The sequence below is a fragment of the Podarcis filfolensis genome (genome assembly GCF_964270895.1).
Source record: "Podarcis filfolensis genome assembly, chromosome: 11".
Classification (NCBI taxonomy): Eukaryota; Metazoa; Chordata; class Lepidosauria; order Squamata; family Lacertidae; genus Podarcis; species Podarcis filfolensis.
In genome coordinates, this window is record NC_139613.1 from 47,709,062 (window position 1) to 47,770,434 (window position 61,373).

At 42.3% G+C, this 61,373-nt stretch overlaps 1 protein-coding gene across 5 annotated transcripts; it reads left to right on the forward strand.

The window, feature by feature from the left end:
- Window positions 1-2,393: 2,393 nt before the first annotated feature.
- Window positions 2,394-57,969, forward strand: GRAMD2B (GRAM domain containing 2B). Of its 5 annotated transcripts, XM_083576959.1 has the most exons (15): window positions 27,068-27,336; window positions 32,734-32,790; window positions 43,253-43,375; window positions 44,814-44,901; window positions 45,673-45,739; window positions 46,167-46,270; window positions 46,819-46,914; window positions 48,169-48,240; window positions 48,329-48,409; window positions 49,828-49,939; window positions 51,155-51,277; window positions 52,423-52,513; window positions 53,434-53,538; window positions 53,946-54,039; window positions 55,984-57,969. In XM_083576959.1, exons 1-15 carry the CDS (start codon window positions 27,083-27,085, stop codon window positions 56,023-56,025), a joined length of 1,509 nt encoding a protein of 502 aa, XP_083433085.1. In that variant the 5' UTR covers window positions 27,068-27,082; the 3' UTR covers window positions 56,026-57,969. The 5 variants fall into 5 exon arrangements, with proteins under 5 accessions (XP_083433088.1, XP_083433087.1, XP_083433085.1 ...); XM_083576962.1 differs by lacking the exons at window positions 27,068-27,336; window positions 32,734-32,790 and adding an exon at window positions 2,394-2,649; XM_083576961.1 differs by lacking the exon at window positions 51,155-51,277 and having other exon boundaries at window positions 27,067-27,336.
- Window positions 57,970-61,373: the final 3,404 nt, after the last annotated feature.

The following is a 61,373-nucleotide window of genomic DNA, read 5'->3' on the forward strand; positions in this document are numbered from 1 at the left end:
CATAGATCAGCCCAGAAAGACCAACCTGGAACCATTTTGATTCCTAAACTGAGCAAATGTTTTCTCTGCAAGCTCAAAGTGGGAAACCTCCCCATTGTCTCTTTCCTCACAAATGCTGTCTTAAGGGCACATTTAAGATATGAATAGGGTGAGAGCCTGTGACCTGGCCCAGGAACTAAGTATTTATCATTACAAAAGACTAGTCAGGCTCCCCAGGAAATCCAATCAAGTAACCTGCCAGACAGGAGATAAACAACGACAGGAGAAAAACAACATTCAAATTTCTGTTTTAAGACTGCCTTTTCTGTAATGTAGGTATGATGTATCCGAGGGGTGGTCTTAGGTTACACCCCTTCTGTGATATATGTGCGATGTTTCTGGGGGTGGTCTTGATCTACAGGGTGGTAATTTCAAAAGTCTTTATAAGGCTTTGCGTGCCATTTTTCTGGGTTCCTCCTCTCTCCTGCAGGTGAGGGGAGCACCCTGTTGCAACAGTTCAATAAAGATCAAGCTTACTAGCTGCTTTGCTTCTCAATATTCTCTGGTTGGCCTCTGTTATCTTCTCCTACCAATAGGGAACCTATGTAAGGACTCTATATGGGCTCTTGGATACCCCATAAGGGAAAAGAGCAATTTTTGTTTACAACACTCCTCTCCTCCCAGACCATGGGGGGGCACAGCAGGTTCCCCATGCCTGCTTTACTTGAAGATACCTTCATGCAAGCTTTGTCGTGAGATATACCAGCCAAGTCAAAACTCAACTCCGCGTCACATAAAGGTTTGTGCAATTTGACAAAAGGCAACGACTTGAAGCATAGTCGCCTCACATTCTGACTCCATGGCTAGGGCCCAAAACAGTTTTCTGCCAGAAGTAAAGGACAAGATGGCATTCCCTCCCTATTCCACATACGGAAGCCAGTCCTCGAGATGGGCTCCTGTCCGCCACATCTAGTCTTGAGGCATTGATGGGTAGGTCTAAGAAAGCCCCTGCTGATCTTCTAGACACCTTCTTCGTGTGCCTCCTCCATGAGAGATCCAGAGACTGGCAACATGAGAGCAGGGCCTTCTCTGCAGTGGCTCCCCTTTGTGAAATGCTCTCCCCAATGACGTTTGGCTGGCGTCTTCATTAAACACCTTTAGGCACCAGGCGAAAACGTTCCTCTTTAACCAGGCCTTGGCTGATCGACATTCAATGCCCTTTTAAAATGTGTTGTGGAAGGGGGAATTATTGGGCTGTTTTTGTTTTTATTATGTATTTTCTGTTTGTTTGTTTTTAATATGTTGTGAACTGCCCTGAGATCTATGGTTATAGGGTGGTATACAGATTAAATAAAGACAGATTGACTGACTGACCAGGGGCGGAGGAAGAGGGTGCGGTGGGGGTGGGTCACCACTGAGGGGGTGACAAAATGTCGGGCAGCACTCACTGCGGGGCTTGCAGCATGCCCGAGCCTCGCGTCTCTCCTGGAAGTGATGCGGTGGCTTGGGCGTCTGCAGGCTTCACGCTGCCCCACACGGTCTGCCCGCTGCCTCCCCCTCAGCTGTAGGGCAGCTGAGTGGGAGGAGGCAGACAGACTCCCCGGAGGCCCTACGGAGCGCCCTGCCCCGTCTGGCCCTGCCCCTGGGCGCAGGGCACAAGCGCTGCCCCAGGCACCCAATCGGCTTGCTCCATCGCTGTGACTGACTGACTTTCTTAAACATGGGTCCCAGGTATTCTTCATTTCCCATTGCCCCTGACCACTGGCCATGCTGGCTAGGAATGATGGGAGTTGTAGTCCAACAACATCTAGGGACGCAAGGTTGGGAAAGGTTGGAATTTGGGAAATGGCAAGCAAGGAAGGGCTCCAACTCAGGGCTGCTCTTAAGAAAAAATAGAAAGCAACGTGGAATCCAATTGTGCATCTCCTGTAGCTTATTGAGTCTGACCTTGAGTTCTGAAAGCTCCTCAAATTCTTTGGTAGGGGTTTTCCCCAGCCCTGCGCCAAGCTTTGATACAACATGTACTTTGCTACTTAGCCTTGATCTCACCAAAATCAGCAGATTTAGCAGGGTTCAGTGGGAGGCAGGATTTACCAGTGCTTAGAAACTTAACCCATTTCCAATACCCAGACTCAGTTTACTGCACAGATTTGGCAAACTGTGTTTAGCAATGCCGCTCTGTATAGAAGCGGGTTAATGAGCCATGTTGCGAGAGTATGGCTTTCAAATACTGCTTCGTTTACCAAAGGAATACATGTTTAAATAGCTCGATTTCTTTGCCACCTTAGTGGTATATTAGTATTACTAATACCTAGGTCTTAGTACTAAGTAAATAAGGCTGCCTTCAGACAGGTACACAAGAAGCATGTGACATTGTTCAAATAAGTAACTTATTAACTCATAAAGAAAACTCCTTCCTGAACTAGGTTCAGCATAAAAATCGACGTCAAATATCAGCAAACACCTGTGCTGCGGAAGGATATGTCTGGGGACAGATGAGAAGCATTTATTCTTTTTCCAACGGCCATTTAATTTTGTTAAAATGGTTAAGAAGATGCATGATCTACAAGACTTGGATTTTCATTTTAAGCGACGGTCTCGCTCCCGCAAGTCAAGCGATGACCCTCCTCCCCTCAGCGCGACCGAGAGTACTGGTTCGGTGTTCGTCAGGTATGTTTAAAAGATTCTTTCCAATTGTTCCATGAGTATTTTGACCTAATGGTTTATAATTATGACCTTACCGATGACACAATGGATTATTATCTACTGCTTCCAAGTGGGTCACTCAGTGTAGCTGATACTTTTCTCCTGGGACGTTAATGAAGTTTCAGTTTTGCATCGAGGATCAGGTCCGGCCAGCCTCGGATTCTGTAAAGGCAGACCCCATAATTAAAATGTTTAGGGATAACTGAATAGAGGCAAGCATTTCTGGCACACCCCATTTAATCTAAGCAGCAGTTTTAGAGAGTTCAGTCTCAGTTATGAGACACAAAGTGGATTCACACAAGCTTCATTTTCTTTCTTTCTTTTTAAAAAAAATTATTAATTTTCCCAAAAAAAATTAAACGGACAGACATCGTAAACAAACAAACATAAATCTCCACCGTATTAAATCAAACTTAGTTACATTGTTAAGTGACTTCCTCGTGTCCCCCTGGTTGAATTTCAATGTATATCATTTTAACAGTTTTCCAAGTCCAATATTCTTAAAAAATTAACTTAATCGCTTAACATCTTTTTTTCCAATTCAGCATTAAACATATTGATTCATCACATTACATATTTAAATCCTAAGCCTATCTGGTATTTGCAAGTTTTTCCAATTAGTTTAACTTAACATATTTAACTAAATTTCACCCATTCTTCCTGGTACTCCTTCTGGTCACATACTCTTCCAGTCAGGTCGGCTAGCTCCGCAAAGTCCATCATCTTCATCTGCCAATCTTCCATCATTGGTACTTCTTGTGTTTTCCAATTCTTAGCTAATAAAATTCGAGCAGCAGCTGTGGCATACAAAAATAATTTAACATCTTTCTTGGGAAATTCCAGACCTGTTATTCCAAGAAGAAAGGCCTCTGGTTTCTTAATAAATGTATATTTCAACATTTTTTTTTCCAATTCATTATAAATCTTCTCCCAGAAGTCTTTCACCTTGGGGCAGGTCCACCACATATGATAGAAAGTACCTTCTTGTTCTTTACATTTCCCACACAAGCTTCATTTTCACTCCCATAGTAGATATGATGGAAATAGGGGTGCATGGAGAATTTGATCTTTATTCATTCCTACATGAAATGAACCAATCCACACCTCTCAGACTAATGTGCAGATGGGAATCACGCTTTCAACTAGATTTTGTCATTTTCTGGCTGTTCTAACAGTTCTTGGGGCTTTAAATATATAAATAGTATGCATTTATATGTGCATTCTGGTTTCTTTTTTAAAAAAATGTATAATGTACATTTGCGTTGCCTTATTTCAAAAAGAAAGAATCTGGACACAAAGTTTGTTGAACTTTTTGAGTTTTTTTGAGCTTTTTTATTATTAAATTCACCAGAATTGACATTCCCAACGTGGGTGGCTATATGTCTGGATTTTCCTGGACATTTAACCATTTTTCTCCCAGACACTGTTTAAGAAGGCCAAATACCAGCTATGTCCAAGACGTATGGCAAGCCTAAGTAATGCAACCATGGAACAGAACTGAGTAAAATACATTAAAATGACAGTACAGTGGTACCGCGGGTTAAGTACTTAATTCGTTCCGGAGGTCCGTTCTTAACCTGAAACTGTTCTCAACCTGAGCACCACTTTAGCTAATGGGGCCTCCCGCTGCCGCCGCGCCGCCAAAGCACAATTTCTGTTCTCATCCTGAAGCAAAGTTCTTAACCCGAGGTACTATTTCTGGGTTAGCGGAGTCTGTAACCTGAAGTGTATGTAACCCAAGGTACCGCTGTAGTGGATTGGAAATAGGCAAATTATCCCATCTCTAGAGCTAATGTGGTCTAGCTCACCAACCTACAGTACTGCCATAGCACCCAAAAGATGAGATGTGGACCAAAAGATTTTTTGATTTGGATATCCCAGGTTACCAGACACACTGGGAGTACCTTGCCCAAGCCCCTCTCCTCACCCCCTAAAAATGCTGGAGCTAGCCCTTTCTAGTGCACTTCAAATCAACTTTGTGATGAGATCTAAGCCTACTTCACAGGTAGCAGGAATCAGTTTCGTGGTTGCACTTTGAAGCTTCCATAAGCAAGAACTTTGGCATCCTTACATAATGCTATCAAACTGTTGATGAGACACTTTGATATTGCTGACGTAGCAAATGTGAGAAATTGTACAGAAGCAAATATTCCATCTCCCCTCCCAAATTAGATGTCTCGTTCGAATCAGCTATTGAATATCAACAACTGCCAATAACGCTGAGAAATGCAATCATTTCTGTGTGCTTTGTGTTGAATCAGCAGCAGGCAATTCAGTCAAGCTAAATAAAATGGGCACCAGCTATCTTGATAGAAGCTGCAGCCACACAACATTTTATTCTAGAATCAATAGAAACTGAGTGCTTGCTTTTTTATATCATAGTCCACACAAAATCTAGTTCTATTGCATATTTTTGCTCTTGAAAAGTGTTTCGTAAAAAACTAGTTTCGCTGTGAAAATAAAAGCTCATTGCTTTATCCCATGGTGTGTCCCGTTGAAATGGGCACACCTGCTCATTGATGCTATAGGTGGGAATATACCAAGACCACAATCACCGCTTCCTTTCTCCACTTGGGGCATGTGTAAGAAGGAAAAGGCATGGATGACCTAATCATGGGAAGGGTTTCCAACTCAATATCAAGTAACCACACCTTGTGGACAGCAGGATCTAGAAGGTCCTGATTCCTACCCTCAAACAAAAGACTTGGACTCACTGTTCAGGAAATCCTGACAGTTGTATCAAGGAAGTTAGCACATGACCTTTGCATCAGCTCAGGTTACAAGTTGAAGGCTCAAAAGATACCTTGACAGAGGCTAGGATAGGTAGCTAAGCTTAAGCTTGAGCAAAAGAACCCCAAGGTATGACACACCCAGCGCTTTTTTCTGGGTGTATGCAGGGGTACGCATAGCCCTAAACATTTTGTGAATCTTTGTACTTTTGTTCATTTATTGTATTCACTTTTCCCGATTTGAACTATAAAATGGTGGTTTTCTTGAGTCAAAATGAGAGTACCCCTAAACTTTTTTTTTTTTTAAAGCACTGGACACAGCTCTCCCACTTGTTTTAAAATGCTTCTCCCAGTCGCCACTTGAGCTATCTCCACCCTCACCTAAGAATCCTCCTTGCCCTTGGGCAGATGCTGCCATTCCTGTCTTATTTCGCTTGGCATCACCTGGGGCATATGTTGAGGGTGAGCATGTATAATTCTGGATTGATTTAAAAACCCCGCATTTTTGTGCTAGAGGTGGGTTAGTGCGTACACAGCCTTAGACTCTGATCTGCTTGTGGTTTATTTAAAGTACAGTGGACGCTCAGGTTGCAAACGTGATCCGTGCGGGAAGCACGTTCGCAACCTGCAGCGCCGCATCTGCGCATGCGCGGGTTGCAATTTGCCGCTTCTGCGCATGCGTAAAGCATGATTTAGCGCTTCTGTGTGTGTGCAAGCGCCGAAACCCAGAAGTAACCAGTTCCAGTACTTCCAGGTTCAGTGCGGTGCGCAACCCGAAATCTCACAGCGTCTGTAACCCGAGGTATGACTGTATTGTATGGTGTATTCTCTGTACCTATGGACAGTCAGCGTTCTCGAGGTACTTATGGAAGTGGATTGTGTAAAGTTTGCAACGCAGTGTTGTTTGGACCTTCTGCCAGTCTTGGGACTATCACAACTCATCCTGAAAGGAATGAGATATATACCAGCCTACCTCCACCACTTAATGAATTTCCTTCTGTTACCCTGTACCCTCAAGTATAAAAAGGTAACCTGGCTGTTGCCGTGAAAGCTGTTAACCTTGAAAAGGGGAATTGAATTTGTCCAAACCGCACTAGAAAAGCACGTTCAGCCATGTATTTCATTCTCTAGCAGTAGCAATTTTAATTCTGCAATCAGACAGCCAAGCTGAGCAGGTAATCAAAATAAAATAGAAAAACCCTGTCCTCTGATTCCTGGTAGATATCTTTGTTATGTTGCTTTCCCCCCTAAACTACAAGTCACAGGCCCTACATATTAGTTAAGGGTGAACTCTTCCATACGGTCACTCTTTCTCTTCCTTCCCCAACTTCCAGCTGCTCAAAGTACTCTCAGAATCCCGTTTGCAGTCCCACCTCGGGAAAGAAAACCAATCCTATTAGAGTTGCGTAATAGCCAATCAAAACAGCGTGTTTGGCTCCCCTTTTCCCCTGCTAATCAATATATAGCATTTTTATCTTATGCCTTCTCATCAAAAGACTTGGATTTCTCTGAATGAAGGCATACATGTACACACAGAGAGAGATGCACACTAATTTGTTGATATTTGCTATAGCCCAACAATCCTGTTTCATTATAGCAAATGCCTGACCTGCTCTGGATCCTATAACCAGTGCTCTTTTTCTAGAAAAAGAAGTGTCGGAACTCACCATGAACACCTCCCTTGTTCTCTTGGAATGGCTCCTACATGAGAGGTGCCGGAATTGAGTTCCGGCAAGTTTTGGCTGAAAAAAAGCCCTCCTATAACAGATAGAGCAGGGGTTGGCAACCTCAGGCCCATGGGCCACAAGCGGCCTATGGGGGTTGTTTAACCAGCCCATGGACCCCCGCTGCCCACTCAGGGACCCCCACCACCTGCTCAGTCGGCTCCCGTGCGCCATGCTAAACCGGAGTAGAGCAGAGCGGGGACCGTCCTTCTGCGACGCTGGCTGGCTTCCCATTGGCTGCAGGAAGGTCCTGCAGCCAATAGGAAGCTGTGCACGCCTCCTCCGCACTGGAAGGAGCACCGGAAATAGCATTTGCGTATGCGTGCGTGCGCACTCTCCAGCCCATCACGGCGTCTGCAGGACCGTGAACCAGCCAAAGCCACAAAAACTTTGCCGACCCCTGGGATAGACAGATATAACTCTAGAAATCGTTTAACTGTTGTTGTTTAGTCGTTTAGTCATGTCTGACTCTTCGTGACCCCATGGACCAGAGCACGCCAGGCACTCCTGTCTTCCACTGTCTCCCGCAGTTTGGTCAAACTCATGCTGGTAGCTTCGAGAACACTGTCCAACCATCTCGTCCTCTGTCATTTCCTTCTCCTTGTGCCCTCCATCTTTCCCAACATCAGGGTCTTTTCCAGGGAGTCTTCTCTTCTCATGAGGTGGCCAAAGTATTGGAGCCTCAGCTTCACGATCTGTCCTTTCAGTGAGCACTCAGGGCTGATTTCCTTCAGAATGGAGAGGTTTGATCTTCTTGCAGTCCATGGGACTCTCAAAAGTCTCCTCCAGCACCATAATGCAAAAGCATCAATTCTTCGGTGATCAGCCTTCTTTATGGTCCTGCTCTCACTTCCATACACCACTACTGGGACAACCATAGCTTTAACTATACGGACCTTTGTTGGCAAGGTGATGTCTCTGCTTTTTAAGATGCTGTCTAGATCATTTAACTATACAGATAATATTTGAAAGCTATCCACACGGTGCCACCAGACAGATACCCTTGGGAATCATCATGATTGTGACCTGAGAAAGATAGAAAGAAAAAGAGGCCATCAGGTTTGCTTCCTGGATTGTATTTTTACCTTCAGCATCTAGCAGAGTTTACGTTGCTGTTCTGGCCTTCCCCAAAAGAGGTTTCTAGCAAGGGCACTATCATTTATACAAGTGCACATCTTGACATGTCTCCACGATGATGAAGTATCTGTGACTCGGGGATGGAGACGGAATCAATCTAAAATGGCTGTGGTGTAGCAAGCGATATTTGTCTGGATCGTGCCCAGCTGACCTGTGTCCCAAACAATGAGACTTACTGTGCGAAAATCGATTCTGCTGCACTCTGATCTCATTTCAAGGGGGCTAATCATGTTGGCTGGCGTTGCAGCAAACAGCCAACCATTCTGATCTATTTGTTTCATATGTTTATTTATATACTGCTCAATACTGAAACAGCCTCTAAGCGGTTTACAAAAATAATGAATTCTTTGTCTCTCTCTGTAAATACATATATATATTATACATGTGCATACATACAAACATCAATTAATCGGGGGTAAACTACAATACAAAACAATAAAATTCCTCAAAAAGCAAAAAACAAAACCCTGCAGCATATTTTGAAAACCTCTTAAGATTCTCCTGCTAGTAAAGGCATTCAAAGTAGGGTCCTCATCGCTCTGTATCAAGTATGTTCTCCCTCTTAGTTTTATTTGTTTTTTAACATAGGCAGATTCCTTTAAATAATAATAATAAACCTTCTAAAAATACTTTTGAAAAGATGGAGACATCCCTGTCCAGTTCGTAATCCTATTTTAAAGGTAAAGGGACCCCTGACCATTAGGTCCAGTTGCGGACAACTCTGGGGTTGCGGCGCTCATCTCGCTTTACAGGCTGAGGGAGCCAGCGTTTGTCCACTCCGCAGACAGTTTTTCCGGGTCATGTGGCCAGCATGACTAAGCCGCTTCTGGCGCAACGGAACACCGAAACCAGAGCAGCGCACGGAAACGCCGTTTACCTTCCCACCAGAGTGGTACCTATTTATCTACTTGCACTTGACGTGCTTTCAAACTGCTAGGTTGGCAGGAGCTGGGACCGAGCAATGGGAGCTCACCCCGCTGCGGGGATTCGAACTGCCGACCTTTTGATCGGCAAGCCCAAGGCTCAGTGGTTTAGACCACAGCGTCATCCACGTCCCAATGAAAATAGGGACATCCTATTCAATGATCCAGCGTTTATCCACAGACAGCTTCCGGGTCATGTGGCCAGCATGACTAAGCCGCTTCTGGCGAACCAGAGCAGCACATGGAAACGACGTTTACCTTCCCGCCGGAGCGGTACCTATTTATCTACTTGTACTTGACGTGCTTTCAAACCGCTAGGTTGGCAGGAGCCGGGACCAAACAACAGGAGATCACCCCGTTGTGGGGATTCGAACCGCCAGCCTTCTGATCGGCAAGCCCTAGGCTCTGCGGTTTAGACCACAGTGCCACCCGCGTCCCTATCCTGTTTTAGAATACTGCAAAAGATTATTTTTGTAGATTTATTTGTGCTTCCTGAAACGGTTGGTTTGTCTCTACGGTAGGATAAGCTTTAGTTGCTGGAATTTATTCAGTGCTTGGATTGGCTGCAGTAAGCAGGGCTTTGCAATGTGACCCCACGACCCCCTTGGGTATCCTTACAACATGTGGGGGAGGTTGATTCTCAGACCTAGGTTCCAACCCCCATTCAGTGACGAAAATCACGGGGTGACCTTGGGCCAGACCTTCTCTCTCAGCCACTCCTACGTCACGGGAGTTATTGTGACCATAAAATGGGATGCTGCTGCCTTGAACTACTTTGAGGAAAGGTGGGCTGTAAATGGAGTAAGTGAATGAATAACGTGATCTGCCAATATATAGCATGTGATGCTGTTTCATAAATTCATCTTGCTACACGTATGCCAATTACTCATGCTGCAGGAAACCAGAGCCAGTCATGGATTTTCTCAGGATCTTACAGTACAGAGAATAATAATAATAATAATAATAATAATAATAATAATAATAATGATGATGATGATGATGATGATGATTTATTATTTATACCCCGCCCATCTGGCTGGGTTTCCCCAGCCACTCTGGGTGGCATCCAATCGAGTGTTAAAAACAATACAGCATTAAATACTAAAAACTTCCCTAAACAGAGCTGCCTTCAGATGTCTTTTAAAAATAAGATACAATTATACCTCAGGTTGAAGTAGCTTCAGGTTGAGCATTTTCGGGCTGCGCTCCGTGGCGACCCGGAAGTAACGGAATGTGTTACTTTCGGGTTTCGGCACTTGTGCATGCGCAGACACTCAAAATGACGTCACGCGCATGCGTAGAAGCAGTGATTCGTGACCCATGCATGCGCAGATGCACAGACGCGGGTTGCGTTTGCTTCAGGATGCAAACGGGGCTCCGGAATGGATCCCATTCGCACCCAGAGTTACCATTGTACAGTGGTACCTCGGGTTACATACGCTTCAGGTTACAGACACTTCAGGTTACAGACTCCGCTAACCTAGAAATAGTACCTCGGGTTAAGAACTTTGCTTCAGGATGAGAACAGAAATCGTGCTCCAACGGCCCAGCAGCAGCGGGAGGCCCCATTAGCTAAAGTGGTGCTTCAGGTTAAGAACAGTTTCAGGTTAACAACGGACCTCCGGAATGAATTAAGTACTTAACCCGAGGTACCACTGTATCTGCTTATTTCCTTGACATCTGATGAAAGGGCGTTCCACAGGATGGGTGCCACTACCGAGAAGGCCCTCTGTCTGGTTCCCTGTAACCTCACTTCTCACAATGAGGGAACCGCCAGAAGGCCCTCGGAGCTGGACCTCAGTGTCCGGGCTGAATGATGGGGGTGGAGACGCTCCTTCAGGTATACAGAAAACAATGCCCATATCCATCTGTGGCATTAAGTGCATGAACAGGCACACCCTAAATGTTCAATGCATTCTGCTGAAGCTACAGGTTTTTTTAGTTTTAGTTTTAGTTCAGGTGTGATGCCCTTTCCTCTTATTTTTATATTACCTGTGAGCAGTCACATCCATTCTTTGAAGTGTAGCTGATTAAATGTTCGGGTTTTCTCAGTTACTCAGAAGCACCGCTAAAAAAAATAATATTATATCCTTCTTGCTATGCAAGTGGTTACTCCTCACAACTGTATTCGCAAATCTTTGATCTTCTAAGTAATTTAATGAGAGGATTTCAGGCTGGCCAAAATCCATACCATTGTCGGCTATGCGACAGGCAAATGATCCGAGGCACTAATTAGATAAACAGCTGAAAACTGACAATCAGGAGCCAATGAGGAAAGAGAAAGGTATTCATTTCTCATATATATTTGATTAGTGCTGCTGAAGAGATATGAGTGGTGATGGTGAATAAGGTTAAGACTCCTCCAGCAATCCTCCTGTAGTATTCTTGGTATTCAAATACTGCATATATCTAACTAATGTCTCCTCAGTCATACGTATCAGTTCCTCTTCTCCAGAATCCATGAGTAATGCCTGTGCATTTTCTAGGCCAAAAGCCTAGATGCTGACATCTCAAGCCTTGCTCCTACTTCTGAAGGGAACATTCTTCTCCCTTTGTGCATGCCAATAAGTAGCTTTTTTTCCCAACCTGGTACATTCATAATATTTTGGACTACAACTCCCATCAACCTCTGCCAGCATGGCCAATAGTTAGGGTGATGGGCATTGTAGTCCAACAACATCTGGAGGGCACCAGGTAGAGAACGTCTGCTTGGAAGAATAGGGTGAGCATTCTTCTACCCAGTTCGATTATCATTACCACGTGAGTATCCCACATAGCGGGTGGCGCTGTGGGTTAAACCACAGAGCCTAGGACTTGCCGATCAGAAGGTCGGTGGTTCGAATCCCTGCGACGGGGTGAGCTCCTGTTGTTCGGTCCCAGCTCCTGCCAACCTAGCAGTTCAAAAGCACGTCAAAGTGCAAGTAGATAAATAGGTACCACTCCGGCGGGAAGGTAAACGGCGTTTCCATGTGCTGCTCTGGTTCACCAGAAGTGGCTTAGTCCTGCTGGCCACATGACCCAGAAGCTGTACGCCGGCTTCCTCGGCCAATAAAGCGAGATGAGCACCACAACCCCAGAGTCGGCCACTACTGGACCTAACGGTCAGGACCTTTACCTTTACCTATCCCACCTTTACATTTACCTATCCCAAATAAGGAAAGGAGACAGGAAAGGAGGGTGAAGGGACCGCACAGATGACAGTATAAAGAATATAAATTGCAGGTAAGCAAACTGTCCTTCCCCCCTCCAGGTGTTCATTTTTCTGGGCAGGCAAAACCAGGAGATCTGGAATGCCTAAGGAGCAGAGCAGTTTATGGATGACAGCCCTATCAAGAAGAGCATTTGTCTACGCGTTTGAGTCCAATGCACAGTGTTTCACAGATTTAGATAGATTTGATCAAGCAGCCTTCCTCCAGAGCTCCATGACTGGACTGGACTGTTCTGGAGAAGGTAAAGTAAATGTTTCATGGTTGTTAATGGAATGTCCTCCAACGAAGCAAGGAGAGGTTGTTCTGCCAACTCACAGCATGTGATAGTGGAAACAATCCAGTGGGAGGGAAGTCACTGAGGAGCAGTCATTCAGGAGAAGTGTGATGAACCTTTTATGGCTCACCATAACAAATCAGTAGGGTTTTTCCCTGTCATTGGAACGGTTCCATCCTGTCATAAGGCCTGGAGCCTAGGGTCTGGAGAGCATGTTGATTAGAGCCAGGCAGGAAAAGACTAAATGAAAAATAGAGATGATTTTAGGAACAGGGAACTAGATGTCAAAACGCTTTTCCCTGGTAGATGCAGCGCTATGGTGAGTAAGAGAGTCTGAAGCATAGGTCACATGCCCTCCTGGGAAAGGTGTTAGGTATGGGCAACACTAACTTGAAAGAAAGGAGACAAAGGTTGCAGGTAGACAGAGGTTCAAAGTGTTTCCATATCAATTGGATAAGAACTAAGGACTAACTCCAAAGCAGACCCGAGCCTATTACAGGGGACCTCAAACGGGTGCACAAACACTCTGTGTCTTTCCCAAGGAGGGCAGAATGCCCCCCCCCAAAAAAAAACTACTAAAGAGGTCAGGAGAAAAGAATACAAAGACTTCCAGTGTGTACAATGTGAACATACCCTCCAATGTATCCAGACCAAAAACGAGGACTCCCATCTTAATAATAATAATAATAATAATAATAATAATAATAATAATAATAATTTATTTGTTATACCCCGCCCATCTGGCTGGGCTTCCCCAGCCACTCTGGGCGGCTTCCAAAAAAATATTAAAATACTGTAATACATCAAACATTAAAAGCTTCCCTAAACAGGGCTCCCTTCTGGGTTCCGCTCAAACCACGTGATCCACACGAGAGTATGGAGCCCCCAAACACATCTTTTTGGGGCACAGTGCTGCCACACATGAGCACGAAACCCCAAAATGGGATGACCCAATTTAATTGGGGTTCTTGAGGGGTATGATAGTCTAGGACAGAATTCAGTGAACTTGCGATCAACGTGATGGGACCTGGCAAACAAATGGGAAAGGGCTCCATCACAAGACCATAGGAGTTTCCTACTGAAGGCTTCCTGGTATGAAGGCTGTCCATCAGAAGGTTCCACTAGGGCTAGATCAGGGGTGGGTAACCTCAGGCCTGGGGGCCAGAAGCAATCTTCCACGCTTCTGTATCTGGCCCTCAGGAACCTCCAACGCCATACCTCTTCCCAAGCCACATCATCTCTACCCAGGCTATTTCCCTCACTGGCCCTGTTTTGCCTGGTTGGAATGTGTCCTTGAATTCTGATAATGGCTTTTATTTGCCTGGATGAAGGATGGAGTTTGTGTAGAAACTAGCTTGCAGAGTTTCCATTTGTTGCTCCACCTGCTTTTGCATTTGACCCTTTGAAGGCTGTTGCTCAGAAGGGCTTTGGCCCTCAGGCAGGAAGAAAGGTTCTCCATCCCTGGACTAGGTCATTCAGGCCACCTGGATCAGGAGTTCTATCTCGGGTTGGAGAAACACATGGTAAGAAATCCCATATACCGTATTTTTTACTCTATAAGATGCACTTTTCCTCTCCTAAAAAGTAAGGTGAAATGTGTGTGCGTCTTATGGAGCGAATGCAGGCTGCGCAGCTATCCCAGAAGCCGGAACAGCAAGAGGGATCGCTGCGCAGTGCTCCCTCTTGCTGTTCTAGCTTCTGGCTTAGCCCCTCAGTCCCTTCCCCCACCTCCCGGAAAAGCCCCCAAGAGCCACGTGGAGCGTGTGTGCGGCTCTTGGGGGCTTTTCCCCAAGGAGGGAGAAGGGCAACACCTGCAAGTGCCACACACACACTCCACACAGCTCGTGAAAGGGAGCACTGAGCAGAGCCTGGGATGCATACAGGCTCTGCTCAGCGCTCCCTTTAAAGAATTTTTTTTCTTGCATTCCCCCTCTAAATACTAGGTGCGTCTTATGGCCAGGTGCGTCTTATGGAGCGAAAAATACGGTGCGTGGAAGATAGAAGAATTGCTAGGTGGAGAGAACCATGACTGGCATTGTCATATATGGGGAAAACATATGTGGAGAGGTCTTCTTATGGAACCCATTGGCATCCCCTTAAACAGCCTTTTGGGTTGCGGTTGGCTATTATGGTTTGCTTCTTAGTTTCTAGAAACAGTTTGTAATAAACTAATAACAACCGTGAAATGTTAAAGTCAGAATTTGTCGCCAGCAGCTGTGTTATATCTCCCTCGGGCTCCAGGAATATAAACAGAACAGAAAGGCGATCTTCAGAATAGGAAACAAACCTAGTTCTGTGACCAAACATTGCAATATCCTGTTTGTGTGTATCTATTTGAAAACATGTGCACTTGAAGTTAGAAATGCATGGCAGAATTTTTATTTAAGATCCATTTGAAAACCATGCCTGAGAACCAAAGTGTTCAGCCTGCCAGAGGTGGTGGTGGTGGCTCAGCTTGTGTTTCTGGAACAGTCTATACCCCATGCGGCACAGAAAATCACTTTCGCAGCTGCAGCTTTCAAAGGTTGTCTGTGTGATGCAGCACAGAAATCTGCTGTTCAATGAAAAAAGGACGGAGAATCTCACCAGATGTGTCCTGAGCCCTTGATGTGCCTAAAGCAGCTCTTTCGGATCCTGGCAAAGAAACAGGACCCCAATTAAACTGATCAAGACCTTTCAAGATGATGCCCTTTTTTGTTCATTCATTGTGCAGTGGTTTTTCAAATGCAGCATGGGATAAACGCCATTCCTGAAGGCAGCACTTGCAGTGCAACAAAATCACATTTCTCCAGCACTGTATGCTGCGGTTTTGACTTCAGAAAGTTTGTTAGAATATATCCACAACAGGAGGAAGAAGAAACGCACTACAAAATTAGCTACAAATTTACAGAAATGATACCTGGCATTTTATAGTCCTTTAGCTTGCCTTAAATTATTCCTCATACTGTAGATGTCTACAGTGGAGCTAGTCTCTCCCTTGATGAACCATAACCTCTAGATTTCACGTTTTAAATATGATAGATTTCTAGCATTTGAAAAACCTGAGATGAGACAAAACGTACTCATTTCTTCTTCTCATTCTTTTTGAGAAATTAGCCTCACAAAATCTTAGAGAGAAAGACTTAATTGTGCATCTTATAACTGCAGCACGTCTTGCTGTTGCTAGACACTGGAGGACATTAAACGTGAACCTATATGAAGTTTGGTATGCTTATGTCTGGGAATTAATTTTGATAGAAAAGTTAACAGAAAGGGTACGTGAAAGAAAACAACGTGAGAAACTACTTAACTTTTACATAACGTGGTCCTCCTTTATTAGCTATGCGTCAAAGACAGAACATGCATTTAAACGACCTAAGACACATGGGAGCATGTGGAATGATATTTTTTAAACCAGCAACTGTAGAAATAATTTTTTATTTGATTATATTACTAACGTAATTACCTGGACATAGTTGGGGCTGGTTTTTTGGGGGGGGTTAGGGGGAAACTGTATTTGATTGCTTGTATTTGATTATGTGTTATTCTTATATTCAACTAATAAAATATTCAGAAAAGAAAAGAAAAAGAAATTAGCCTGCTCCCCCTTTTGTTTTGTTTTTAATCTCCCCCTCCCCAAAACATCCTGGCAGAAGCCCTTGTTATTCCTTAAGGCACAAACCATCTATCAAAGACTGACTTGATAATTCTGCCTTGTCTGATTTGAATATAAAATGCCAATTTATCCATGTACATAACACCCTATAAATATTGGCTTTCCGCTGTGTGGCCTCACCACCAGCTCCCTCCCTCTGGTATGCACAAAGCACTTAGGGAAGAAGCAGATTTGACGGCAGTCTCACAAAGATAAGAAAGAGCGGGAGCCTCTGCTGCTTAACATTCTCCAAAGTGCTGTGCAAATGATAGAAATTCCTGTTGCTAACTCTCTGCGTATGTTGGAAGGCTTCGGGGAGAAGCAGGACTTTGTGCCAATCTAACATTCTCCAAAGTTCAGAGCAGATGGGTTAAGACCTCAAGATCCGAAATTATGCAGGATTTCAGAACGGCTATGAAAAATATGAAGAACGGATCTCAGTACAAGTAAAAAAAGAATTAAAATGTAACAATGGTAGATTTGTTCAAGCGGGTACTGTTCAGCCCTGTATGTAGCATTGCTATATTCTAATCTAAATCATGGCTACAATGTCATGCTAAGTGGGCGAGATGCAATTTTGTTAATCATCTAGATGGGCCGTTTGGGGTGTGGATTGCTCTACTGAATAGGGGCTTCCAATTGTGCTGCATTGGCTTTTCACAGAGATGTTTTCCCCGCATCCATAATACATAGGCTATTAAGGCTACATAATAATACAGCTACTATTGAGCTGCATAGTTGCGTAACAAGATCTTGCCGCAGAATAAAAGCTCACAGTTTGAGAAGATTTTCCATCTGCATTGGCAACTGCTCAGTTTCCTATTTATCTTTTATAAGACTCTGCGGGTTTGAAACTTAAGGCCCCTTTAAAACATTAATTTTTTAATGGCCGTTGAATGGGGAGTAGTTCATTGACTTCACTCCTCAAAAATCTGGAACCCCATGTAAGAATCCATCTTGTCCAAATTTGCACAGGTTCCAATCCATGGATTCTCCAAGTGGTGGCATTGCATATAAAGTTGCCAGGTTCAGCCTTTAAGATAGGGTTACCAGACGTCCCCGTTTACCAGGGACAGTCCCCGGATTTACGAATAAGTCCCCGGACAAATTCCATCCCCGGAATGTCCCCGGATTTCATCTAATGTCCCCAGGGAACGCAGCCTATTGGAGCAGCCTCCCAACTTCTGGGAAGGGAGGCTTCACGCTGCCTATCAGAGCTTGCGTGCAAGCAGGAAGGGGCAGGGATCTCTCAGTTAGGCAACAGGAAGCCTCCCTTCCCAGCTGAGGGATCCCTGCCCCCTCCTGCTTGGACGCAAGGAGAAATGGGATTGGGGCGGCTCTGATGGGAAGGGAGGCATCGCGCTGCCCAAGCCTTGCTGCCACCGCCGTTCTTGGCCCTTCTTCTCCACCTTCTATGCCTGACCTGGCTGAATTGTCTCTTCTGTACATCTCTTAAAGAATCACCATCAGGGCCTGGCAGTTTCCACTTCAATTCTGCATGTCTTGTGGCTGTTTTGCAGTACCTGCAGAGGACCAGTGCAAATGGAAATGCTGTGCATCCATAACTCTGGATATGAAACTGAGAACAGGCTGTGGGATTGCACGCTTGTTTCCCACTCTCCTTCGAAGTCTTTTCAACTACTCAGTTAATTTAGAGACCTGATTAGCCCTAATCCATTATTAACACCAACAGGGACATCAATGCCCTATCCAGCATTCATAGTGTTACTGGCCACCCCAATTGCTGCTGGGCAGTAGCGGGATTCCAGGGGTCTTGGCACATAACCAGGGTTTGTGTTTCTTGCAGAAAATGAGGCACAGTGGAGACCCAAGTCTTTGTGAAATGTAGTTTATTTTACACTATTTAGAACCTGAATCTTGACACACAGAGAGTTCACATCTCCAGAGGGGTTTGTCCTTCCCAGCAGGGCAACATTGGATCGAAAGGCATCCTAAGCACCATTGCCATATCACTCTGTAACAGCCTGCTCCAACCAGCCAGCATTTCTACTCAGTGGCGTAGCGTGGGTTGTCAGCACCCGGGGCAAGGCAAGTAATTTGCGCCCCCTAACCCGTGGATTTGCACCCCCTAACCCTAACTCCCAGATGTTGCGCCCGGTGCGGCCGGCCCCCCCTGCACCCCCCACGCTACGCCACTGTTTCTACTGCCCTTCAGTCTCTGCATGGAGTTCTTCCTGCTCCTTCTTCCCAGAAAATCCCTGCTCCCCAAACCTCTGTTGTAAAAGGACACCCTCTTTTCCTGGGATGTCATCATGCCCCCTTGTGACCCTGGCAACCTGCCTCTCTCAATTCTTCTGTTTCTGTCCACTTCTCAGCTGCGGGAAGAACGGCGCCTGCATGATCAATCGTTCTTAATGGCCCCATACTTACGTTTTTCTTGTGTTTTTCATAAGGGCATTGCTATCAGCAATCTCCTGAACAGGAGAACTGGTTCAGCCTGTATTTTTCACTGGCCTGGCATCTTCCCTTCATATTCCAAAAAGCAGCTAAATTCTATCCTAGCTGGATTAGCTCAGTTGGTAGAGCATCTGACTCTTAAATCTCTGGGTTTTGACCCCCATGTTGGGCAAAATATTCCTGCGGTCCCTTCCAACTTGACAATTCTATGGTTCTATGACCCTTTATTAAACTTAGATACAGTGGTATCTCGGGTTACATACACTTCAGGTTACATACGCTTCAGGTTACAAACTCCGCTAACCCGGAAATAGTGCTTCAGGTTAAGAACTTTGCTTCAGGATGAGAACAGAAATCATGCTCTGGCAGCATGGCGGCAGCAGGAGGCCCCATTAGCTAAAGTGGTGCTTCAGGTTAAGAACAGTTTCAGGTTAAGTACAGACCTCCGGAACGAATCAAGTACTTAACCTGAGGTACCACTGTATATGGAGAGTCTACCTCCCCCCCCACACACAATTCATGACAATGCAAATGTATGAGAACTCAAACCATAGAGCGAGCACAGGGAAATAGCCAAGGGGGGACAGGGAGGGGTAGCAGCCCTCCCTAAATCAATAAAAAATACATAGACTAACTGAGGCTTTGTGTCCCCTCCCCCAACAAAAGGCCTGCCTTCCCCCAAAAAATCCTGGCTATACCCATTCCCCTCCTGTCCAAAGAAGGGGGGGCATCAGGTTTATATTGGCAATGAGCAAGACACAAAGAGGAAGAGTCTCAATATGTCTGATGAATGGGCTTAGACTCTCCCTTTACACCTTTTGTCGTCTGTAGTGGAAGCACATACTTCATGCAGGAATAAGCACATGTCCTGACGCCCTCCAGACATTGTGGGATACAAACCACATCAGCACCAGTAAGCCTGCCCATTCCATAGCCCATTCCTCAGCAACGGCCTCTGGTTAATGAATGAGAAGCAGTCCAAAATAGATTGGGCCTGCAGTAATATCCAAATGAGCCAAGAATCTTCCATGCTGCACAGAGTATGGATACCCGAAGAGCAATTGAGAAGGAGCTCTCTAAGGACCGATAGCCGCTTTTGCAATCTGCATGATCTTTCTGCTTTTCCCGTTCATAGGGATTTAGTCTTTGCATATTCCCAACAAGCAAAGACCAAATTAATTATGCATTTTCACAGATTGTGTATTTTCACCAGCTTTCAGTTATTTGTATAGCAGGGGTAGCAAACATAGTGTACTCCAGATGCAGCCATCGTTCCAGACCCTTGGCCAGACTGACTGAGCCTAATGGGACTTCGAATCCAACAACATTTGCATAGCACCATGCCAGACCCTCTAAGTGTCCCTGTTTTCCAAGAAAAGTCCCAGATTTACAGAAGCCGTCCCAGTTTCTGATTTGATTCTGGAATGTCCTGCTTTTCCTCATGACGTTCCTATTTTCATCAGAGAAATGTTGGAGAGTATGGTAGGGTGTCCCTGTTTTCATTGGAGCAATGTTGGAGGGTATGGAATTATGCAACCCCTGATCTGAGGAGATAAGTAACTACACAACCTTTAGAGGACATCTGAAAGCAGCCCTGGTATACAGAATTTTTTTAATGTTTAATGTTTTTATATAAGTTGAAAGCCACCCAGAGTGACTGGGGCAACCCAGTCAGATGGGTGCGGTTGAAATAATAAAATTATTGTCATTATTATTCTGGGATAGGATGTCCCTATTTTCATCAGAGAAATGTTGGAGTATGTCACGCCGACTACACTACACAATAGCTGCCTGCAGCCTCTGTTTGTCAGAGAGCACTGCAAGGACTGTTAATATATTACTTGCAATGCTTAGCTTCCTAAGGGAAGAGAGGTATTTGGATGGACTTCATGTGAGTTCAATGAATCCATATACATACACAATGGAGATAAAGCAGGGTTAGCTAATCTGTTTTATTGGACCAATAGTACAATTGTGCAGACTATTAAGTTTCAAAGTTCTTTGCAGGACCATAGTGGACAAAGCAAATATACTAAGAATTAAACTATTCTGATAGGCCCAGGGCAAAGACTCTTTTATGCATCTGTGCTCTAGTTTATTGACTTGGAATCATAAGGCACCAGGTCTGAGCCCGCGTGCAAAGTAAAGGTTGTTTCCTGTAACAATTAAAATAATTTTGCTAATGCAGTATGCTGGGGGTAGGGGCATCTTGACCAGGGCTCCTAGCAGTCAGACACCAAACATTGTCTTCTGTGTCACCAGCACTGTCTTCTGACTGCAAGCCTTACAGGCTGAATGTTGGCTTCAAGAGGCCATTTAGGTTTCAGTAGCTGCCTTCCTGAATGTCCAGTCAGTTGACGCCATGGGATAGGAAGAGCTCAGTTGGGTTTGTTTCATAGATATGGAATGGCCCAGCTTCCCAGCTCTCCTATGAAGCTCAGAGGGGTTTCCAAGTGAAACTCTTTACAGGCACTCAGTCTGAATGTGCGAAGGGGAAAGGCACAGGGTAAACTCTCCCCCTCAATGATGCTATGCACCAGGTACACCCCTGACCAATGCATAATCAACTTTAGAATGAAGGGAGCTGCTTCACCTGCCCATTAGGGCTAGGCGATATATTGATATATCATCCCAAACAGGTTCAAAGTCCGTATCATAATATCGTTTTCATAATTTCTGACCTGGCAATATATTGTGAATCATGATGTGCGTTAGGGCTGGGCGATATATCGTCCCAAACTGGTTCAAAGTCCATATTTCATACTTTTTTACCTGGCCTATATTGCAAATTAGGGTGGGTGGGTGCTATGCCACAATGTTAAAAACCAGCACTACTGCACACAGGGTTTCCTCATTGTTGAAGGTTCCCATTCCCATGTTGGAAACTCTATGCGCCAATTAGCATCAGCAGGGAAGGGCATTCAAGAGCATCACTGAGGGTGAAGGGCTGATGGTTCCCACTTGCTGTTTCACACATTCAGCTGAATGCTTAAGAGCTAAGTGTATTATTATTATTATTATTATTATTATTATTATTATTTATAAACCGCCCTATACCCGGAGGTCTCAGGACTGTTCACAGAACGAAATCAAAATATAAAACCACAAAATACATAATCAAAATGAAAACAATAACACCCCCAAGTGTATAGAATTGCAACTATACAGCAAAACAGAATGAAGCGAAGTTGTTTTAAGTCCTTCAATGTAAACCCAGCTGAGAGCAGCAGGACTTGAGGAATCTATTATCACAGAACAAGGAGACCCTGTGCCCTCCAGAGATGCCTCTCATTTTACTGTCATCAAAGAACAATTTGTGAAGGAGGAGGGGGAGAATAACAATGTGACATCACAATCCGAAAGGCCGGATGGCGGAGAAGAATGAACATTTTCCCTGTCCATTGCAACCATAGCACAAAAAAAGTATTTTGGAGACTTATGCATGCTAAGTGAAATACTGTTATTATACTGTAGTTGCTCAATGTTATGTAGGGGAAATAAATTTTATTGCAAGACAGGGACTCAAGATAAATAAATAAATAAATAAATGTAACAGGAATATGTAAGAGTATGTTCTGACACGTTAAAAGAATAAGCCACATACAAGGAGAACAAGAAAAACGAGCCACAGGAAATTGCACATTAGGATATGCGTGACTCTGCAATGGATTCAATGAAGTTACACAAGTGTTTTAAGGAACTTCAAGTGTTTAATGAGTCATTCACAAGCAACAGTATATTCACCTGCCAGCTGGATTTGGGTGCTGGTTCCTTTAAATGACTGGATTATATTTTTATTTTTACATTAATTCAATACCATTTTAATACTGTATGTTAATACACCATGGGAACCTCTTGAGGTAGTCAGTAAGATGCCAGCTTTAGAAATAAATAAATGAAATATTGTTGAAAAGTTGGCAATCCTCTTAAACCCTATTTTTGGATGTGAGAGCGTTCCCAAATTCTTTAATCTGGAATAAAACAGACTAGGGGCTCAGCTACATTAGTAAAAAAAAAAATTAAAAATCCAGCGCTTTGAATGTGTTATAAGCATACAAAACCAGATGGCATCGGAGAGCAAAGAATGTTTCTTTGCAATTTTACATAGCATTTTTTTTCCTTTTGTCATAACAATTTAATTTCTGATTTATTTATAGTGCTTTTTCCCCTGTGTGTAGATCCACCCTAGTATGGGATGAGGAGAAATTGCTGAAAAATTCTTTTCAGCATATGTCAGTGCTTCATTAATGCAGTGAACAAAGTCACTTAACTTGATGATACAATACAGTTGTACCTTGGGTTAAGAACTTAATTAATAATAATAATAATTTATTATTTATACCCCGCCCATCTGGCTGGGTTTCCCCAGCCACTCTGGGCGGCTTCCAACTAAATATTAAAAACAGTACAGCATCAGACATTAAAAACTTCCCTAAAGAGGGCTGCCTTCAGTTGTCTTTTAAAAGTAAAATAGTTGTTTATTGCTTTGACATCTGCTGGGAGGGCGTTCCACAGGGCAGGCGCCACTACCGAGAAGGCCCTCTGCCTGGTTCCCTGTAACCATACTTCTCGCAATGAGGGAACCGCCAGAAGGCCCTCGGCGCTGGATCTCAGTGTCCGGGCTGAACGATGGGGGTGGAGACGCTCCTTCAGGTATACAGGACCGAGGCCGTTTAGGGCTTTAAAGGTCAGCACCAACACTTTGAATTGTGCTCGGAAACGTACTGGGAGCCAATGCAGATCTCTCAGAACCGGTGTTATGTGGTCCCGGCGGCCACTCCCAGTCACCAGTCTAGCTGCCGCATTCTGGATTAATTGCAGTTTCCGGGTCACCTTCAAAGGTAGCCCCACGTAGAGCGCGTTGCAGTAGTCCAAGCGGGAGATAACTAGAGCATGCACTACTCTGGCAAGACAGTCCGCGGGCAGGTAGGATCTTAGCCTGCGTACCAGGTGGAGCTGGTAGACGGCTGCCCTGGACACAGAATTAACCTGTGCCTCCATGGACAGCTGTGAGTCCAAAATGACTCCCAGGCTGCGCACCTGGTCCTTCAGGGGCACAGTTACCCCATTCAGGACCAGGGAATCCCCCACACCCGCCCGCCCCCTGCCCCCCAAAACAGTACTTCTGTCTTGTCAGAATTCAACCTCAATCTGTTAGACGCCATCCATCCTCCAACAGCCTCCAGGCACTCACACAGGACCTTCACCGCCTTCACTGGTTCTGATTTAATTCAGAAATTCGTTCTGGAGGTCCGTTCTTAACCTGAAACTGTTCTTAACCTGAAGACCACTTTAGCTAATGGGGCTTCCCGCTGCCGCCGTGCCACCACCGTGCAATTTCTGTTCTCAGCCTGAAGCAAAGTTCTTAACCAGAGGTACTATTTCTGGGTTAGCGGAATCTGTAACCCGAAGCTCTTTAACCTGAAGCGTCTGTAACCCGAGGTACCACTGTAATGCAAATAAAGTACTGGGGATTCTGCTTCCTGTTTGTCGCTGCTGGCACCATCTCAAGATTAAAATGATTTGCCAGGTTTTACCCAAGATTAATACAATCACAGTGTCTAAGGCTGCAGTCCTATAGTCACCTTCCTGGGAGCACGTCTCATTCAATGGACGTTGTGGAGCATAATTTTGTCATCGTTACTCACACTTTCACATGTGTTCAGCCATAAGTCCATTCCATTCTATGCCCACATTTTTCTGCAAATTTTTAAATTGCTTTAGCTTTTAAACACCTGCTGAAAACTTTTCTATTCTGCCAAGCTTATCCAGGCAATAAAGAATAAATCTCTCCACAATGGTTAATCAATGTCTGTTTTTAACTTTTTAATATGGTTTTACAATGTGGTTTTAAGTATTCTTGTCGTAAGGCACTTTTTATGAAATTGTGGTCTATAAATATTTTAATAAATAAAATATTAAGAATAATTTGTATTTACATATGTATCAAATATGACTTTCCAAACAGGTTTTAATATATTTCAGAATATATTTTATCCCAAAACAAACATTTTAAAAGTTGTTTTCATAATGTTTTGGGCAAAGAACTATTGCAGTAGAAGTAACCCGCAACTTAAGCGCATTTAACTTGTGCACATTCAGCTTTACAGGCTTGGCAAAAAAAAGGGAAGAAAATCAAAAGGGAAAAAAGACTTTAGCAATCCCACCTGCCATTGAACCCAATGTGTTTTGACAATACCTGGTTTTGGCTTTAGGCACTATCCCCGGAACATAACCCCAGCATAAGTAGAGAGTCACCTGTATTCAGAAAAAGTCTGATGGATAACTATTTTTCAGTTCATACATTAGCTGAGGAGGTTGGGGACTGGGTCAGTTCAATTTGCAATATATGAATTCCTCAAGCATTATCAAACTGGTGTTGTGGAAGCTATGCAACCTGGTGTTATTGAAGCAACTGAAGGTAATGTAATCCAGGAAACAGTAGCATGATCAGATATGGCATTCATCAAGGAGTGGAGTGGGGCTGGGAACCAGAAAATGCAACCTTGTGGATTCCTTAAGAAAAGACACAAGGGCCCCTATTTTGATTTCTGATAGGGCTCTTCACAGCTTCCTGGTGCACAAGCAGTTAGTGGGTCAAGTTTTTTCTGGCATATGGATATTTTAAAAGGGAGAAATTCACCTGTTTAAAAAGCGTTTGGTTCTCCAGCAGCTGTTAGAGAGGCAAAATGCATGGGCAGGGGAGAAATGGACTTATAATGAAACCAGGCTAATGACACTTAGCCTGAGAGCAACATCAATACACATGCTTCTGTTGACATTGTGTCATTCAAGCCAAGTTGGAAGTGAGCACTGTCTACCAGTTTAGCTAAGTTCAAGGTGCTGGTGGTATACAAAGCCCTATACAGCTTTGGACAAGGATATCGAAAAGATCATCTTACGCCTTATATATCCAAGGGGTTACTCTACTCCGCAGGAGACGGTCTCCTGAAGATAGCATCTTTTCAAAAGGTCCACTCTGTAGAATGGAGAAACTGAGCTTACATTTTGGAACATCTTCCCACGACATAACATGTTTTTAAATGCCTGTTTGTGGGTTTTGGTAAAGGGTTTTGTTTTGTTTTTTTATTTTTGATAAAGGTTTTTTAAATCAACAGATAACAACAAATGAATATCCAAAGATGGAAAACTGTAAAATAGGCATGAGTTGCATGTGAGTTAAAATAACAAACTCCAAGTGAAGACTATTGGTGATATCAGATCAAGTATAGCTTCAGATTTGCCATGAGGGTTGGGTTGAAAATGGTGGCTCCTCTTTATATGTCACAAAAGAATGCCCAATCGTATAAAAGGTGTCTTATTGAAATCTCAAATAATGTGTGATTTTCTCTGTTATGGCTTTATTCCAGAGTGAGAATATAGTGCAAGATTTTGGGCTGTTTTCCACTGAGTCACAATTACTATTTGCGCTGCCAATAATAAGACAAATTCTTTTGACAATGTATCTGCATTGGCGTCATCCGAAATATTCAGTAACATTAATTTTGGACAACAAGCAAGTTTCTTTAGTAATACTTCCCATCTTTGTCCAAATTAAAATTCCAAAAATCCCTATTTTCTTCCGAGAAATGTTGGAGGGTTTGGAGTTATCCCACCTCCATGCCATCTGAAGGCAGCCCTGTATGGGAAGGTTGCTTTAAATGTTTTATTGTGTTATTAATTATGTTGGGAGCTGCCCTGAGTGGCTGGAGCAACTGGCGGGTATGTCCTCATGCTTATACAGTATTGTGGAAGTGCTTTGAGGTGTTTCACCGGAAGCAATCCAGAAATGGAACTAGGCTTCCGACATGTCAGGCAATTCCTGGTTTTCATGTGTAAACACGGTGTGTGTGTGGGGGGGGAACCTGGAAGTTGAAAATCACAATTTTGGCGGGAGGTTTGGGTTTGTACCCAATTTTGGCACCCTTCAAAAAGGAAACTTTGCAGGTGTCTGGAACTTTACTTTTGGAAATACGGCAACCCTAAACCGAACGAAATAAGCAGCTAGGGACACCCCAAAAGTTGTTGAGGGTTTTTTTCTTTTTGGGAAGCCCCCCAACATGGTTGAGTTGTGGTGTTTTTTTTCTGGAAACCCCCACAACGGGTGTGCTTTAGTTTCTTTCTAGGAAACCCCCGAAAGCTTTCGAGCTTTTATTTATTTATTTTTGGACCCAACCCAAGAAATGGTTGAGCATTTTTCGTTTCTTTCCCCCTCAAAAGCGCCATCCCCCTCCTAAAAAAAAAAAAAAAGGCGGGAAAATCCGATCGAAGGCCCTTCCCCTCACGAGGCCTTTCCGCAGCCAACGGGGGCAGCTCGGCCCCCCCCCAAAAAAACCGCCGCCTTCTGGAATGTTCTCGCGCGGTGAATACCCGACATGCCCCGCTCTTCCCGGGCACGTTTTGGGCCACCGGCTCCCTCTCAGAGGAGCTCGTCGGGCCGGTTTCCTTTCTTCTTCTTCTTCTTCTTCCTCCTCCTCCTCCTCCTTCCCTCCAGCCTCGCCGGGACTCGCTCTGCGGGTTGAGAATGGGACGGGCCTTCGGCGGGGCTTTCCCTCCCTCTCTCCTTCTCGGTCGCGAACGGAGACCGGTCGAAACTCGCTCAGGTTAGCGAGGCTGAGGTGCGCGCGGGGCGGTGGGGGGGGCGGGGCTGCGAAACTTCTCCTCCTCCTCCTCTCTCTTTCTCTCCTTCTCTCCTTCTTTCTTTTCTTCCTCGGAGGATGCGGAGCGTCGTGAGGTGACAGGAAGCAGGGAAGAGGAGGGGACGGGGGCGAAAGTTTCTAGCCCCCGCCAGGAGTGGGTTGGCCGTGAGGGGACAAGGGGGAAACGGGAGTTCGGCTTCCCCTTTCCGAATGGTGCTCCTCCTCATGACTGACCTCCAGCACGACGGGGCGGCCGCCGCTAAAAAGGAAAAAGCTGCCTTGACCCAGTAAGTAGCCTTTCCTCGCCACGTAGCTGCAGCCACCTGTTCCCCTCGCCAGGCTGGCCATCTTTTCCCAGAGGACGCTTCGGACGGCCGCTCAAAATAAGTCTCTCCAAGTTGGACCCCTGGGGGGGGGGGAAAGGGGGACATGGCGGGGGAGAGGACACATGGCCACACTGTCACAAGGGGATGTGCGCTTTCTTTGGGGGGGGGGGAGAGAGAAACCTTGGGGGGGGGACTTTATGGAAAAGTTCTGTTAAAAAAAACCCATATGCAAATACTTTGCCATCAGCAATAGCTTTGATGAATCATGGTCAACCATTAAAAATACACACACACACACACACACCCCACACACACACCCTGCATGGTGGTGTATGATAGGTAGCTCTTTTTTGCGATTTTGCAACCACTTTGCGCAAAACTTAAGTAAAAGGAGCTCAACAACTCTGCCCCCCACCCCCCAAAAAGGAAAAAGGTCAATGACTCTGGGCAAAACTAAGAAAAGCCCCCTCCCTCAACAATTTGCCAACTTTTCTGTCCAGATTTTCACTGTTTGAAATATGGTAAACCTCTCTATGTTTATCCTTTAATGCTGTGTATTTTAACACTCCGTATATGTGTGAGTGTGTGTGTATATATATATATATATATATATATATATAGGTGTGTGCACATGCTTCTATATGTGTGTGTACACACACACACACACATATATATATATATATATATATATACACACACATAAGCACACACACAAACACATATACATCCTGGGTTATTGGCCTTAATGCCTCTCTACTGTTGCTGATATTTCAAATGCTGCTCATGTTTTTGTGCAATTCTAATGGCTCTTCAGATGTTCTGCAAAAGGATTCCAATCCTCGGACAAGTTTTCTGCAGACTACTCTGCCACTTGTCTGACTTGACGTTTGTGTTCTTTGTAGAGAAGTAACTTCTCAGAACTAAGCCACAGCGCTCTCATGCTGGTTTTGCCAGTGTTTGTGGGAATTGGTTGTCCTGGCAATTTTTGTTAATGTTTATATTTAACTCGTTTGGGGGCCACAGCCCTGTCTGGCTATTTGTGTAGTTCAAAAGGTTGCCCAAACTGGTTAGTACAGAGTGGTTTTGATTTGTCACAGCAATGAAACGGGATGTGCTGCTCTCCCCCAAAGAGGCTGCAACAAGGTGGTTTAGGTGGTTTGATGACTGTAACAGTGGTGCTCCAAGCTTGTAGTCGGATGGCGTGTAAAAGTCCATTATGCTAAGTTTGGTTCAGTCTGTTGCCACATGTTATGTACATAAATCAGTAACTTTTCACTGGATAGTTCTTCATTGCAAATTGGCTCCATCATAAGCACTGTACATATTTACCAGGTGATAAGCATTCAGACTGTGGCTTGATTTATGATCCATCTCACACGTTTGCCAGTCGCCACTTAACACTTAGTAATAAATAGACACAAACGTGCTGTTCCTTGGTCTGTTTCTTACATAGAGAACTGAGGCTTGGATTGGGTTGGGTGGCATCGTAGGGATTTGTTTTATATTCGGACATATAGGTGAACACAGCATAAGAAAGCTAAACTAGACAAAGCTCTGGGTAGGTAGGTAGTATGGCAGCTTGAATTGATGCAACAGGATGCCTCGTTTATTTGGACACTGATTTAAAACTGTGACAGCAAAGGAAATACGTGTGTAGACATGTCCTAGATAGTTGACGTTCAAGTCAATGGCTAATTCAGCTATAATTAAGTTATGAATTAAATCTTGCATTCTCTGTAGGATTTCTACCTAGTTGTAAGATGTAATTTTCTAAATCATCGACAGAGCTTAATTTGAGATATGGCACTGGCTGGGATTCAGGATTGTCTGGAATCTGCCTTTTGCCAGGCAACCCAAGGAAAAGTCTCTTTGGTACAACTCATGGTTGACACCTTACTCTGCAAGGCTTAGGTCAAATGCTTGTCTGGCAACCTTCAGGATAGGATTTGAGGGACTGGTAGAAACCTGCCTTGAGAGAGCCTTTGAGTATTGCTTGTAATGTTGTGGTGGGCATCCTGCAAGAGTGCTGAAGAGTAATTCAGGGGGAGAGACTAGCTACTGATGCAGGGACAATGGGGCAAAATACCCCCACTGCATCCAGTGCTGTTTGCAGCAGGATCTTGGATTGTGTTTTCCGAAGAACTACCATGTGTTATTTCTTTTAATGGAGGTAGTTCAAATTAATAGGTCAGTTTTTGTATCCTGTACACACACACACACACACACACACACACACACACACACACACACACAAATTGAAATGGTGAAATAATCAATATAATTGATTATTTGGGGGGGGGTCCCCACCCCCATCATTCAGCCCGAACACTGAGGTCCACCTCCAAAGGTCTTCTGGCAGTTCCCTCACCGCAAGAAGTGAAGTTATAGGGAACCAGGCAGAGGGCCTTCTCGGCAGTGGCACCCACCTTGTGTAATGCCCTCCCATCAGATGTCAAAGAGATAAAGAACTACACAACTTTTAGAAGACATCTGAAGGCAGACCTCTAATGCAGGGGTGTCAAACTCAAATTCATCGGAGGCCGCATCAGCAGTTTGGTCACCCTCAAAGGGCCGGTTGTATCTATAGGACTCAATATGCGCTCAATATAAAAACAAGTGGAGGTTTCCTGAATGCATGTAAAGTGAAGGTTTCCTGTGTAGAACGGCCGGCGCCGCTAGAGGGCAGACGTTCTCTGGCTTGTAGGCTGCCGCACATGCGCTGAAGAGGCGGCTTTCTTGTGTCCAAAAAAAAAAAAAAGCGAGAATAAAAGGTGAAGGCCGGCGGCAGCTACACGGGCCACATGACGAGGTCTGGCGGGCCGGATTCGGCCCGCGGGCCTTGTGTTTGACACCCGTGCTCTAATGTTTAATGTTTTATTATGTTGTTATAGTTTGCTAGAAGCTGCCCAGAGTGGCCGGGGAAACAAAGCCAGATGGGTGGGGTATTCCATTATTATTATTATTATTATTATTATTATTATTATTATTATTATTTGCACCGGGGTCAGTTGATGGGCTTAGTGGTGCCAGTGTATTAAGATTCTAATACTCACAGCACAAATATATCTCATCAAGCACTAGATGGGAGCCACTGAGATAGATTTCGGAGACACGAAATTTAAAGAACTTGTGTGTAGAAGAAGGTGCACAAATGCATGCACAGATGGAAACAGTAGCTCGCATATGCATAAATGCCCTATGCGAACACAGGCTATAAGCAGCCTATAAAGGAGCAACCACAAAATATAAGAGGGCCCATCCATCTCTAGCTCCCCTGTAATCCAAGCCCTGAACATTAGTGGATCTTGATAGGCAGCCAGAATAAGTGAAGCAGTGTAGATCTGGAGACCAGATTGCCCTTCTTACAAAGGGAGACGTGGTAGAAAGATCCTTGCAGGGCGGGGAGATATAGGGTCCTTGGATGTAGATGGGGCCAAATGGTGCATCCCTATACCTTTCTAGACATCAGGTGGGGCATCAGCACTTCCAGGTTTTCTAAGAAGATAACTTCAAAATGGAGTTTGGTAGAGGATCACATCTGTCAATTTCTGTCCCCTGTTTACTCTGTTATTCAAGCATGCACTAGATTAGTGGTGATGGTGAAAGAGCCAGAAGGTTCATAGCTTACTGCTCTGCCTTTTATCTTCTTTTATCTAGCTCTTGACATTTCCTCCTCTATCCGGATAAAACCTGTCATGTAGAAGACTTCCATTTGTCTGAAAAAAGCTCTTAAAGAGTATGAATGCCTAACATATTTGTCTCAGGAAACTTAACCGTGTAAAAAAACCTGTCACTTGAAGGTCAGTTTCTCTCTGCGAATGTGAAGAACTTCAAAGCTTCTTGTAAATTTAGTGGCTTGCCCTGCTGCTGTTGTTGTTGTAACGTATGGTCAATCATGTTAGGCTTCCACCTCTGTGTCCAGTCCAGATGAGGTTACAGCCTCAGGTGGAGAGAGGTAGGCGTTTAAACTCTAAATACAGCAAATCATGCCTCACACTAGAGATCACCAGTTTAATTCCAGGTGTCATCTAAAGTGGCAGGTGTTTACTTGCAGGCTGTGTTCCTCCTATATTTTTCCTGGCAGGTTGTGCGGAGAACTACATACACAACTAAGCTTTTATGTCGCCTTGGAGCAAATAATAATAATAATAATAATATTAAACATGCTGCTTTCAATTTGTAGTTTGATCAGCGCTTGGCACATTCTGTAGTGATGGCCCACTTAGGCTGCAATCCTAGGCACAGTTAGCTGAGAGTAGCAATGGAAGGATCTGTCAATTTCAGTTTATCATTTTTCGAACCTTAAATTCAGTTCTGTACATTTCTGCAGCAATTTGCGAACTTTCTTTTTTAAACTCCTAATGCAAATTCTTCATGTTTTTAGTGTGAATTTATCCTAATAAACACATTTTTGTATGCAGTTTTGACTAATGTACACATTTTTGCCATCAATTTCTCCAAATATATGTTATTTTCACTAATATATTCATTTCTGTGCACAATTTCTCCTAATATTGCATGGAGGGAATGGAGAACTGGATTGCAAAATTTAGATAAGTGCAAATTTTGAAAGATGGCTATGTTTTAGTTCTTGTATTGCTTTGGAAAGTGGGAATTTGATATATTCGGCTTTAAACACGAACTGATTTGAATTTCTCCCTGATCCCTAACATTGAGGAAATCCTGCTGAATTCAGTGAGGCTTAACCTCTAAGTAGGTGCACACAGGATTGCACTGTTAGACAGCATGTACATGAGTAGCCAACTTGATGCCACCCACGTGCTATTGGACTCCAGCTCTCATCAGCCCCAGAAAACATGGTGAATGATCAGAGGTGGCAGTCCAGCAGCAAATGGAGGGCACCACATTGACTACACCTGCTCTAAGGAACTGAAAAAGACTTCATAAAAATTGAAAGTAAATTTTCCAAAATGAACAGAGGGCAAAATTAGCAGGCAAATTATATCTAATGTGAAATATCCAATGTAAATAGTCTACATTGTCTCTTACACCTTTTAACTTGTCATACTTGCAGTCAGGAATCATTGTGCCCTAGATGTGAAAGTAACTGGGTGCATCCCCATAATCAGAGGTTTGTGCTCAGGCTGTTTACTTATTTTTATCATGCAAATTTCTAACCTAATCTAGATCAGAGTTAGGGAACCTGTGGCACACCAGACATAGTTGAATCACAAATCCCATCATCCCTGGCCATTAAACATGCTGTCTGTGATTGATGCAAACTGTGGTCCTGCAATATTTTAAGGATCACGAGGTTATGGGCACAACAACAGAATGTTTGGGTGCGCTTTTTTAATAACAAGAATACAAAGCTGAAAATAAATGAACTGCAGCTAAAATGTTATGTTCATTTTTCACATGGTCTGGTCATTCCCCTGCCCACCTCCCTAATATTCTTAAGAGGGTCTCTTCTCCGGTCTTTGGAAAGTAGCTGGAAGTGGGTAAGCAGAAAAGGGTCCTCCTTTCCTTCCACTCTGCAGTTTTAATCTGAAATCTTAGGCGCAGTACTTCACTCAAAGCTCAGAAACTGCTTGCACTAGTGAAATTCCCTGTTGCAAAATGCGCCTAGAACAATAGGAGTTTTGAATATTGATCTAAATTTAGGGGCACCACATACAGGGCACATGAAAAGGCCACAGACAGTCCTTTGCTGAATATTTGTCACTATAGAAGACACTCTTCCTGAAATAAGTTAATAATATATTTGGTATTTGAGCTAGTGCTCTTTCCAATATAGAAACTAAACCACTACAACTCAAAAAGACCAGGACAGAAACATCACAATTAATTTGGCATATAAATCAAACAAAACTCCCCATGTTCATGTTATTATGTATCAGTTGCTGTTAATATACATGGAAATTTAACAAGTAACATATGAAGTCACTGTGTCAAGGACTTTAAAAGTTGATGGTGAAAAAGATAGAAGTTGGGGAAGGGAAACAACAACAACAACAACAACAACAACAACAGGGAGAGGAAGACATGAGAGTAGCTAGGATACATATTTGCATCTCAAATATTTCCACGAACCTAGTAGCGTGTAGATTGGTTTATGCACAAATGATCTTAAGAGTGCTTGCCAACCTCTTCCCCCCGCCCCGTGTGTCCAGCAACATTTGAAGCAGGAAAATTCTGCTGTTTATGCAGTCTGCTATCCTACTAACAGTGTTTTGAATCAGGCTCTGTTCTTGTCATATGAGCAAAAGTAAACAACTTTGAAAAAACAACCCCACCACAGATACACACAGAAATTCCATTTATAAAGTCAAACAACAGCAAGTGGAAACTCAGCTCATGGGGTTAATGGTTCCACACATAAGGGTCCTTGTTAGAATTTCTTTAAACCATTCACTCTAATTCTGTTAAATCACTTGACTGCACTGCTATATCAGTGTTTACTGTAAATATTCCATAAATATCTATAGTGATACGTTGCCTATATTAAATAATTTCTATGTTAAAAATAATCAGGTCATATGAGCATTGTATTTTATTTGGAGCTCCAACATCTGCCTGCATGATTGGATCTGATGCCTGTGCTCATTTTGGTCTGCCATTCTTGCTAGAACAGTCAGCAGGTACGGGGAACCTGGGGTCTTCCCAGTGGTTCTGGACTCAGACTTCCATCAGCCCTAGTCAGCATGGACAATGACAAGGAATTGTGAGAACATCTGGAGGGCCACGGATTACACATCCCTGGAGTAGGACACCTTAGCATTCAGGTCACAGGAGCTGATGTGAGAGCACTGCAGTGAATATCAGAGCTTTATTCTGCTGCATTTCCTGCAGATCATAGGAACACATTAGTCAGCTGAGCAGATGGGATTCCATTGACCCATTACTCACAGGCACACTTCTCAGCTTTTGCTAATTATATGTTAAGAGACGCACTTCATTGTTTCGAGACAGAAAAGTTGTTGTTTTAGTGTCTGTCTGGTATGGTGGTTTTACACAGAAACCAGTCCAGTAGTACCTCAGTTTACGAACTTAATCCATTCCAGAAGTCCGTTTTTAAACTGAAACTGTTCTTAAACTGAGGCACGCTTTCCCTAAAGAGGCCTCCCGCCACTGGTGCCCTTCTACTGTTCGGATTCCGTTCTTAGACCGAGGTAAGGTTCGCAAACCAGGACACTACTTCCAGTTTTGCGGAGTTCATAAACCAAATCATTCGTAAACAGGACTGTTCTTAAACCAAGGTACCACTGTATCTTGTTTGTTGCAGTTATATCCCACATTTTTCTCCAAGGAGGTCAAGGTGGCATACAGAGTTCACCTCTCCTTATTTAATTCCCACAGCAACCCTGTGAGGTAGGTTACGCTGAGAGTTAGTGACTAGCCCAAGGTCACCCAAGTGAGCCTCACATCCAAGTGAGGATTTGAACCCTGATCTCCAAGGTCCTAGACAGACTCTATAACTGCTATGCCACACTGGCTCTGACATTTTTTGGTGAGTCTCTGGTTTCAAAAATTTTGTTGAGGTGTTGTTTTTGTTTGTATTTGCATATATCACTCAAGCAGATTGCCTACTGCCTTGATCCATTCAGTCTGGAGAATCCCAACAAACATGAACTATTATGCTGCAATCCTAAACATAATGGAACTTACTTCTGAATAAACACACACAGGATTGCACTGTTAGTTTGATTTGTGTTCTTTTAAATGAGTTGTTTATTTATATCTGCATTTGGATGCACGTATAGCCCTAGTCATGCATTTACTTACATGTAGGACTTTTGTGTGCAGCAGGTGGTGTGGAGTTGTGATTATAGCCTTGCACATGCATTGTAACGCTGTTGCTTCACCCCAGTTTTGCATGCTGAGTGCAAAGGTCTGAACGGAATCTTTCATGAAATCAACTGTCTGCCTAGAGGGCATCCATGGAAGCAACTGGGTATGTCACTCACCTGGAGTCCCTATTCACAAGCAGATGCTTGTGCAAAGGTTTTCAGATCTCCATGCTCAACATGCAAAGGTTGCAAGTGGGGCCAGGAGTACACATGAGTAAATGCATGAATAGCGCCTTCCCAGGTCAAGAATTAAGAGGTACTCCTGCTGCTTAATTACTATGTGTCTATAATGTAGTTAATGCGCTGTGCATCTAATGAGCAGCTGCCCACTTAATTCCTGAAACCACCTCCACAAAACCAATCTCTTAAATTGTTATGTGTTTCCTTCAGGTTGTTTCATCTCCTTTCCTACAGAGAGAGGGCATGCTAAATTGTTGTGCATGTTTCAAAGGATCGGCTTGTATAATGGATACTGAATTTGGCTCTGACATTGTCACACAAATAAAAGGGTCACTTCCTATATTCCATCTTGCAAACAAACAAATTCTTGTTCATCTACAGTACCGGATGAGTTACAGAGGAGAAACAAAAATAAATTTCAATAGAGATTTGAACATGTATACTACAGAGACCAATGTAACAGTCAAGCAGCATAAACAAAAATATCACTGACAGTTGGGGTTCCCATCCCCATATTGAAAGCCCTATATGCAAGTAAAACAGCTCCCTGAAGACTAACACTGATCACGTATTGGTTGGGGAATGAGCCCAGCTGATACAGCAACATCAAAGGGGTGGGACTCCCCGCATAAATTCCCACTGGCCCCTTTGCACTTTTCAGTCTGAATGCCTGAAAAGGGATATAGTCAGACCTGTTGTGAGCCATGGTATAATACCAGAAATGTGGAAAATATAATTTGAGAAACTTTTCTTTCAAGATTTGTAATATTGAATGGGATTGGATCAGTATTAGAAATTAGCCAGGTGTGAGGCTCATTTTGTGACTGGCACAGGTCCAGTTGCGACCGTGTAGAGATTTCTGAGTGCCAGGTTGAAGACTGGGGAAAGCAAAACGTCACTTAGAGAAGGATCTGAAATATTTTCCTTGAGGCTTGAATTTGTTTTATTCTGGATTGTTTTGTTTGATGTTTTAATGTGTTTTAAACGGCTTTGAGATTCGTTCTCTAAAATATAAAGTCATACAAATGATAACGACGACAACAACCAATAATTTCCATCGGGTGGGCAGGAACAGGCACATAGACATTCCATTGCGGTGACCGTAACCTAGGTTTAAGGTGCCATTTAGTGTTTAGCTTATATATCTGAGTTTCTAACACTGGATTGAATCATGGTGCTTGTGTTGTAAGTCTGTACTAGGAACCCCAAATGATACACTGACAGTGGCATGGATTTTACATTGGATCTTCCCTAAGAAAAAGGAGGGAAAGCAACAGGTTTGAGGAGGGCCTCAATGAATGAATGGACGCCTCACTCTGAGGATGGGGTCCTTCCTCAGAGTGAGGCATTATTGAAGTGGCCATGGAGACCACATCTGCCACCACTAGTTTCCCATGACAGTGTCAAATGCATCTTGAAATTTAAATTTGAACCAAGATTTGCCACCCTCACAATGTAGAACTGGATCCAGGAATCTTCACAGCCACTATCCCCACGATGCTTTGCTCTGAGAAAGGAAGCTTTCCTCAGAGTGAGGAATGGTGGTTCAGGAGAGCCCTGTTAGAGTACTGGTGATGGCACTTCCTTGTGGGTGTCAGTGGCTATAGTAGCCAGTGGGGAGGCAGCCAGCTATGGTGATGGTGGCAGTGACAGGCAGCCCCATCTGTGCTGGATGGGAATGCAGCTTGCCAGTCTTCTCATTTGCTACCTGAACCATGAGGCTACTTCATTATAGTTTGGATAACTATTTTTAAAAATCCATAAATTTTGGATTGTGGGCAAATTTCACTGAAATCTTAACTTTGAAGAAAGCTTTTCACTTTGTAGTTTGTTGCCTCCTGTAAATGTATATGGATGTCCTTTTTTGAATAGTCCTCCTTTTATTCACACATCAGATTATTAGCATGCTTTTCAGGTGTCTTAATATAAAATAGATTTTATAGTTCCTGATGCTTTTCTAAAATTAAAGAGTTAGTGAGTTGTTATTTTCATAGCCTTAGTTAAAAAAACTGGTAACTTTTAGTGAACGCATCTTCACTGTAGACATGTTTCCACTAACTAGTATATCTGCAACGTACATATTGTATTAGGATGTGAAAAGCTAGTGTTTCATTATAGATTGGCTGTCAACAGTGGCATGTAAGTCTTTGGAAATAGTTGACAGTTATATCCTGGAGCAAGATTTACCCATGATGAATCAATTTCCTCTTTTTACAAAATACTTCATTATTTTGTATGAGTTATAAATTTCACTTCCTGTTTAGATAATTTTGTGGGTTGTTGTTTTTTTAATTGCTCACATAGATTGCTGTTGCAAAAGCTTTTGTAATCCTGGCATTAATGTTACTCTATAAGTGAAGAAATGTCTTCCCATTCTTGGATCAGCTAATTATTCAGTCATCATTTTAAATTATGATAGTTATCTGTGAGTTAGTATGTGCAGCTTCACACATACAGCTGCTGAACAAATAGGTGCCTATCCTACAAGGTATTTAATGAAGGTTAAGAGCAAGTTACCTCATATGCAGAGCAATAAGATTAATTTATACAGGGGTTATATTTAAAAACAAAACATTAGTTTTGGATAAAGATTACATTTCATGAAGCAGGGGCATTCTTTGAGCTATCAGGGTTTTAGGAATGGATTTCCAACTTATTTTTGTATTTTAAAGACACCCCCTAATTTATTTACCCATTTAAATGCCATGTCAGGCATGGATTTCCAGTTTATAGTACAAAAGGCATAAAAGAGGTTCCAAAGAGCTAAAGAGCCTTCAGCGTACATGTGCATAAACCAGGGAGTGGAGGGGTGTGTGTCGTCCTCCTCTTCTGCATGATTTTCTGCATGATTAATCCAGCATGTTTTACAATCCACACATTATCGGCTAGGTTCCACTGTGAAAAACAGCATGCCTCTTTGTGGAGAAGGTCAACCAGGTCTAAATCAAGCTGTTTTGACTTAATGGAATCAAGGACAGGATGCAAATGCAAATTTTCTTGTCTCTTTTCAATGAGAATCGCTGGGATTTGCACTGCAGGTTTGAATAACAAATTAAGGGTTACATGTCTGTATCTTTTCCATTGGATCTTAATTCTTGCACAGGAGTACACCTGCCTGTCCCCATCTGTAAGTTATGATACACTGCTTCCAGCACAATTTTTGTAGAGAAAGAGGTGTCAGAAGCACCATGAATACCTCCCTTGTTCTCTTATAATGGCAATGGCGCCCACCTGAGAGGTGTCGGAACTGAGTTCCAGTGAGTTCCTACTGAAAAAAGGCCCTGGCTACTTCCAGTATTGTTGACTAGACTGTACAAAGATGTGCTTTAAAAAAATTCTTAATCCTCATATTGACTGATGAGGTGTTAGCTAGCTGCTAGCAGAAGGGCAAGGAAATTTCATGGAAAGAATCCATGGGTGGGAGGAAGGGCCTTCCCCTTCAAGATTCTGCCCTCAACCTTGCTCATCCCTTTTCCTTCATTGATTGCTCTTTACTCCATCCCTTCCCCTGAGCAATTTTGGGCTGCTACAAAGGAGCAGGGATGGAGAACCTTCTCACCCCAAGCCACAGGCCTCACTGGTCTTGCTTCACACCCACCTGGGCTGGAATGCATCACTGAACTCTGATAATGACTCTTGCTTCCTGGATGGAGGATAGAGAGGTGTGTGTAGAAACTAGTTCACTGCACAGCGGTAAAATTTAAATCCATTGCTCCACCCACTTTTATTTCTGGCACCACCCACCATGTGTATGTGCCTCTGAGAAGGGAGTAGAGCTCCTTTTAATATGCACTTTAAGCTGCTTGCATTCCCATTTAAGTAGCGACATCCACATGACATCACCCTCAAACAGCCCCTGTCCCTTTGGTTTTCCCTTGTAAATTCAGATTTCCCTATTCCAGTGGTACATTTTGAAAAATATATCCAAACTGCTTTTCCGACAGTGGATGCATTGCCTTGATTCCCCCCCCCCCCCATTCCTGGATGTGTGCCATTCCTGGGCAGACACAATTTTTCAGCTGATTCTTATGTTCATGCCCTGGTTGTGCAAAACTAACACATTCAAATGAACAGATGGTAAGGTGCAGACAAAGACAAAAGGGAATAGCTGCTGGTCTGGACAGGATCAAGCAGGTTTGATCTTCAACTTCAATTTGACTAATAAGGTCAAATTCAAAGGGAGAAAATGTGGATTCCAGCAAGTGTACACAAGCCCTTAAGCAGCAACATCCTAGGCTTTGTGCCATGACATCCAGTAGATTCTATTCAGTGACTTCATTGCTTCTGCATCACTATGCATCAGCAGAAAAAGTAAGAGATAGGTCAAAGGTAGGTGATAGCCTGCAGCACTCTCAAGCCAGTTCAAAGATAGGTGTGGAAGGCAAAGCATTTTCAATGTAATTCTGGTTGTTTTACCAGAAGCCATAACTTCCTTTGTCCCATCTATCATGTCATCTCTTCCAAACGTGAAGTGGATCAAGCAGATTCTTTATATATAGGAGCCAACACCCTAGCCTTGGTAACTACTTGTCTGCAGACTTTTTAGTTACAGTGGTACCTCAGGTACTTATTCTGTTCCGGAGGTCCGTTCTTAACCTGAGGCACCACTTTAGCTAATGGGGCCTCCTGCTGCTGCCATGCTTCCGGAGCACGATTTCTATTCTCATCCTGTTCTCATCCTGAAAGTTCTTAACCTGAGGTACTATCTCTAGGTTAGAGGAGTCTGTAACCTGAAGCGTATGTAACCCGAGGTAACACTGTACTAATTCCAACAAGTGGTACATTTACAGCCTTCTATCACCTAATCATCCTGAAGCTGCAAAAATAATTCCTAAATATGAACTTCTATTCATATGGGAAACAAACAAAAACTTCTTAATACATAAAATATTTTTTTAAAAAACTGTTGTTATTGAAGTTGAAGCATTCTTTTAAAGTTGAGGCATTCTTTTTCACAGTGCATATCTTAAAATTACAATACGTTTCCTGTGATTTTTCTCGTTCCCTTCTGTTGCATTACAAGCATCAAGCAAAAATCAAAATCTCAGTTCTGCTTTCTCATAATGCTTATGAAAATTATTGTCACAAAGTTCAGTTGAAGTCCCTGAAGAAGAAGCTACTCTGCAGCCCTTCAAAATAAAATAAACTTATTTTTTTATGACTGCAGTATAACTAAGTAGCTCCAACCCATTCAGAAGGTCTCTAAAAAGCACAAACAAATTGGATGTGATTGGGGCCATCATGTTTTTAAATATTTCATTTTGTACATTTATGTCCCATCTTTGGGGCCACATACATGGCATTCCTAGATGTCTCCCATCAGGATTACTGTGGTATCCTGTCCTCCATTGCTGTATTTATTTTTTAAGACATTTTTATCCTGTTTTCCAGTTACAAAATCAAACTGTAGGCAGATTGCAATAAAAATTTTAATCTCAAGATTTCAAAAAAAAACACAAAACAAACACCCAAGCCTAACAATACAACAAACATGCCACGGATATGATTGACTCTCAGTGCAATCCTTTGTGCAGTTACAAAGTAATCCCATTAAATTCAATATGGGGCTTGCTTTTGAATGAGTAAGAAGACTAATTTTATTCACCTTAGAAAACATACTCTCTGAAGCAATGGCAATCATATTGTCTAGTGAGAATGAAAATATTCAGCTTTGACGTTGTGCCATTTGCAACTTGGGTTACGAATCCCGCAGCTGAAAGAACGTCTGCCAGTGGAACTGTTAAAGCTTTTCTATCTCAAGAGATCTGAAAGGGGAAAGAGAAAATGTAAAGAAGCTGCTTTTCAGTGACAGTTCTCATTCTGAACTGTTGGTTGTTTTGTTCCTAGAGAATGAGAAACACTGAATCAATTTCTATTGGTAAAAAAGGATGCGAGCTGTCAAGTTCCAGAGGACAGCACTCTATCATTTTTCATTGTCATTGAGTGCAAGTATGATGAATTCTTGAGCTTCAGCTCTTTTGTTGAAGGGAACTTGACTCAGTGTACCTGAATGAAAATGTTAGGGAGGAAGAGACAAATGGGTTGGTTGGTTTTTTTGTCCCTGTTAGTTGAAATGACCACCCTGACTGTGAAAAGAATGACCATTTGAAAGCCGTAAGTAAGCAGAACCTGCCAAAGTTCATTTAATCATAACAGAAAAATTTAACATGCTCCATTTTACCATGTCTCTTTACCAGTCACTAAAGCAGAATTATTCAAGCTTGGTCCCCAGATATTGTTGAACTACAGTCTCCATCATCCCCAGCCAGTTTAGCCAGTGATCAGAGATGATGGGAGTTATAGTTCTAACAACATTTGAGGACCCAAAGTTGAAGAAGGCTGTACTTAAGGATGCATTCCTGAGAATGCTTTTTGGAAGTAGGTTCCACTGAAAGCAGTGAGGCTTCCGTGTAAATAAATGCATTAGCACTGAGCATAGTGCATATCCCAAGCTTTTTGCTGCCTTAACTGCACTTCAGTCTGGATCTGCTCCTTCCCTCCTTCAAATTAGTAAAGTGATTATATGCTGCAGACAACCTTTATAGGCTGCAGACTTAGTGAGGTGGCTATCTCTTCTCTGATCTTTGCTGGGAATTGCAACCGGCAGCTCATGTTGCTTGGGAGAGATACAATATTTGTTCACTACACTAGCAAAACAAAGCCGTCTTATTTCAACACACCCAGTACCTTGCTTTATTTGTCTTTCCACAAGTCATTTTACCTTCTATCCTGCTTGTACTGGCAATATTCACACACAACAAACTCCAGAATGTTTTCTTTACAGATATACAGACAGTGGTCTTTCTGCTATGATAGCACACTGTGACTTCTAAGGCTATTGTTTTAGCACTTGCCCTGCCAAGGTGGCACCATGGGGTGGGGGGTGATAGATGAAAGCAGGAATTGGTGTCTGACTTCTGCAGCAGGAGGGGGCACTATTTAGTTTTTGCTTCAGGCAGCAAAATGTCTTGGGCTGGCCTTGTTTATTCCTGTTTTTTTGTCTTACATCCAAGAACAACTGTTGTCTTCAGTGCAGCAGCAGACAAAAAATCTTCCTATTGCACGTTTCCCAAGAATAAGCATATTTATATTTCACAATGACGGCCCCATTCCACATTTCTTTTTGAACATCCCATTGATTTCAACTGGATTATGCCCAATTAAAATATGATTAAGTCTGCAGTATTAGATAACATTGATATTTTAGATTATATAAATATTTAAAAGTGCTTCAGATCATAGAACCAGAATAGATCAAAGGTGGCAGGAGCAAATCTCCACAGTGATAAGCAGCAGTGCAAAGTTCCAGCTAGCAACAAGAGAACTGAACTAGCTGGTGTGTACATATTGCAGTTGGTATAAAAATGTTACATTTGTTATGAAAGCATGGTGCTAAATCCTAACTAGATAAACAGGCAGGCAGGTGCACAATTTCAGTATTAGATTTTAGGGTGATGGGTTGGGATTTGCTTTGTTTATTAATGTTTGCTTTTAAAATGTAGAAGGCTTGGAATTTAAGGAATTATGCAGTGGCACTGATGATAAATGTCATTTTTCCTGCAGTTCAGAAAGTGAAAATGGGACAGAAGAAAAAAAGAAGAGCGGGAAACCATCTCCTGGGCTGTCACAGACATCACCAAGTGATCTTGAATGTTTTGAAGACCAGAAGAAGGTTATAACTTCACGGTAATAAAGAATCCAAATATACAAACTTTTCAATAGTGTAACTCTTCCAAAGAAAGCTGTTAAACACACAGTTCCAGAGGATGTTGCTTTTGCAGTCCCATTTGGACCACTGCCAATGTGGTGTGGGGCTCAGGAGAGTTTGAAAGGCTGGTCCAGATGGCCACCAGATCCAGACTCTGGCCACTGGTTACCTGTCCCTGCTACAAACTGTAGTAAATAGAGATGAGTGGAGGGTCCCTAACTAACCACAGACACATCCCCTTCCTCTCAGTTATTAAACATCTGGTTTTAATTCTCTTGAACACTTAAACAAACCTGAAATTGATATCATATGAGTAACCAGTGAGTCTCAATCTATAAATAATCTTCAGCTTCTCACTTAATTCTGCAAAGTCGTAGCTTAGTAATTAGAAACAAGGGTAATAATGCCATACAAATCTGGAAATAGGATTTGGTGTTTTGCCAGTTCGTTAGATAGATATTCATGTTCTGGGTTCTTAACATAAGATCTCACTGGCTGATAGCTCTTCAGTTTGTCCTATCATAAGCTGGCCCAAAATTCTATACTGCACCTATGTAATAATATATGTGTGCCATTGCCATGCTCATCTTTCTGTACATCCATTTTGCATATACATTTCACAGTATTGTCATCAGCATAGTTTTTGTAAATGCATTCCTCCCTGCCCAATTTGTATTTCCTTCCTTCTTCTCTACATGCAGCTGCACTCATCCTCAATCTGCTCCCTGATGGAAAAACCTCCATTATGGATGGAGCAACTAGCTTTCTTCTCCCCTCCCCCAGATCAGATAAATACCAGGGCAGAACTAAACCTATTCCTATGCATCATTAATGGCAGTAAGGGACCATTATCAGTTAATTAGGACTCTGAGTTTGAATTCATTTGAGCTCATATGATGAATGTTGCCTGTGTAAAAGAGGAGTCTTCAGTCATAGGCTTGGCATGACCTGGTGTCCAGTCTCCCCAGCACACCATAGGCCACATTGTACTTCAGTGATGGTTTCCTTAAAATGTGTAATTTACATGCATGGTTCTTGTGACTGAGCGGGTGTTTGCAAAGCTTCCAGTAGCAGTCATTTGAAAACTTCAAAATAAGCATATTGGCTCCAGATCTACCTACTATTTCTCTGGATTTATTTATTTTTAAAGTGTGGTGAACACGGGTATCAAAAGTGAGCTGATTATGTAAAAGAACACTCCCTGAGACCTTTAAGGGTAAGGTGTTGTTGGACTCCATTCTTATCAGCTCCAGCCAGCATGGCCATTAGTCAAGAATGATAACTGTTGTCCAACAACATCTAGAGGGCCACAGGCTCCCCATCCCTGCAGCAGAAATGCTGCCTGGGAGCTTTTTAAAAAAGAAAAACCTCATTTTGAAAACTGTGTTATATTCATGGGATGTTGCCTTGCTCTAGGTCAAAGACAATAGTGGATAATACCTTCTTGGCAACAGATGGCAAGAACATCTCAAAGCCCGAAAGGAAGAAGAGTGCCTCAAATCAGGTACTGGAGAGAATCTACTTGTTTGGGATCCAGACCCTGCAGTCATCATCTGAGGCCCTTCTTCATGTCATAAGAGGTCCGGAGGGTGGCAACACAAGAGTGGGCCTTTTCTGTGGTGGCTCCGTTTGTGGAATGCTCTCCTCAAGGAGGCTCACCTGGCACCATCATTACATATCTTTAATTGCCAGGCGAAAGTGTTTCCCTATAACCAGACCTTTGGCTGATTAAACATTCTTGTATGGGCTTTTAAATGTGTTTGGGGGCTTGGTTTGTTTTTGTTTTACAGTGTATTTTGTATTTTCATTTTATATTTTTATGTTGTGAGCTGCCCTGTGATCTTCTGATGAAGAGCAGTATTAATTAATTTTTATTTTTAATAAATACCCACTTTAGGCAAAGTGTATTGCATGTTTATGTTGGCTGTATTATTGTGCCAAACTACAACGATGACCTGGAGTATTTTTGGACCTTGGGCAAAGTATTAAAATAATTCTCCCTCAGACATAACAGTAGCATTTTGGGCCTCTGACCCAATCTGTTTCCACTGCCACTGTTATCCATTGCCTGTGACTTCGTTCCCTTCCAATAATATTAGGCCCTCAAACTGTACCTCTGTTCCTGAATAGCATAATATAACCCCAGTTCCTACATCTTCTGCAGAAAAGGGACTTACAGTTAGTTGCTTAATGCAAAGATAGACATCAGCTGGTGTATATACTAATGTTAATGCAGCAATAACCAAAATGTATCCATTTGTTTCCTCATCTTTAGTTTAAGGCAAATGCTCACTTTCACAAGCTGTTTCTGGATGTCCCAATTGATGAACCCTTGAGAAAAAGTAAGTTGAATGCTATATTTTTTTCCTGTTTTGTTACATTGAATTTTCTGTCACACAAACCCTTTGGCATGCCTCAAAGTTTTTGCAAGGAATTCTATTACTAGCTAAAATATTAGTGAGAGATTTCTGGCCATTGTCACGTGAATTTGGATGTTTAGTTTTTGATAGTCTCTTCTAGTTCATAGCCAAGATGTTTGCTTTCCCAAATATAATTCAACGACTATCTTGTATTGAGTAGCTTTCTCCTAATAGATCAGAGTTCAGCTACAAGAGATTTGGGATATGATCTGAAGCTATTTGACTATTTCAGAGTGATTCCCCCTCCATGAATAACAGCATTTACATTTCATAGACAATATTTAATACATTGCTTACAGCATTGCACAAGTGCACCTGTTAGATAATATTGTACTTGTGACCCTTTCAGATTTTACCTGTGCGTTACAAAAAGAAATCTTGTACCAAGGGAAGCTATTCATATCGGAGAACTGGATTTGCTTCCATTCTAAGGTCTTTGGCAAAGACACTAAGGTAAATGAAATCAAGTGTTATGATGCATTGGACTTGATTATTCTTGCCTAATTCTTTTTTTAATATGGTTGGGGTGATGATATAAATGTTAATGGAAACAATGGGACACTTGTAGAATTAGAAAATTAAAAAGGATCCGGTGGTTTCAACCCCACAACCCTGGGTGAAATAATGTTGAATTTATTAATAGAAGTGACTATACCAATTGTTAATACAGCATTAGGTCTACAAAAAGAACCTCAAATCAGCTGGTGGTGGTAACGTAATTGGACTAGTCTTCTCAGTTCAAGATGTGTCTCTCTGGAGAAGCTGAGTTAAGGAAGCAGCATACTGCTTCCCTTCTAAGCAAGGGTTTAATTGGAGATGGAGCAGGGTGTGACTTGCATGTTTAGTTGTCTATCTCAAAGTATCTTAGGAAGCAGATGTCAGCTGCTTTGTGACAGGTCTATGCAAGAACCAGCTTTCTCACAATGGGTTATTTCTCAGTAACCATGAAAACTACTGGAGCCAAGTTACCATCTTTAATAACTGATACAATCTCATTTCAGATTAGTATACCTGTGTTGTCAGTGACACTGATAAAGAAAACTAAGACAGCCCTTCTAGTGCCAAATGCCCTGGTTATAACAACAGTCTCTGATAGGGTAAGTGCACATTTTGGGAGAAGCTTCTTAGCACCTTTTAATTCCCCACTTTGTTTTCTTTTTCCTCCCCTTTCCCTGTCCTTCTCCATTAGCTGTTGGTCTTGTTAATTGGCTGTCCTGGTTTTATTGAAGGTTGAATTTTTACTTATTTTTTATTTACTATCACTTTGCATTTATACAGAAAACAAAAGCAAGCTCTAACTTGGACTAAAACAAAACAAAATAAACACACGGCTTGCTCTTCATCCCCCTCACGTTTTTACCCATCCTTAGCCCCAGTTACTGGAAACGTCAGGGAGCAGTTGCCAAGAAAATATCTGGAACTCTTAACACAAAAGAAGTGTTTTCACCAAGCAAAAATGTTCCTCTTTAATTAGGCCTTTAGCTGATTGACATCTGTTACCCTTTTAAAGTGTGTTGTGGAAGAGGTGGGGTATTGGGTTGTTTTTATTACGTATTTTCTGTTTTTTATATTGTGACTATGTTGTCAACCGCCCTGAGATCTATGGGTATAGGGCAGTGTACAAATTTAATAAATAATAAAATTAAAAAGACCCTGAACCAATGTTGTGGGAAGAGTAACACTCCTCCAGTAATGCAGATATTTACAACTGGTGCCATTCTCTGCAGTTGTCTAACCAAGATACATAGTTTTCGGGCTATGTGGTATGGTGGTGGCTGGAGCCCTCAGGAATGCAAGCATGTCAACTGAATCAGTGGTAATAGAGATACAGGCCTATTTTGCCCCTCCAAGTATGTCTAGGAAAACTAGCTGTTGGGCAGGCTTATCTGAGTGTGACCATAGGATTGAGATATCCTAGTAGTGATCAGCTTGTAGGGGGAACTCAATAATGACAGCAGCAATCTTGGATACAAATGATCAAGGCAGATGATAAAAAGTAGCTTGCCATGTTGGATGACACACAGTGACTTTTATGTGCCTTTGTTCTTAGCTAAAGCAAGCTATGGCAGTCTCCCCAAATGCTGAATACAGTGGTACCTCGGGTTAAGTACTTAATTCGTTCCGGAGGTCCGTTCTTAACCGGAAACTGTTCTTAACCTGAAGCACCGCTTTAGCTAATGGGGCCTCCTACTGCTGCCGTGCCGCCGGAGCACAATTTCTGTTCTCATCCTGAAGCAAAGTTCTTAACGCGAGGTACTGGGTTAGTGGAGTCTGTAACCTGAAGCGTATGTAACCTGAAACGTATGTAACCCGAGGCACCACTGTAATAACTTTGGTGGTTTTCTTTTCAGTACATGTTCGTGTCCTTTCTGTCCAGAGACACTGCTTACAAACTATTAAAATCAGTTTGTCAACATCTAGAGGTGAGTGAAAACCTTTTTCAGGTGCGTCTGTGTGTGTTCTCAGTATTAGTAGTTGATCAAATGATGTCATTTTAAAATGTGTTTTCAGGATGTTAGTGTTGGCAACAGTCCCAGTCTTCCTTCTCCAGAAAATAGCTTCCGGGCAAATCGCCCGACAACTTTACCACTGGTAAGTTTTGTTTTTTAATAAAATTAAAAGCAAAGAACTGATAAGGAACAATATGGAATGGCTATGAGCCAATATAATTTTCAGTAATAAGATTTTTGTTTTGAGATAGTATTGGAGGCTTTGTAAGAAATTCCTTGCTCCAATTCTGGCATGGACCAACCTTTGCCAACCTGCTGCTATTCAGAACATGCTGGCTGGGATTGATGGGAATTGTAGTCAGAAACATCTGGAGGGCAGTGAGCTGACAAAGGCATTAATGGACCATTTCATGCATGATGCACACCTGCATGTACATGCTGAACTTGATGTTATTAAGATTGTTGAAGACTTGATGTCATTATGATTACTGAAAGCTCACTGCAATCAAATGCTTCACTAATTGCTTACTTGTAAGGCTCCCTGGTCAACCTCTGGCAAGTCACTAGTGCTCTATTCCAACATTCATCATGAGTAACTTGTACAGAGATTTGAAAAGAGAAGCTTCCACATGAACAGCTGTTCATGCATAGGCTTCCACATGATTGATACCAGTCCACAGACTTTATTGCATGGACAAGTAGATGCTCACACAGAGATTTCCCCTTTCAGATGTCATTGTGAGCATGTGGACATCAAAGATACATCCTTTTTCATGAATTCAATGTGGTGTATCAAATGTAGATTCATTTTCCCCTTAAATGAGCTAATCAGTGTTTTATATATTTGAGTAAGGTGGATCACACTTTTTTTAGATCTAGTTCTGCCCTTTTCTCAGGCAAATCAGATTTTAAGCTTGAGGTTTACATGAATATCTTCAGATATAAAAGCAATAATTATTCAGAATTTTCAGTCTCCATATAAATTGAGCAGAAAGCTATCATAGATCTCTCACCGTGGCCTGGTTCTCAAGACATAGGCTTCCAGGACCACACAAGAAAAGCTTGCAGCCACTTTCCCCCTACCCAGTCCTTGTTTTACTTCTATGATGCCCTGAAATAAGCCCAGGTGTGGCTTAATGGGTCATCTGAACCCAGGCTTGTGGTTGGTGAAAGAGAACTTAACCAAGAGCCCTAGTTTGGACAACAAGCTAAGCCAATTGTAGGAGAATTGTACCTTCTGGTACATTTGTACAAAGATGTTAAATCTGGTGAAGCTCTGGAATCCTTTCCAACTGTATTCCAAGAGTTTCAGGTGAATTAAGTTATTTGAAAACTAGATTAGATTGAGAGAGCTTGACTTGACGGATCAAAATCTTTATGGAACTGCAACCTAAGTTTTCTATTTTCTACTGCAACACATTGCTTTAGATATGCTTAATATTTGTTACTATTGTGATGTTATTGATCCATATTACTGAAAGTGACATTTGGGGGGTGGCTGCAGAATATTGAACAGACCGTTAATTCTTAACTAACATTTCTGATGCATCATTTCTTCAGGATTTCAATGAAGATTTTTCTGAATTGGATGGCATCATCCAACAGCGCAGACAAGAGATGGAAGAATCCAGCAGCACTGGTTCTCAAACTCCAGAACTGGAAGCCTTCCAAGGTTTGAATAATAAACCGTTTCTTTACTATCCAGAAGCAGAAACTGCAGCCTTTTATCTAGGAATTTAGAGCACTTTCCCAGAGGCTACATACACTCTGTACATTTAAAGCTCATTACTTCCTCCAAAGAGTCCTGGGAACTGTGCTTTGTTCAGAGTGCTTGAAATTATAGCTCTGTGAGGGGTAAACTGCATTTCCCAGCTTCCTTTGGGAGATGCCATGTGCTTTAAATATGCTTTAAAAGTATGGTGTGCATGGAGCCAAAGAGTGGGAAATGTGGTTGTTGTTTATGTAGTACTTTTTAATGTGCAAAAAGCTTTAAATTCTTTGTAGTGGTTTCAACACATATGTAAGACCTGTCCATATAAGGCCTGGTTTTTATTGTATGGAGGGGAGGGGTCAGGCACAGTTTGACACATATTGGCACTTGTCCAAGAGAATTAATAGGTTAGTCCTAACATGCTCTGTGTAAAATCACACTGTGGATTGAAGTATTAGCTATTCAGTAGCACCAAGAGAACATAATTGTGTGAAGCCTCGTCTTGAGGTTGCAAATTCATTTTTCGAGCACTTAGGCCAAATCAATGTCTTCTCAACATATTCATGCTGATCAGGAATGCTGGAAGTTTCTTTATACCATGTCAAACCATTGGTGCTTCTGGCTCAGAGTTGTCTACATAATGACTATCAGTAGATCTCCAGATTTCTGCCAGGTGCTTTCCCAATCCTGCTTGGAGACACCAGGGATTGAACCCGGGACCATACAAAACATGTACACCACACTGAGCTACAGGCCACTTCTTGTCAGTGTTTTGATCAAGCACCTTCCCACCCCCCACAAATGTGCAGAATCCAGGCAAACCATTTTTGCTTCTTGGAATCCTGTGCTGAAGTATTATGCAGACTACACTAAAATCTTAATCAATCTGGTTGTTAAGCATCTGATCCATGGTTCTGACAACCACAAAAATTATGGATGTAAGACATGTCATACTGAAATGAGGCTAACTTCACAGTAATTTTTATGCACCTGCATTGCACTTTGTGGTGTTATGCAATGCCTTGAGTTGTTCACAACTCCCATTATGCCTGATAATTGGCCATGCTGGCCGGGAATGATGGGAATTGTCATCTGATAACATCTGGAGTACACCGCATTGGTTATCCCAATACTGCATGCATTTGTTTTTAGTTTGAAATGCTTGTTCTTCAACAGATTACCATGTTGTTGAGACCCAGACTCATCTGAAAACCTCCAGGGTGGAGTCAAAGGCTGTCCATACAGATGTTAAGGCTAAATATTTGTGTGATGATAAAATCAGGAATCTTCCAAGAAATGGTAAATAGAGCAAATCCCCATTTGAAGCTGGTGTTGCGGGCTAGGCTGATAGATCCAGGCAGGGTTGGATTTCAGCAATTAAAAACGACCATAGGTTGAATCCAGAAATGGCCTTCTATATGAGGAAAGTATCTTCTACTCACAGAGAAGCTCCCTATATTACACATTGTGCAGAGCACTGGGAGTGAAAAGTGAAATTACTTCTGCAGGTGTTCTTCTACTTGTGCAAGAACTTATGCAACCTCTTGCCCAAGCAGAAGCCAGAGAACTGCTACAGAATCTACCTCTGATAGCACTAACTCATATGAAAGTATTTGTCAAACAGAGCTAGCAGCTGCTTCTCTTCTGCTCACATTTTTGTGGATCCAGCTCACAGTGGCAAAAAAAAATAATATGTATACAGACTTTCACAGTTTTATTTGATCTTAATTTTTGAGGCAAAATTCTGAAAAGATGCAGGAGATGATCACATATGCAAACCTCCCGATAGAATGTGACATACAAAGCAGAAAGGTGAAAATCAGCATTTCGGTAGGGAGAATGCCTGTTGTGGGTAGGAAATGAGGAAGGAATGGGCAAAGACTGCACCCATAACTGGAAACTTCTCCCAGCTATGTGTTCCTTTGGTTTACAGCTGGAGTCTACTTATGACACCAGATCTTGCTCTGTGCAGGTTCCGCTCCATGTAGTACAATCATAGCCTTGCATATTTCTAGAATTCCTTTCTTTGCCCCATTGTTCTAAATAATATCCCATTCAGATCAACTTACAGTTTGGAATGCTATCTTACATATGGCTGAGAACATTAGCTCATCAGTCTATTAACCACATATTTAAGCTGTAGGTTTTAATCAAGGCTTCCTTAGATATAAAGGTGCCCAGTGCTGATGGCTTAACTCTAAACAATGTGCTCAGTTGATTTAGAGCATAATCATATTGCATAATAGACCAAGCCAGTTACCCGTCATTAAGTGGCTTCAGAGCATAACCTGAATTAACATATTGTAATATTTTTAATTAGTGAGGAAGAAACAACAACAACAGTCAACTTGCACCCTACAGTCATTTGGCAGTTGTTGTCTTATGGAGCGTGTCTGGTCGTATCATTTTCAGATTCTTCAATAAATATTTTATTCTTCTCATAGCTCCTCCTCCTAGAATCCTTGGGGTCCTTTACAGAGTGAATTACCAGAAGTTTTTGACTGTGAACCACATACTTATTCTCTATGCAATTCTGTAAGTATATATAACCCATTTCCCAAACTGCAAGGTTGCAAAAGCAAGACTCTGGGAAACTTTGCTGGCATGAATCTGGGGTGCTTTCAGAATGCTGAGCTTCCTGTGGCTAAATAAACGGCTTGCACATTCTCCCCCCCCCCCATTAGCTGCACACCAGTAAAGAATCTGAATATGTTCCACAGTACAAATTTCCAATGGGGAAAATGGAAGCAAAAAATGTGTGACCTTTATAAATTGCTCAGAGTTGTGTTATATGGATAATAGGCTTATGCGATTTTCTAAAAGCATTTTGCCGGACTCCTGGAGGCTAATTGAAAGGAGATTGAGAGATATTTTAAAAGACCATGGGTGAATTGAAACAGCCAACAACATTGCAAACCAGGTTGCAGATATGTAGGTTGGTGGAGTAGACAGCAGTAGAGCTTCACTGTATACATTCTGCTGTCTTCTGGGGTGATATCAGCTGGTTCCCTGGCTGCAGCAAGCAGTGGAGGGTTAAGCACCATTGCATCTTTTAAATAAGGCATAGCCACCTTGCTGCCCTCCTGGTGTCATTGGACTACAACTCCCATCATTCTTGACCATTGGCTGTGCTCGCTAGAGCTGATGGGAGTTCTAGTCCAACATTATATTCTGAAGGACCCCACATTAGCCACCTCTGTTGTAAAGGGTGAAAATCTGAATGAGTTTATATTACCAAATGGAAAACACTTGAGGAAAAATACCTGCAATGTCACTCTGAAAGTCTTTTTGCACGATTGAGCTTTGCTGTCTGAAATTGACGCACATCAGCTTAATGGGGTGGAAATTTAACTGTTAAATTCCTAATAATGTTACATGGCTAAATGAATGTAACAGCAATTTGGTGTGTGGTGATCAAGTGTGGTTTTTTTGTCCTCAATCCACCTCTCCTACAGTGTTTGTGTACTCATTTTCTCGACTTTCTACATGAGATATAAAATCTACATTCTGGAAGAGCAGCTTGGCACCATGGCTTCCTATGTGGATTCACATCCCCACGTGTAAGAATGATTTTGTTGTTGGAATCTTCTTTATCTTTCCATTTTTAATACTATAGTCATCCTGCTAGACCTAGCTTCATCATCATCTATCCCATAGTTTCTCCCCTGGAGTTAGACTTTCATTCTCTTCTTCAAGCAGTCATTTTAAATCTGCACTTACATGAAAGTAATTCCCATTGCATTTAATAGGACTTTTTCTGAATAGACATGTATATGATTGCATGTGCATAGTGCACATTATTTTTGGCGTTTTGATCTTTAACTGACATGAGGTAAAACTGTAAAATTTAATTCAGTGCTATATTTCTGTACATTCTCATTCTATCTCACAAAACTCCAGGCATCTCCTTTGTGCATTTTTAAATTGTCTTCTGCTTCCCTTTCCCCACATTTACTTTCCATTTCAGATATCCAATAAAAGAAGGTCTAGGATCTCAACTGCCTCTTAACATTGTTGGTCTCTCTGAGGAGCTAACAGCTAATCTTATCAAACTGGAAAAGGTGACTAATAGAGAACTGTGTAGCTAAGAATTGTTGCATTTTAAAAAAAAGTTTCCCAAGGTAGCCAGACCTTCCAAGTCCTAGAAGAGGGATGGGGAACCTGTGATGTTGGACTCCAACTTCCATCAGCCCCAGACAGCATGACTAACAATCAGGGATGGCGGGAGTTGTTGTCCAACAACATCTGGTGGGCAAAAATTCCCCATTCCTGTCCTAAGAAACAGCTGCTGGTATGCATGAGCATGGAAAGTGAAATTAATGTTTATAAGGGTGGCATGGTACTTAGCAACATTCCCAAACTCTTAGCACTGATTTTGTGCCAGCCCATTTGGTAGTGGGGGAAATTCCTACCTGAAGGTTAGGGGAACTGGATCCACAGGCTACTTTGACAGGTGGTAGGGCTGCCTACCTGTCAGTCGCCTGATCTCACCATGACAGGCAAAGCATTTTCCTTTGCATATATGTCTTGATTTCAAACCATGGTGGTCAAAGGGAATATGAAACTGAATTATGCAAAGGAATCAGGGCTTGCAAGTCTCACTTTTTTCCAGAATTGGCTCCACATAGCAGCTCCGAGTGGCACTAATCCCAGTGGGGATTGCATTGGTGCCAACTTAAATGGCGGCAGATACAAGCCCTGCTTGACAAGGAACAATCTCAGGTGCACTTTAAGATGGCTAGATTCTTCCTTTGCAGCTGCATCCTTACCTGTCACATACCTGCCCTAGCTCCCAAAGCTCTCGTGAGTTTTATTTACAATTAATTTTCCTAATTTCTTTCGGCTCACTATAAAAGGGCTCTTTGTGGGAATGATTTTGCATTAGCAAAACACAACATAAGACTTCCACAGAGCTTCTAATCGTTACCATGGCACTGAGGCTTCTATGGAGGACAGAAAATTTGCCCTTGTGGACAGGACAGCTGGAACAGAACATGTTAAGCCCTTTTGCAATGTGCAAACGAGCCCTTCATATTTATATGACAAACTGCAAAGCCTGCCTTTCTACTTAAATGAAAAGCCTTAATCAGTCACTCTGTTTCCCAAACAATGTTGTATTTCCAATGGACAGGGGCTTGATTTCTGCCATTTGTTATCAGGAGATTTGCTTGTCTAGTTTCCTGCTCCCTGCAGATGGTACCCATTTAGGTTCATTTGCTAACAGTCGAAACAAATGAACTTGCTAACCTCTACCAGGGAGATTGAACGGAGCCTAAAACTAGGTGTGGAGGCCCCTTCACACTGCAATGTACAAATCTCAGTTACAATCAAGTTAATTCAGACCGAGAGGTTTTCCCCTGAGTACTTTTCTATTCGGTGTTGTACTTCCCCAAGAATAGTTCCACATCCAAAATTCAAAAAGTTACGTGATGACGTGGTTCAGAAACCACAGAACACATTGTCTATTTGCTGCTGCTTTTCTGCAATATGTTCACTAGTATAGAGGCAATAGACCAGAGATGGGGAGGCTGTGGCCCTTGAGATGTTGCTGACTCCGCTTCCATCAGCCCAAGCCAGCAGTGGTGAGTTGCAGCATCTCAAAAGGCGACAGGTTCCTCACTCCTGAAACAGACAACAGGAACCTGCTAAGGTATTTCTGTTGCCCATCAACAAATACTCATCACACAAAGATGAACAGAATCTTCATAGACTTTGGGGAAGAGGCACTCAAAGCATGCTAGTTGACCTCAGGATACTTTCTTCAGTGATTCTCCATTTAAAAACATCCCTGAGGATGGATAAGAACTGTTTGTGCAAACCATTGCTACAGAGTTTATAGAATTTAATTTACGGGCTGCTTGGATTTAACCGGATTGAGTGCCTTGACTTCAGAGAACATACTCCAGTTAAGCAAAGCGTATGACACTGGGCTGTTCATCTGTTGTACAAGTGGCTGCAAGTTTTATCCAAATCCTTTCTCTTGTATTTTTCTTTCCTTATTAAAGATCCAAAGCAATTTACAAAAGCTACTTGAAGATGGTGAATGAGTTGCCAGCTACCTTCATTCATACTTCGTTTCCTTCCTGATAAGCAACTCTAAATGTGACATCAGACTCTGCTGGCCAGGGTGTTATGTCCTTCAACTGACTCCAAAAACTTCACTCTCCACTTGACCGTGGAAGTTTGAATCTGTGCAATAAAGTGTCTCTATTCAGAGGATGATGCCTTTCTATTACCTATAACGTTGTGAATAACTGGGAAAACTGATCTTGGTGCTTTGTTATATTACTTAAATCCACAGTAATTCTACTTTCTTTGTGTGACTTTCAGACTTAATATTGTGTGACTAAGAGTAATGCTTGGTGCGGATGTAACATTTGCTGTACAATCATGTCTGGAAAGTTATTTGTCTTTCACATGCATGTATTGCCCAGCTTGTTTCACTTTTCTTTTTTTGCCGAAACAGAAATTGGGCACGTGACCAATGTGTTAAGCAGCAGGACCCAATGGGCTTCATTCTGCGAGGTGCTGAGCAAAACACCGTTCCCACTTTGCTCATGTTCTTCACTAGTAGGAGGTGACACATTCCGTGCAGACTTGCCAAATGGCCCTATTCTGCATGCCATTCTGCTGTCAAAGAAATGTAGCAATGAGTAAAGTTTTTCTGGAAGAGCGTCCATTGCTAATGGGCCACCCCACAAGTCAGAATGTTCTTGAAGGCTCATTAGCAAGGCTAATTGAAAAGCTGACAACCCTAGTTGCATAGGGTTGGTCCAGATGATGGATGGGTGTGTTAAACTTGGTCTGGGCCTAACCCATAAATTTTACTGGAGCAGAAATATACCAGCATAGTTTAGCCCATTTAACTGGTCTGCAGATACCTAAATTAATAATTGCTTTCATGTACTTAATTTCTGTATCAGGATATCTGACACCTAATTACCGTATTTATTTTTGAAAATGCACTTGAAGTACTCCAAAGGAAGGGTTTTTTTAAAAAAATTTAAATCATATTGACTCTAGGTACATGTGTTACTAGGTTTGAGGATTGCAATCTGTCATTCAGTTGTGTTGCTTTCATTCACTCTGTTGGAAGAATGGCTAGCTAGTGATTACAAATTCTCAAAGATTATGTGATGGTGTATAAATTCTATTATTATTATTATTATTATTATTATTAATGGTAACTCCATGGTATTTTGATCTACGATGGAACCATTATTTTTAGTGCTGTGTTGGCAATTTCTCCTGCATTTATTCCAGCCATTTTCCATCAATATGAAAAGGAATTGCATTAGGACATTTCCAAATGGATGAAAGAAATTTTGATGAAATACTTTTGGGAGAAGGGTACAGGCTTCGGATGCGCTTACCTTACTTTTGAGGTGTTTGCAAGTGTCTTTCAGTCCGCAAACCATCTCAACACTAGTTTGCACTTCTGCAGCCTTCCTGGGTGCCTGCACTTCAATTAAAGCCCAGGGTAAGACATGAGGTAAGTCCTCACATGGGACTTTTTCATCAATAAGTGTAGGCAGCCAGGGAGGCTGCAGAGTGCTGAAGAAATGTTCCCTGGGAATGAAAAAAAAATTCCACATGCACCATCCTTAAAATTAGCTCAAAACCCTGTATTGACTGAAATTCTACAGAAATTTTCAAGTACCCTAAGAATAGGACAGAAAAATGGAAGCTTCTTTTACATAGGAAACAAATTTTTGAGAAACTGAAGGACAAATAGCAACACAGCAACACTTTTTGCCACTAGAATATCCATAGCCCATATTCTGCCGCATACTGCTGTCTTCACAGTGCCTTACCAGTGAAAAACCTGGTAATTCATTAGTTTTAGCCAGATGAGTTGGTTCATATTAATATTATTTAAAATAACTCGGATCTATAAAATACAGTGTTTTCTTTACATAGTAGAGAAACTACCTTATCATTTCTGTGAAATGTAACTTATTCATTTTTAAAATAAACTTTCTAAAACTGCAGTGTGTGTGCGAGTATGTGTTCAAGTGTGTCTAACCTGGAAGCTAATTCTGCACGTGGTTAGCGGATCACAATCTGAACATGCGATAGAAGGGTGATAATGGCTGCCAAAAAAAAAAAAAAAAGGCCAATGAGATCAAAACCTGCTTTAAGAGAACCATAGTTTCCAGGGAAGGGGTGTAGCAGTTCTACTTAATTCTGCTCATGCCATTTGAAGTACTGTGTCCAGTTCAGGCTGCTGTACTTTAAGAAGGATATTGACAAATAGGGGTTCAGAGGCGGGCTCTGAGGGTGGTCAGCACTATGGAAAACATTGGAGGCACAGAGAAGGCTTAGCTTGAAGAGGAGAGTGGGAATATGTTAGCAGCACTCTCCAAATAACTAAAGGACTGTCATATAGAAGAGGGCAAAGACTGGCTGTCTGCTGCCCCCAAGGACAGGACTAGATCTAAGAGGCTTAAGTTACAGGAGGATGGATTTCTGCTGAAGCTTAGGAGAAACTTCTTCACGATAAGAGCAGTTCATCAATGGGTCCAGTTACCTAGGGAGGTGATGAGATCTCCCTCACTGCAAAGTGTTGAGTAGAGGATGAAGAAACATCCTCTGGCTATGCTTGAGGATGCCAGGCAATTTTATGTAACCACAGTTTTAGAGAAATGGTTTCCGAAGACAAACATTGCAAATACTGTTATTGGACTACTGGGATAGCTCAGTCAATAGAGCATGAGACTTTTAATCTCAGGATTGTGGGTTTGAACCCCACTTTGGGCAAAAGATTACTGCATTTCAGGGGGTTGGACTAGATGACCCTCGTGGTTCCTTCCAACTCTAGGATTCGAGGATTTCTTTTTTTTATATATAAAATTTTTATTGGTTTTTTAACACATAATAATAGACAATACAAAACAATACAAAAACAAACAAACATATAAACACGTATAATTTCTTCACATTTTTTCTTAAACCTTCTTTCATCGACTTCCTCATACCTCCTTTTTCTGCATCCCTACTTTAAAGTTTTCCAGCAAGCCCCAATGTCAACTTATAACACTTTTTTTTTCTTTAAATCCTTTTTCTCATATCCAATTGTTTGTCCCCGCAATTCTGTTTTACCTGACCCAAAACATTTTAACACTCATTAATTTTGCAACAGTTCTTAAGATAAACTTTAAATTTCTTCCAATCTTCTTCCACCGTCTCTCTCCCTTGGTCACGGATTCTGCCAGTCATCTCCGCCAGTCCCATGTAGTCAATCACCTTGGTCTGCCATTCTTCCAGTGTGGGTAGTTCTTGTGTCTTCCAGTACTTTGCCAGAAGTACTCTTGCTGCTGTTGTAGCATACATAAAAAACATCCTATCTTTCTTTGAGACCAATTGACCCACCATGCCCAGGAGAAAGGCCTCTGGTTTCTTCACAAATGTGCATTTAAGCACCTTCTTCATTTCATTATAAATCATTTCCCAGAAGACCTTAATCCTTGGGCACGTCCACCAAAGGTGGTAAAAGGTACCTTCAGTTTCCTTACATTTCCAGCATTTATTATTGGGCGTGTGGTAAATTTTTGCAAGCTTGACTGGAGTCATGTACCACCTATAGATCATTTTCATAATGTTTTCTCTTAAGGCATTACATGCCGTAAACTTTATACCGGTGGTCCATAACTGTTCCCAGTCAGCAAACATAATGTCGTGACCAATATCTTGTGCCCATTTAATCATAGCTGATTTAACCGTCTCATCCTGTGTATTCCATTTCAGCAACAAGTTATACATTCTTGACAGATTTTTAGTGCTGGGTTCCAAAAGCTCTGTTTCTAATTTTGACCTCTCCACCTGGAAGCCTAGGATTCGAGGATTTCTGCTCACAAGCAGCTGTGAGCACACTGGGATTCTGTGCAATTGCTGCAAAGGTGTGGAATGTGGCATTGGGGAAAAAATTCAGACTTCTAATGATCCCTGCTCTCCCTCTTTTTAAAACCTTGCCAGGACAGGCTTGAGAGTGTGCTGGCATCACCTGGTAAAATAACAAAGAGTTTTGGACTACAAAGTTTAAACAGGATTTCTGATGCCTGATGACTCAATAGTCTTGCTAGTTTCCCCTTCCATGGCCATCAAAGACAGAATGAGTAATGCAAAAGATATGTAAATCAGCTTAATGGGGGGGAACAGCTATGCAGAGCTGTAGAATTTGGCTCTTCTTGGCACATAATTTTTAAGTTATTTTTTAAAAAATAGGTTGAGTCACACAAAGGCTGCAGGTGGAACAGAGTTCGCCTGGGAGCCATGTTTCTTTTCATGCTATTGCCTTCCCATCCTTGAAACCCAAGATGCCTTGCACCTGACTGGGTTTTACCATACTGATGCAAGCCACATGCAAGTCACATTGTGGATTTCCAAGATGTCATTTTGCTGCTGTTGAGCAAACCAGGACTGGGTGTAGAAAGTGGCCTTTGTCCTACATGGCAACATTCCAGCAAAGGTAAGTCCAAATGGGAGCAAACATGTTAGGTAAGGATATTGTGCAATGGCAAGATCTGGACACTGACTGAATCGTTATGTATTTAAGCTTGCAGGTGTGTTGCACTTTAAACAAACTGCATGAGCCCCAGCAGAAGCAGACAAAAGACGCTTCCAGATAATAGCGTGTAGACTTCTTTGGTTTTAAAAAAGCTACCACCCTATTTAAACACAACTCTATATCTCTCAATTTCCTTGTATAAAGGGCATTGACATTTCCACTCACAGAATCCCACACCTGGAATACTGTGTCCAGTTCTGGGCACCACAATTTAAGAAGGATGTTGACAAGCCGGAACGTGTGCAGAGGCGGGCAACCAAGATGATCAAGGGTCTGGAAACTAAGCCTTATGAGGAACGGTTGAAGGAGCTGGGTGTGTTGAGCCTGGAGAAGAGGAGACTGAGAGGAGATAGGATAGCCTTCAAATGTCTTAAGGGCTGTCACATGGTAGAGGGAACAAGCTTGTTTTCTCCTGCTCTGGAGGGTAGGACTCCAACCAATGGCTTCAAGTTACAAGACATTATGTTATAATATTTACAACTAGCAAAACTGATGGGAAGAGTTAGAGGAGTATTGAACCAGAAAATATTTGGAGAATGGAGAATATTTAAGGATTATATAAGATCATATTGTACCAACCACACCATATTAGCAGAACTTGAGTGATACTTGTAAACACAACAAATACCGTTTGTGGAGTAGACTGGAACAATATTAAAGAATATAAAACTGTGCGGTGGGGAAACGACAGTATAAACAGTACAATGAGAATGATTGGAAGACTCACTTTGTCCGAAGTCTTTTTTATTTAAGTATTAATTAGGATGATTACTTTTTTATGCACATAAATCTGCTTTTTCTTTCTTTTTTCTGTATTTTTTTTCTTAA

What these genes read in the sequence shown, in the direction of transcription:
- GRAMD2B (XM_083576959.1), top strand. Translation starts at nt 27,083, where the DNA reads ATGTTCTCGCGCGGTGAATACCCGACATGCCCCGCTCTTCCCGGGCAC. An exon ending in TCTTTGGCAAAGACACTAAG is followed by an intron (nt 46,271 to 46,818) that starts GTAAATGAAATC and finishes ATCTCATTTCAG; the next exon opens with ATTAGTATACCTGTGTTGTC. An exon ending in AGAACTGGAAGCCTTCCAAG is followed by an intron (nt 49,940 to 51,154) that starts GTTTGAATAATA and finishes GTTCTTCAACAG; the next exon opens with ATTACCATGTTGTTGAGACC.